Source organism: Adiantum capillus-veneris, chromosome 6 (assembly GCF_014529385.1).
Source record: "Adiantum capillus-veneris isolate H3 chromosome 6, ASM1452938v2, whole genome shotgun sequence".
In the NCBI taxonomy this organism is placed as follows: domain Eukaryota; kingdom Viridiplantae; phylum Streptophyta; class Polypodiopsida; order Polypodiales; family Pteridaceae; genus Adiantum; species Adiantum capillus-veneris.
The window spans coordinates 138,525,861-138,597,949 of record NC_140936.1 but is presented as its reverse complement, the minus strand read 5'-3'; the positions used below and the strand labels follow the sequence as shown (position 1 = coordinate 138,597,949).

The window sequence follows — 72,089 nt, the reverse complement described above, 5'->3', positions numbered from 1 at the left end:
CTGTGCATGACTGGCTGGGGTCTTGAGACCTCGTGTTGGTAGCTGTTTCTATTAAAACATTCGCGTGGACTGAGGTTCCTCTTGCAAGTAGGTATGGGCTCTATGCTTGCAGCTAAGGATTGTTGTTTCACTAATTGTTATCATAACCACGTGGCAGTTTGCCGGTATGGGCTCTATGCTTGCAGCTAAGGATTGTTGTTTCACTAATTGTTATCATAACCACCTGGCAGTTTTCCGCTACAGGGGTTGCTCTGAACTGGCCGATAAGGGCTGTGTGTATTTTCAAAAAACTTTGTTGAGCCGTTGCATAGTTGGCTTGGTCCTGGCCTTGCTTTGCATGTGGTAAATGACCTCTGTCAAACACTGGCAAGGATTGAAAGTTTCGAGCAGGCTCTGTGCTAGCAGCTAAGGGTTATTTTTTCAAATAACAGGTTATCTTACCTAGCTAGTAAAATGTCAATACCAATGTGGTAGCTTATGGGTTTCCCTGGTCGTAACCTTTCTCTTGGATATTCAATACTCAAGGGGGGAGGGAGCTTGGCTGGTAGGATTCGAAAACTGTTGGTTTTTTTTATAAAATTGGTTGCCACACTTGGGCTTATAACCGTTGGGATTTCATAGCAAATAAGGGAATGGGGTGGGTTTTTAAGTAACCATGACAGTTGAAACTTTAAAGCATCATACTCTAATCAAGCCGGATACTACAGTCCGTGATAACTTGGCATTCTGAAGGTAAGTATACGGCTGATACTTTTGGCTTTCGGAAAAAGCTATGGTTGGTAATCCATGAGTCTACTTAGTGGAGTTTTTTTTATACTGAGTTGATTGGTCATACTGGCATTTTTTGTTGCAAAAAGGGACATGATACATTAACCTCTTTTTTTTATACCATTGGGCATCTTAAAACAGTTTAAGTTGTTCTTGACCTCTCGGTGTGTAAAAGAATACCAATGACACCTTGAAATTGTTCCTCAGGAAGGTAAGTATATGGTTACTACTACAAAGCATAGCTACCAAGCTATGGTGTAAAAAATAGATCTCACTATGATTCAATTGATATTTGGATTCTTGGTGGGCTTCACAGTTCAATAAAAAAGGTAGAAGGTAACACTCATCTTTTGATGTAATAAGTAAAAGACTGCTATCATACAAGTTCTAATGAATAACCGAGCTTGTCTAAAGTAAATAAAATCTGTAAGATGGACATGGATAACAACTGATAGGGTCCATTGATACCTATAAAACACATCCAAGGCTAATTGAATTGTTGTTTTGTTTGGATGGATGCAAGTAAGAACTCTATCCTATCTTGGAGGGTTTTCTTTTCTTTGGCAAGCAACCTTACTGAATGAAGCACTCACTGAAGAACGGGGAAGTTATTTTACTACTGGTCTAACTGAAAGAGGATCTCTTTCCTACAATCATTGTACCTAAATAATTCTGATACTGAGTTATTTTTGTACTTATCTATCCATTGTTCCTTGGCCAGCTGTCTTTTGAATGTAAAAATTCAATTATGTTTTATTAGTTAAGATTTAAACAGCTACACACACACACACACACACACACAAGATGGAGGCATATATATAACTTAACTAAAAAAAATGCTAGGTTTTTTACACACACACACACACACACACAGTCATATATATATATATATATATATATATATATATATATATATATATACACACACACACACACTCACACACACACACAAACACACACACACACACACACAAGATGGATGCATATATATAACTTAACTTTAAAAAATGCTACGTTGTTTTTATAGACACACACACACACACACACAGACATATACATACATACACACACACACACGCACACACAAGATATAGGCATATATATAACTTTAAAAAATGCTATGTTGTTTACACACACACACACACACACACACACACACACACAAACAACGTAGCATTTTTTTTAGTTAAATTACACACACACACACACAAGATGGGTGCATATATATAACTTAACTTTAAAAAATGCTACATTGTTTACACACACACACACAATCATATATATATATATATATATATATACACAAAAATACATATATATATATACACACACACACAAGATGGAGGCATATATATAACTTAATTTAAAAAAATGCTATGTTGTTTACACACATACATAGTCACACACACACACACACACACACACACAAGATGGAGGCACTATTAGACTGCATTAAATGCAGTCCTTGAACCACCATTTAGAAATTTGGCCTGCCAAATTTGATGACAAATTTCACTGGCAAGCACAAAATTATAGTTTGTACATATTTAAAAATAATAATTTACCAGTTTGAATGCACATACATTCACAACCGTCATATATTAAATGACGTACTAGCAAGTTTAAATGCACTTCTTCAAATATGATTTTCATTATTCTTTGAGCCGTTTGTGTTAATGCACAATATCTTATGCAACTATTTTATACACAAAATCCATGGGTCTTTTTGTCTACCTACCAATCTTTCACTTTCATTAACCTTCACCACTTTCATTAACCTTCACTCCATCTTTCACTTTCATTAACCTTCACCACCTTGACTTAACCTGCCACAGTTTTCTCGCGTCTCCAACCTATAATCTTTTGCTTGAGATAATATGTCCAACATGAAAGTGACAATAACTTGGAAGGTTGGTGGTCAGATAGTCAACCACGACATTTAGTTGAGGGGAAACTCATTTTTGCTTAGTGCTTACTATTTGCAAAGCTTGTTGCCTCCATCTTGCCATTTTCAATCACTTTCTGCTCTTATTGAAATTGATTGTGGCCTAACAAAAGTCTTATTGCAATCACAGTGGGATGTTGAAGGTCATCAACGTTTCTTAATATATGGATCTTTCTTGAGCTTGTTTGAGTTGCTTCATTCAGACACATTTATACAGGTGTCTGACAGTGAGAAAGAAAATGATAAAGAGATATCTGAAGAGATTTTAAGCATTGTGCATCTTGAAAGCAGCGGTGACGATATAGGACGACTCAAAACTAAGTCAATCGTTATTAGGATTCAATAAAATCCAGAGGCAAAAAAGTTAAAGAATCTATTAACATTATGTGGAGCTCCTTTGCGAGTTGCTAAACTTCCACAACATTATGATGGAAATTTGTGCTTTGAGTTGCCTGTAACTCAGGATAAAACAAAACTCAGGATAAAACTCAGGACTCGCCCATCTATTACAACCAATGCGATAGCATGCACAGTTCGTCTAAGCCATTGTTTGGGATGCATGCAATGCAATTATTCAACATGTCCTCATTATATTAAAGAAAAAGACTTTAATAGTAGAGATATTCATGGATATTTGGACAGACAGGTCAAGAAGGACTACAAAATCTATTATGTTTTGCCTAGAGATGGTACATGCCGTGACTGGCAATACATGTTGGTAAACATTGTCATAATGTTAAGGCAGGAACCTCCAAGGCTACCATTTCAAGAGTACGGAAACTGGTAGGTGCAGTATTAAAAATTGAAAAGGGTGGCCCAAGAAAAATTCAAATGTTGGTGGCGCAACAACTTGTGCTTAACTCCTTGATTGGTGAGGAAGCTGAGGTTACAACCGATGGACAATTCAATGATTTTTTGGAAGAAATGATACCACTTGTTCAAACCAAAGGGTATGAGAAACTAAGTTTTGCTCCTTGAATTTGTTACTTTTTTAACTATTATTAATTTAACTTTCTTGGGATGCATCATGTAGGTTTTCTTCAAAAGTTTCAAAGGAGAGGAAGAGTTAAAGTGTTGTTATTGGGGATGGATATGATAGTATTTTATTGCTTCAAAAAAAGTGCATGCTTCTTTTTTTCCATTGGAGTAGATTTCCTAGACAGGGCGAAGAGGATGACAAGTGCTTCCTATTTAAAATGTCCACTAAGGGACCAGAGTAGTCTGGGATTGATCTAGTAAATCGGATGAAAAGAACTAGAACTGGTGACTTAAGAAATGCGTGGGTGCATTTTGATTTTACCCATAGAATAGATGGACGGGCAACAATGTCATGCTCATTTTATGATCCAAGGTAATCTTTAAGTATTTAAATATCTCATATTTTTTTCATCATTAAATATGAGATGATATGTGTGAAAATATTTATTTTGAATATCTTGTAGCATACGATCACTGTAGATGATTACTATATGTGAAACTAAAGAGGAGGATGCAAAGACTCAAGTTATTTTTTGGGAGAACCTTAATTCAACAATAGATAAGTACGAACGTGGTGCAGTTGACTTTGCAGATTTTATGTCTCATGAGGCTGGTGCAAATTAGGATGCTATCCGAATAGTCTTCGATGGCAGGCCAGATAATATCATGGAGGGACGTAAACGATCAGGCCTATTTCATTGGGAGCAGAGTATGCACAAATATGCTAAAAAGTGGATACCTCAATATCTAACAAATCAACACATTGATATGTGTGAGGAATGGAGAGCTTGTAAGGCCATTGTGCTTGCATCTCAAAAGGCGCTTTCAATTCAAAAATGGTGGAGACAGCATCTACCTACAAAGAGCATCACAAGAGTGAGCACATGGTTTAAATGGTAGGAGTAGTAAATTTCACAATGGGGAGGAATTGGTACAAATGTAAGTACCTTTATGACAATTTATAGTTTTAGCAAAATTTATAAATGTTGCATACATGAAATTTATAAATTTCAATGCATGTTTTTTTGAATTTCATAGACTGGTCTAAGTTCGTGGGAGCGGGTACAAATTCCCAATGTTAATTTATTAGAAAGTGTGCATGCCAATTGGTTAGCGGGTGAAGGTGGAAAGAGAAAAATTTTATTGTATGATGCTTGTGTAATAGATGTTATAAATTCATATATTCAATGTGCAAAGCGTTTGGGATATACTACTGGGTGTTATATAGGAACGGGTCCCACAATGGAGACCTTGCTTTCTCAAGTTGAATCTCAACACACTCCAACTCCGACCAACGTGGCCCATCTATTACACGAGGTTGTTGTGCAGGGACTCCAATGTATGCACATCCAATTTTGCATGGAGACAAAGAAACAGTACAATGCAAAAAGAGGGGTAGAACAGGAACAAGTAGCTCCCATCACCTAGAATATGTCATGGAATCTAGGCAACGAAATCATCACGGTCGGTCCAAAAAAATCAGATTTGATACCCAAGGACCAGGTATTTCTAACATTCCACTGCAAATTAGTGACAGTGATGATGATATTGGATCTCAAAACGAAACAACCACACCTTTATCATCTCAAAGAAATAGTGTGTTTGAAGGTGATGTGCCACGCACTCAGTGGACCCTGAGGAGAATGCCCATTCAAAGTCAAAGAAAGTGTTTTGAAATAGAGGGAGAAAAAATGGTGACAATCTCTTGCATAGTCGCTCTATTGGTCTTGTTGCTCCATGTATATGGTCCAAAAGAATGTTCAAGGGTAAAACAATTAAGCAATGGTTATGGTTTTGTAATCATGATATTTTGCATACTCGATCAATCAAAAGACAAGTCAAAGATTTAACTCCTACTCCGAATGTTTGGCTAGTAGCAAGAGGGACAAATATCTCCACACAGGAACTTGCAGCACTGCATCAGAGTGGATTTAGGACAAAGAATGCAATGGTAAATGTGCAACCTCCGACTGGCAAACTGCCAAGAAGGTGGTGGCAGCTCACGGAAGAAAAAGTGGAGGCATGGAATTTCTAAAGAAACCATGAAGAAATTGGAAACATGTAATTGTATGACAATTATATTTTGGGATGAAGTGAAAAGGTCTCAAGAGCATGTAGTTTTTTCAGTTCTCACTGAAAATAGTTATAAGATTCATATAAAAGAGAGTCCAGCATGCACGTGCTCGGATTTTCAAAAGCGAGAGAAAATAAACAAATCCTTTTTGGCATGCAAACATATGTACTATGTGTAAACGAAAGTGTTCATACTTGAACCTAAGAAGCACATGATTATTCATCAGCCAACCCTCTCACCAATGGACATCGTTTTTATTCTCGGACAACCAAGGAGGATTTCTCCCCCCATTTAATTACTATTGGTTTGGTAGGCATCTTTCACTAAACTAGATAATTGTTCTATGATGTTAAAGTGTTTTTTTGCATTTATTTTATTTTATTTCAATTGTGATTATTTATCTTAGAAAAAAATTATTTATACAACACATGATTTCAAATTTCAAGCAAAAGACAGAAGCAATTTGCAAGTTATTTGGAAGAAAATTACTTGCCTTTTAGAGTGACAATTACATTTATGGAATTTATGACTTTTTTGTACTCCAATTTTGGTCTTATCCTGTGGTAGTTAAGTGAATGTACTTACATCCTCAAACTTACATTGTTTCAAAAACCTCAAGCTTGGAGAAAATAATATTGTCTCTATTTGGCATGATTTTTGACTTTATCGCATGTATATATGTTGTGGACTTATTTGACTCTGATGGCATGCGTTGCGAACATATTTGACTCTAATGGCATGAGTTGTGGAATGGTGATTTTTTTTATTTACATTTTCATGTCGTTATGCCCTCTCTCTCTCTCTCTCTCTGCATAGTGATATACAACTCTAGAATTTTGCTTTGTCTCTCTAAAGATTTTAGAAGAGAAGTCACTTCTCTCTCTCAAGGATTTATTAACTCTTCTTCCAATGGTAACACGCATAGATACTATCTCTCTAGAATTTATACTTTCTCTCTTCGTGAACCACACATATATGGAGTCTTATGATGATTGAAAATTACATTAAATAGATACTTTATGCTATAACACATGCTTGGTTAAAAAAATTCAAAAGATTACTGAAATTGTCAAAAAAACTCTCAAATGTTAAATCCCCCCTGCAGACTAGGAATTACAAACTCCCGTGGCATAACTGCTTCTTGGCCATATACCATCTTCAATGGTGTACAATTAATAGCCACTTTGTAGCAGTACGATAAGCCCATAGAGCTAATGTCAGCTTCAATCCCAATCTATAGGATGATCTTCCACTACTTTGGTCAATATAGAAATTATAGAGTGCTCTCAGCTTGACCATTTGCTTGTGGATAATAAGGTGTAGACTTATGGTGGGCTATCATGAAGTTTATCGTGAGTTCCTTTATCACTCCATTTATAAAACGAGTACCATTATCACTCACAATCTCAAGGAACCAACCAAATCGTGTAATAATGTTCTCAAAGAGAAACTTAGCAGTTGACCTTGCATCAGCCTTGCTTGTTGCCTTGGCTTCCACCCACTTTGTCACATAGTCAGTGGAAACAATACTATATCGAGATTGAGTGTTATGAGCTGCCAAACTAATTGGGCCTACAAAGTCTAAACCCCATTTTTCAAATAGATGAGTCACTTTAATAGGATGTAAGGGCATCTTATCCTTTCATTGTGTAATCTTGTAACATTGGCATTCATCACACCCTTTTGCAAAAAGTGATGCATCCTTGAATAAGGTAGGCCACCAATAGCCTGATTGCAACACCTTTCTAGCAGTTAGTTCCCTTGAAAAATGTCCTCCGCCTATACCCATGTGGGCTTCTTACAGTATGTATAAATACTCATCCTTACAAGCACAACATCTACGAATATCGTCCTTCCCTAGCTTGTAGAGAGTTCCTGCAATTAGAGAATAAGGTTCACATTTCTTTAGTAGTTTTTGAGCTATATCCTTACGAAGCTCTTTGGGTTAACTAAAAAGTTCACAATCTTCTAACCTCATTCAGGCATCGTCTCCACTAGGAACATGAAAGTATTGGGCAAATGTGAGACAAATGACCCACCATGAAAATGTGTTTTATCAGGTCTCACCATGATGGTAAAATCAAACTCAAGAAGAATTAATAACCATCGTGTAATTCTTTCCATCGAACAAGGTTTATTCACTAGATACAACAACGCTTGATGATCCACATAGAAAACAAACTTGTTAGCAAGAAGGTAGTAGCAAAATTTATGTACTGCATAAATCTTAGTTAAACCTTCCTACTCTGTAGTGGTGTAGTTCCTCTCAACATCATTTAATTGACGACTTGCAAAGCTAATGGGTTAGTCCAATTTATGTTCTCTTGGTTGAGCTAGAACACACCCAATAGCAAAGTTTGATGCGTCAATATGCATGGAAAGTTACATTCCAAACGGGGACTCGTAGGATGGGAGCACTTGTCAAGGCCTTTTTTAATAACTCATAAGCATGGTCACACTCTGCGGTCCACTAGAATTCAATAAGAAGCTTGTATAATGGGCGAGCTATTTCAACAAAGTTCAAAATAAACCGCCGGTAATAACCAGCATGGCCTATGAACCTTTGAACTCCTTTATAGTTTGCAGGTGATGGCAAATTGGAAATGGATTTAATTTGCTATCATCTATGGAAGTCCCCTTTTTTGACACTATATGCCCTAAAATGACTCCATGTTTAACCCAAAATTGGCATTTGAAAGGGTGTAATGAGATGCGATAGAGTCTGCACTTTTCGAACACTTTATGTAAAAATGATAAATGTTCTCTCCAAGAAGAGTAAACAAGAAGTTCATCTAAGAAAGATTCGCAAAACTTCCTCAAATATTCCCATAAAGCAGTGTTTATTAATCTTTGGAAGGTAGCAAGGGCATTGGTTAAGCCAAAAGACATAACAGAAAATGCGAACACTCCAAATTTGGTTATAAAAGAAGTTTTAGCTTGGTCCTCTAGTACAATTGTGATTTGATTGTAGCTAGAGTACCCATATAAAAATCTATAAGCTTCCTTCCGTGAACCTCTTTCAAGCACATGTTCCGAATATGGCAAGGGGTAATGGTCTCTCCTAGTGGCAGCATTGACCTTCTCGAGATCCATGCGGCACACTCTAAGTTTCCCATTATTTTTTGGCACAATAACTATTGGAGACACCCATTCTGAGTGCTTGATATGGTATATGAATCTGCATTTGACAAGCTTTTTGACTTCTTCTTGAATAATCTTTGCTTACTTAAGATTCATTGGGTAGGATCTTTGTTGGACTGGTTTAACAGTGCTAATCATTGGAATTGTATGGTGCACTACAGAAGGTGGAACGCCCTTCATGTCATGGTATGTCAAAGCAAATATATCCTTGAATTCCTTGAGGAGATCCTTAAGTACATATTCATCAGTCTCTGTCAGGTCTTGGGCAATGAAAATAGGTTTGGAGTCCTCACCTGCCGCTAACTCTCTTTCTTTAACTATCACCGGACCATCATAGACTCCATTACTTCCATTAGTAGGTGTTCTCTGGGCCTTTGTATACACAACCTTACGCTCCTCCGTGGTGTAGGATTTGAAATGATCAGGTGCAGGGTGTAAGTCTGTGGGATCTTGTTGTGTTGTGGACTGTGATTTTGCTTCCATTTCCCGTAATTGTTGAGCTAACTCTCGATTTTGACATCTCCTTATAGTACGGTCCAACTTTGGATTCTTTGAGGTCTCTAGCTGTGCAATGTTAATGGATTGTGGGTTGCGCCACATGATGCTTTGAAGGTATTCACCCCAATTATCTACCAGCTTCCGATAAGCATCACATGCCCCCATATAACTAAGCCATTCTACGGTAGATTTCTTTTCATTTATCCTAGCACGTACATTGGCTTGATATTATCGCCTCTTATATTGCTTACTCCTCTTGTCTATTTTTTTATTATGGTTGATCTCTAGTGCAGAATCACTAGATGAATTGCTACTCGTGTCTTCTCCTCTCCCGGATAGATTGTCAATTAGGGCACTGTTGGGCTCCGTATGGTTTGTTTCCATATTTGTGCCAATATTCAATTCAGATTCTTCATCCTCAGAGTCTATTTCAACAAATGATCTAGAATCCGAATCATGTGAGCTATAGTCTTTTGAGACACTTCTGGTTTTAGTGCAATCAAGCCTTCACCTTGTAGGTCCACGTGAGCTATATGCATTGCTCCTATCATATTTAAAGGTACGAGTTGTGGCATTTCATCCCCCTCAGGTGTTACCCAGGTTGTCCCCCTATTTTCCCAAGTGTTTATGGTTGCTGCTATGTGGACCCAATCTACATTGTCAGACTCAGTCATCCCAGGTAGAACATCCAAATAAGGGAAATCTTCCCCAACTTCAGTATCCTTCTTACACGTGTAACAATACTGCAATGGGGCTGAGTGAATTGTGGTGTCAGATCTACGATCAATTATAATTTTTTTCCTAGAGGATTTTCTCGACCAATTACAAGATCAATTCGAATGGCAGAGACTTGGAACTGCAAGTAGACATGGTTTTTAGACCAGCCATGCACCATTTTTCCTTCCCTCATGAAAGGACGTTCTAAGATCACCTTAGATGACATAGTGTGCTTGGAAAATCCATAACAATGAAGGAATGCCTTATTTTGTGTCCAAGGACCTTGATCTTGAGATCTTCTAGCATCCCAATAGGTTTAACAATAGTCCCATTGGCCATCTTTACCACCACTATGTTTTTAGTCCCAAGGTGAGGTCTTCCCATAGATTCCCAGTAATTTTTAGTTACAATGCTAACCCCAGCGCCACCATCACGGATTCCCTTCACAGTTAATCCCTTGGTAGTGATTGATATGGTCGCATTGGATTCATCACCTTCAAAGTATTGTCCCATCTTGTTAACAGGCATTTCAACAACAAAGTTCTCTTCTAGATTGGGTTGTGGATCTAAGTGTTCCTCCTCTATTGACACCTCCCTAGCTCCATCCATAATGCAAATTGTGGTAGCCTAACTTTCAGTTCTCCATTGAGAAAAGCTCGAAGACCTAAGAATAACTTGGGGTCTCCATATAGTTTAGAAATGATGGTGGTTTTAACTTCTGAAGCCATGCAATCCATCAATTTGGCAATATTTAACGGCACTTTTTGAGCTTCAGTCCCTTGACATGGGGAAGATGGGATCTCCATTTCTTTGATAGGGTTAAGTAATCCCTCTGTAAACATTCTCTCCAACAAGAAGGGAATACGCCCACTTTCCAATGACTTAAAGTCGCTTTCTTCTTGGATGACACTAGGTATGGCTAGTGGTCTATGATCTTTGTGAGGTGGATTTCACGTAGGGGACACTATGTTTGTAATGGAAATGGCCTATGAACTTTGAAAATAACGGAATTAGGAAAATTAAAGAGAGCATTTTTGTGAGACTAATTTGAGAACATAGATGGTGAACTTAATTGATGGTAGCAACATAATCATAGTACTTAATTAACTTGCCATGAACAATACTTTTGCAAGAGAGAGAATTTAGAGAACCTGACAACAATTGAGGATCGTATTTATGTGGAGCTTGTTCCCCCTCCAATAGGCTTTTATATTATAGATTCTCCCATGAAGAGAGACTTGATACAATACGATATTTGTGTTCCTTGTGACCTAGATGATGCAATGAAGATGGAAAGCTTCATGCATCACAAGCATAACATAGACTTTGTAAAAAGCATTAACTATCCCAGCCTCAGTCCCAAGGCCTCAAATACCTTCAAAGGTGGAGAGAGCTAGCGAGGAATGAGGGTAGGGAAGAGGAAGAAGAAACATTCATGGGAGGAAGAAATAGTTCCGCACTTATTATCACTCTTCTTGCTAGCATACATAATAGCATAGTGATGAATATGGAGAAGATGGAAAGCTTAAGCATTGAAGCATGGCTCTTGGTTGAATTTGCATTCAATAGCCAAGAGTGTTGATGTAGGCTCCCAAATTCCCTACTAGCTTGGAGAAGGAGATAGAGCTCTTGAACTTTGCACTTCACACAATGAGTGTGTGTGTGTTGGGGGGGTGGGGGGGGGGGGGGGGGGATAGAGAGAGAGTATACCCCCCAAGCTAGCCCCCTCCTTGCTTTGGTTGACCCCCTCTTCTAGCACTATTTGGCACTTGATTGGACCTCCTCAAGCTTGGTCAATCACACGCTTAGTGCATATCAAGCAACAAGGGTAGCCTTGGGACAAGTGTCCCCCTTTCCCCTTTGAGAGAGAAGACTTGATAAATGCATAGACAATTAATTAAATTAACTAAATTATCATTGGACCCCTTGGGAGGCCAACCAATAGGCTTTAGGCACACCATGAGGTCAACATGAAGAGGAGCTTGACAAGTGTCCTATTTGCTTTCTTTGTACCAAGCTTGCCTTGTGTGAAGGTGTGTGTGTTCTCTCTCTAGCCCATACAATGAGGGCTAGCCCCTCTTGTTTGAAGGTGTGTGAGTTCTCTCTCTAGCCCATACAATGAGGGCTAGCCCCCCTTGAGTAGATATCATGTTGACTTTGTGGAACACCTTACCCCCTCAAGCACCTTAGTCATGGAGCACCTTAGCACCTTAGTCATTAAGAACCTCAAGCACCTTAGTCAGCAAGCACGACAAGCACCTCAAGCACCTTAGTCAGCAAGCATGACAAGCACCTCAAACTTGGGCTACGTTCCCACCTCAAGCACAACCCTAGCTTACCTAAGGAGGTCAAAGTACTTTTAACACTAATTTTTGGAGGTCTTCAATAAAGCTAACCCTAAGGTCTTTAAGCTCCATTAGCTAGCCTTGCTCTTTGATAGACCATCTCTCATTTGCACCCCTTTACCACTGGCCCCGTGTTGAGATAGATCTGTAAGCACATGTCTATATTCTAACCCTTGTTCCCATTTAATCTCCCACATTAAATGATCACTTTAATATGAGAAAATAATTTGGGTTGTTTAGATATTAGATTTTATGACAATGTCTGTAATTTGGATCTGCATAGATGCTGGCTCTAGATCCATTTGGTCTCTTCTACCAAACTCATTAATTTTTTGACTCGCTTGATCTCCTCTATAGGGTTTGGGTAAGTTCCTATCTTCTTCTTGGGTTCCTTGGGTCCTGGCCATTGTGGCTCATGATGATCTTCCTTGTTTGTTTCTTTTCCTAGTGACCGTTTTAGCCTCCATGGTCTCATTCAAATCGAAATCCTCTTCAGCATGGTTCATATACATGGGGTCGTCACCAATCCCTATGTTGGTCTTTGAACTGGGGTCTGACTTCATTGCTTTTAGCGATCTCTTCCTTCGTGTTTTCTTCTTCTTCTGAGATTGGGCAATTGATGTTGTGTCTCTTTCTTCAAGAATATAACTTTGGTTTTGGAGCATCAATCGTGTGAGTACATTTACTGGTACCACATGTGTACTTTGTGATGGCTCCTTGGTAACTCAGTTCAGTTCAATGGCGTGATCTTTGGTGCATTTGGATTATTAAGACATTGGGCAATCGAATGATCTATGCCACATCAATTACACATGAGTATCAAGCTTGATTGGTTTACATTAGTGTGGCATTCTTTTGTAGTCTAATAGGACACTCGGCAATATGATGTGGACCCCGACACTCGTAGCATTGAAGAGCTCTTATATAGGGATTTTTGTTGAGTTGTACCAAACTGAGAGAGAGGATGCTTAAAGTGCAAATACATTGACTAAGCATGTTTACATTTAAGTTTAAGTTTAAGTTTTTGTTTCAGTGATAAGTTAAAAATATTGATGTAATTCAAAGTTCTGTCAATTTTCATAGTTTGAAGTAAAATCGTTTTAAACTTTAAGTTTATTTGTTTATTATGTAGGCCTTGCATCATTCTTGTACTTTCTTTTATTTCTTCCTTTTTTTGCATACTTTTTCACTCGAAGCACAAGCGCTTGGAGGTTTACTTGTTACATGGGGAGCTATGGTCAAGTGGGCATGAAGGAGTTTTAGCATCTCTGTCATCCACATACATGAGATGGTATGAGGACATTCACTTTGCCTCACCTCAGGGCATTGGCCCATCACAATTACCATCTCCAGCACCATGTGATGGTGTTGGCACTTCACACCGACCATCCTCTTCACCTTACAAGTGTAGTGCTAGCACTTCACACCGATGAGAATGGTAGCAAGGTGACTACTACCATAAGCTTCTGCTTATAGGTGGAAAGAAATATTATCCAAGCTCAAAAAAAATGTACTCAACATGCTTCACAATGTGTTTTACATAGACAATGTGGAGCATTGTTTCTCCATTAAATGGATGCAGACAAAGATGCGTAACTATTTGAAGCAAAAGCGCTCAGGTGTATACAAAGCATTGAAGATCAACATGCACAAGTCGTCTTGGATTGACAAGGAATATTGAAAGAAAGCAAAGAAAAAATTAGGCAAAAATCTCGACAAGCAGCAAAAAGAGACAATGAGGACACGAATGCAGTCGAAGAGTTCATACTACTTGGGTAGCAAAAAATGAGTGAGCTTTGAGGGCAATTTTTTAAGTACAGTTTGTGATTAGTATATTATCAATTTTTAATTGATTATTCTGAATTTTTTGTTGCTTTTAATGCTTATAAACAATGGGAAATGACGAATGGGGAGCCTATCCCATTCGAGCGTGCAAGGCACAATCTTACTAAGGTCATGGAGATTTTGAGATCTCGAGTTAACGAGGTAAAACATATAAACTTTGATCACTAATTTCATTTATGTTAAACTATGTATTTATATATAGTTTTGTTATCTAAACTTTTTTTATCGTCTCTTTTTGTTTTGCAGAATTTGACTTGAACATCCTTGTAGTGTGAGGAAACTTCTTCACTACAGTAGGGCATCGATATGTTTTAGTTTAATGTATATATTGGGAATAATATGTAATGGAAATGGCCTATGAACTTTGAGAATAGAGGAATTAAGAGAACTAGAGTGAGCATTTTTGTGAGACTACTTGGAGAACATAGAGGGTGAAGTTAATTAGTGGTAGCAACAAAACCATAATACTTAATTAACTTGGTATGAACAATACTTTTGTAAGAGCGAGAGTTTAGAGAACTTGACAACACTTGAGGACCGGATTTATTTGGAGCCGCGGTCCCCCCTCCAATAAGCTTTTGTATTATAGATTCTCCCATCAAGAGAGACTTGGTACAATACAATCTTTGTGTTCCTTATGACTTAGGTGATGCACACTTTGACCATCCGTTTGTGGGTGATAGGCCAAAGAGAAATTCAATCTTGTACCTAGATTTTCAAAGAGACCTTTCCAAAACTTACTAGTCATTCTAGGATCTCTATCTGACACGATGGATGTTGGAAATCCATGGTGTTTGAAAATTTGAGATATGAAGAGAGTTGCCATTTGGTGTGCCTTAATAGTTTGTTTGATAAGAATAAAGTGTGCTTGCTTACTAAACCTGTCACTATTTTCCATATTCTTGTATTCCGATGGATAGATTTGGGTAATCCAAAGTTAAAGTCCATGGATATACTGTCCCATGGTGAATTAGGGATTGGCAATGGCTAGAGTAATCTAGGTTGCTTCCCTCTAACATAATTAGTATTTTGGCATACCACACATTTTGAAACATACTCTTGTATGTCCACTTTCATGGTAGGCCAATAGAAGTACATCTCTACTCCTTGAAGAGTAGGTTGAATGCCTCTATGCCCCGCATAGGGAGGAGCATGAGATTCATGCACAACTTTCTCACGAAGGGAGTGGGTAATACATAGTCTATTGCCATGGAGAAGATAACCATCCTGCAAGGTGAATGGTTCCTCTTTCTTCCCCAAAGCAAGGACTGACATTATGTCTTTAAAGTCAGGGTCAGTAGCATACTCACCTATCATAGAAGATAGACCATTGTGAGTATCTATAGACATTGTATTAACTTTTGGTCATCGTGAAAGTGCAAAGCCAATGATTAAATACCACATCAATAATGACTTTTATAGACCCAAGGCATGGAAAGATTGGAACATTCATGGCTTGAATTAAAATAACTATGAAGAGGGTGCATGACCCCATGACCATTCCTTCATCTATTACCCCCATAGAGCCCTCTGCTACACAACCTCCTGCCTCAACGTCTCTACCTCTAGCTGCTACGCACATAGAGACACCTTTTCATGCTTGGTTCCCATCACCTACTTCATCTAGCAAGTTCTCCTTCTCCACTCAACCACTTTCACAAAGCTCAAAGATGGGGAAGCGCGACACCATACCATCACAAGCCATGCAGGTGGTTCTCAATGAGCAAAAACAAGCTATAGCAGACCTCAAGAAGGGAGAGCAACCTCAATTGACATATTTTATCAACCTTTTGGTAGATGCATTTTTCAAGATAGAGAAAGGGAATTATTACATAATTGGGGTATGATGGCTCTTTTGGAAGCTGCAAAATTACCCAATGATTCGACCATCATTGAACAAGTACCGAACACATTTGATGTTGATACAAGTACAATCAAGGTCAATGGTAGCAATTTCCCGATCATTGCTGAGAAACCTTAGTTGACAATATCTTATCAACCTATTGGCAAATACCTTTTTCAAGGGAATTATTGGAGGATTGGGGTATGACGGTTCTTTTAGAAGCTGCAAAATTACCCATTAATTTGACCATCGTTGAGCAGATAATGGACACATTTGATGTTGATACATGTACAGTGTTTGCACTGGAACATAAGGCAGCATACAGATTTGATGTAGAGGCCATCAACCGAAAAAACAATCCGACTTATGTTTCAGAAAGACTTTTAAGAATTCTTCTGGCAAGGGCTGTAAATAGAAAAATTCCATCAATCTCAACTCAATTCTATTTAATAGCGTGGTGAACATGAAAGAAAAGCTCAAGACACATAATCTATTTAATTCCTAGTACATGTGGCAGTATCTGTACTAGGCAACCAACATCCATAGCATGTCAATGTTTAAAATGTAATATGGAAGTTGAGTGGGGCTGAAGCCCAAAAGGACCAGATAATGGGTCTAGAAACCCATAGTAGAGCAGGCAACACTAGTCACACAAAGCACAAAAAGAGATATGGAAAAAGAAATAGCATGAACATCAAAACCGGCAACCAAAAAGCAAAAATTGACTAAATAATTTTGGTATCAGCTCAAAGAAACTAGAAATGGTCCCCATTGAAAAGAAATCAAAACCTGTAATTATGGAGGTAGCAAGCACTTCAGCTGCCACAACCATTATCACTAGGAATGGAATGGGGTATAAGAGGGTCTCTTATTTTCCATGTGATTAAACATGGGATTATGGAATGGGCAAATGGGTAGATGCCATGTGGACTGAAATGGTGGGTATGGCAAGGCGTAAAAATGAGTGGTCAAGCTTGTAGGCTTAGAAATGGTGGGAAATATATCTTTTGTAATATAATAAGAAAATCTCTTATAAACTCAAAAAGATAAACCTTTTTCCAAAAAAATTAGGCAAGAACCAATCTTTTCTCTCTCTAGTGGCTGCCAATTTCTCCCCCATGTCTTCTAAAAGGGGTCATTCCCTCCCTCTCTCTCTATTGTACCATGTCTATCCTCTATTGTTGAGGGTCGATAGTGTGAGTTTTTCATTGAGCTGGGGTGTTCTCAAATGTGGAGATACCTTCGGTGATACAGGTAGTTGGAGCATCCCTTACGAGGCCTTGCATAGGACATGTATAGAGTGGTACAGGTGCTTTTGACGTCGAGTTGGCGGTCTATGGTCAGTTTAACAGTTTATGCACGTCAGTTGGTCTCTATACAATGTGCTTTTGAGAGGCATTGCCCTCTTTTATTCTTTGTGAGTGACATACTTGGTCATTTTGTCTCGTATTTTGGTTGACATAGTCTCAAATACAAAGGAGACTCTGCGAAATTTTTCCAGAATCTTTTGGTAGTTTTGTCACCATGTCTCCTAGCAAAGGCCTTAACATTTATGACATAAAGAAGTTTGATGGCACTAATTTTCAGCTTTGGAAGAACCAAATGCATGATGTGCTTGTCCAAAAGAAGCAAAAGTTGCCTTTTGCCTATGCGGCTAGAACTGAAGATATGCACATGACTCAGTTTCAGTGGGACGAACTTGATGAGCTATGCATGTCTACGATTAGACTGCACCTTGGTGAGTTAGTGTATTTTTTAGTGTTAGAATGCGAGAATGCTCATGCTTTATGGCATAGATTATGCAACACTTACAAAAAGGATACGGCTAGCAATCAGGTTTTCATGATGCGAAAACTTTTCAGCCTTCGTATGAAGGAGTCAGCTAGCCATATCAATGATTTTGATTTTCTTTTTGCCCACGTTTTGGACTGAAGCATTATACACAGTCATGTATTTGATCAATAGATCACTACATGCTTCATTATAGTTTCGTGTACCTTTGGAGTTATGGTCAGGACATAAATTGTCTTATGATAAACTCCGCACATTTGGCTGTGAAGCTTATGCACATGTACCCAAGGAGTTGCGTGTTAAGCTAGATCCTAAGTCCAGGAAATGCATCTTCATCGACTATGGTGTAGATGGTCAATTTGGCTATCGTTTATGGGATCCAAAAAGTCGATCAGTGATCTGTAGCAGTGGTGTTGTCTTTAATGAGACTAAGATGCATAGACAGCCAGTGAAAGAGGCTGCATTCTGAAAAGTGACGTTTTTCGATGTATCACCTTCTGTCCAGACAGCTCCCGAGCCAGTTACTACACATGCTAGTACAAGTTCTGATCAGCCCGTTGAGATCTCAAAGAGTCTCACATCTGCCAGAACATTTTGTTCCACGTGTAGATTTTGTTTTGCTGACAGATATTAATGAGCCTTCTTGTTACAACCTTGGCTATGCTAGCCAATGATAAGGTTCAATGGGAACATGCTATGAAGAGGGAGCTATCAAGCATTGCAAAGAACAAAACATGGAAACTTGTTCCATTGCCAAAAGTTAGGAAAGCACTACCTTGTAAATGGGTTTACAAGAAGAAGATTGACAATTACAAAGCTCGTTTAGTGGCCAAAGGTTTCAAGCAAGAATATGGTGTTGATTTCCAAGAAATCTTTTCTCCAGTGGTCAAGATGACCACAATGAGAATGTTGCTTGCTTTGGTTGCCACTGAAGATATAAAGCTTGATCAAATGGATGTCATTATAGCTTTCTTACATGGTGATCTCAAGGAAGGGATTTATATGCAGCAACCTAAAGGGTTTGTGCTAAAGGGCAAGGAACATTTGGTCTGTAAGCTTCTGAAAAGTCTCTATGGCTTGAAGCAATCATCCAGACAAATGGTATCAAAAGTTTGATGCACTTATGCGTTCCCTAGGCTATAAGTACAGTAATCAGGATCCATTTCTTTACGTGAAAAGACAACCCAATGGACAACTTATTATGCTTATCCTTTATGTAGATGACATGCTTATTGCTGGTCATTCCAAGAAGGACATTGCTGACTTGAAAACCAACCTGAAAAGTCAATTTGACATGAAAGATTTGGGTGAAGCCAATCACATTTTGGGGTTTGCGCACTACTCGTGACCGTAAGAAGAGGTTCTTGATTGTTTCAACATGCAGAAGGGGGAGACTTTGAGTATTCCATTGCCTGTATATTTGAAACTTAGCAAGAACGGCTGTCCCAAATCTGTTGAGGAAAAAGCTACGATGGCTAAGGTTCCTTATGCTTCAACTTGTGTTAGTCTTATGTATGCCATGTGGCTACAAGACCTGACATTGCACATGCAGTGGGAGTTGTCAGTAGATTTATGTCTAACCCTGGTAAAAAGCATTGGGATGTTGTCAAGTTGATTCTCAGATACTTGAGTGGCACTGTAGATAGACAATTATGCTATGGTCATGGAGATTCATCCACTCAAGGATTTGAAGACAATATGCAAGCTGTGTTGACAATCGTAAATCAACAAACATGTTGGATTTACACTTTTGCTGGTTCTGCTATTTCTTGTAGACGCGTTCTTCAAGATTGTACATCCATTTATACCACAGAGGCAGAGTATGTTGCATTGAGTGAGGCATGCAAAGAAGCTATTTGGCTTGCTCGCCTAGTGAAAGATCTTGGATTGGAGCAGTGTACACCAGTTCTTCACTGTGACAGTCAGAGTGCTATTGCCTTGGCTAACAATCCAGTGTTTCATTCTAGAACAAAACACATTGATGTGCGTTATCAATTCAGTCGTATGAATGTTTGGCAAACAAGAGCCTTGATTTAGTGAAGATTTCTACATCAGAGAACACAACGGATGCACTCACTAAAAGTCTCTCCAGTCATCATTGTCGTGAGTTGATGGGCATTGGGTGAAGAGTGGCTCTCCTCCATTCTTGTGGTCTTCCACATTGGCCATCAAGTGGGATAATGTTAGGTTTAATGGCCATGTGGTTGACCACCCATCACTAACTGCTACTAACCCTAAGTGTACAACTATATACTTGTGTGAGCCACTAACACTAAGTAGAGTGTGTATTGTGCCTAAGTACATAAGATAGAGAAGAAAGAAAGGGGGCACACAGTGTGTGTCGGCTCTCCCCCTGCAACCTGTGTGTGTGTCTATGGTGGTGTGTGTGTGCGTATTCCTCTTCCTCTTCCGCTGTGCTCCCAGATCCTCTCCTCTACATATAACACCAAAAATCTGGATTTGCAGAGGGGAAGGTGTTTTTCCCACAACTTGATTGATTGAGAGAGAGAGAGAGAGAGAGAGAGAGAGAGAGAGAGAGAGAGAGAGAGAGAGAGATTATGAATCCCCTCGGCACTAAGTGACACAATGCATTTAATGAGGGGGAGTGAAGGGATAAATGATTGGGGTTCATGAGCAGGATCTCCAAGTGCACTAAACCTGGCAGCACAAAGATCAAGGTAGCACGAAGATTCCACCACACTTGCATGACCCGGATTTGAACCCGTGACCTCACGGCCTAGGTTTTGTGTCACATGGACTAACCACCTCACCTACACGCGCATTGTGTACCCTCACCCATTTTTATAACACTATATCATGAGCTAAACATGCACTGCCCGGATATTTGGGGTTTAGTTTTTAAACGACTCATGCGACTGCAATTGCCCCAACTTTCCTGCGTGGACTTCTGAGCCGTGGATCCCTTCACCCCCTTTAATAAATGCAGGTGTTACTTAGTCCTGAGGATGAATCCCCTCTGAAATTTTGGGTAGTGGAGAAAGCACAAAAGATTAGAAACATAAATGCACGCATATTAAGGAACTGTTAAATTGGAATGGAGCAGATACAATTAAGGTTGTGAAAGTGAAAATAGTATTACTACAAGTTCAAAATAGAGTGGAGGGGTCAGTAGGTGTGCTCAATTAAGATATAAAGCATCATTACACATTATTGAGGTGTGATAAGTCCAAACCTTATGGTTGTCTTTAAAAATCAAAACATTCACAAGGGAACAGGAGAGAATGAACAACGTCGTAGGTGAATCCTTGACCATGTACACTGTGGGTGCACTTGAAGTTTGAAGGTGGGCAAGAGACTTTAGCACTTCATGTGGAAAAGAGGTTTTAGCACTTCATTGGGGATATAAAGGAAAGCTAGCCATGGCAAGAAATCCATGTAGGAAAATATTTTAGCGCCTTTTTTATACTAAACAATAATATGAGCCTAGAATTCCAAGTCTTGAGTAGAGAACAGATAAGGGTAGGGATGTGGCCCTTTATTCTGTCACATTGAGTGTGATTAGTAGTTAATCCCCTCCCTTCACCCTTGTCTAATGCTAAGATTGATATGTCAATGGACTTGCCTAAAATGAGCCTCATGCAAAAACTTGGTCCATCAGAATAGTAAGGAGAGAGATTAAACTTAAATAAATAATCCCATCGCTAGTAAGCCCTTTAAAGGCCCACAAAGATAAAGAACCTTGTCTTCACTATGCCATATAAAAGCTACGCGCCTACATGGTTAGAGCGCCTGCACATAGGCCTTCCAAATTGGAAGGCTCACTTTTTGAAGGTTGTGCATTCCCATAGGTAATCTCCTAGCAAGTAGATAGGTGTGGTCCCATTGGAGCTGCCAAATGAAGACAAAAGAAAACTTTTGGTAGGAGGTAAAAAGATCTATTTGACTTGCTCTAGCAGGTCATTGCCAACTTAGAAGGCCTTCCAAAAATGTAGAGGGTGGTTCAAAGACCCTCTATGATAAAGGTGCTGCCAAGATGTGCACCGTATTTAATGTGGTGGTGGAGGCCTATGTGATTGCATTGTTAAACTTGGAAGGCTTTCTAAAAACATCGCTATCGGGTCTATGTGAAGGCTCTCTTAGAGCAGCAGCGTGTTAATGTGTGGATTCGATTCGTCTTGATGGCGCTGATTGGGCCTTTTTTCGATCGTCCATCCGCCTCGAGATTCCCTTGCTCGGCTTACAATGGTTGATCCCATCTCTCCAGGTTCATTGTATACGCCGTGGTACTGCCTCAGGACTAAGTGGCACGGGGTCTTGAATGAAGACCTCGCCATGGGATCCACGGACAAAAACTGCACGCACAAAAGCAAAGGCACGCCCGCCTGTCGGATGCTTAAAAATTAATCTCGGACATATTTGGTAAATTCGGACATCCGAGGTGTAAACTCAGACAAGCATAAGTACACGTGAACACGCATCCATTTTCACCGAAATGAACACGCGCGTTAGGTTAGCTCACCAGCCTGCCACAACGCCCGTATGAGTTTGAAACCCCAAGGGTGACCCGCCGTAGTTTTTTTTCTGCCATCCGATCGTTTCGAGATTCCCCTTTTGCCGTCCGATCTTCTCGAGAACACCCCCCCACCCCCCCCCCCCCCCCCCTGTTTTGCTGTCCACCGTTGATCCCATGACGGGGCCTGCATTCCAGACACGTGCCATTTAGTCACGAGGGTGGGACTGTGCTGTGGACCACCCGCCTACATTCCACCTGAATTTTCCAGAGTCGTACTCATACCCCAGGAGTCAGCACTTTTGTTGCGCAGCACTGCAGCAGTATCCGATGAGAACCTTCAACCTGGTACTTAAAACGAGAGCTCCAACATGGATCACACTCATCACAGGATTGACCAGAACAGTGGCTTCTGCGAGGCGACGGGCATCTTCCACAGCAAGCGAGCTCGGATTTCTCTCCCGTCCACGCCTCAGCTCTCCCTGCCCGCATTTCTCCAGCAGCAAAGCTGTGGCAACAGCACAAGCACGGCTTACATCGATTTTTCAGACCGCTCCAGCATCAGTTACGCACAGCTGCACGGCCACATCAAAGCAGTTGCCGCAGGCTTGACCCTCCTCTTAGGCGTGCAGAAAGGCGATGTGCTTCTTCTCCTGGCGCCCAACTCCATTCATTTTGTCATCTTCCTGCAGGCCGCTCTATCAATTGGTGCTGTTATCACCACCAGCAACCCTCTTAGCCTTCCTGTGGAAATTTCACGTCAGGCGGTGCAGTGCGCCACCAAATTCATAGCCACAACAGCTGCTCTTGTTCACAAGGTAGCAGATTTGCATCTCCCTTTGATCATTTTGGGAAATGTCCTGCAGTCGGCTCATCTTCCCCCTCATGTTCCGCTCTCCAGACTCATCACTGCCCAGGTGGACAGCTTTCCTTCTACCGCAGTCTATCAAGATGACACCGCCTTACTGCTGTTTTCCTCTGGCACCACTGGGACTGGCAAGGGTGTCATCCTTTCTCACAAGAACCTCATAGCTCAGGCAGTATTCTTCGTTAATAGACCAGGTATGACGGGCTCACCTGCAAGAGTTTATCTTTGCTTTGTCCCCATGTTCCATGCATACGGACTAGCTTATTTCAGCAGTGCAATCCTTGCAAAAGGATTTCCCATGGTTCTTCTTCCTAAGTTTGACATGGTACAGATGCTCCTAGCCATTCAAACATACAGAGTCACCAATTTGCCCCTAGTTCCTCCGGTTTTGCTAGCCCTTGCAAAATCGAGCTTGGTAGAGAAATATGATTTGTCTTCACTGCGGGAAATATCTGTTGGGGCAGCTCCAGTGAGCAAAGATCTTGTGATGACCTTCAAAGCTCGATTTCCTGCTATAGTTGTGTTGCAGGTATGCACTATATTCTACTTGGAAAACAAGAAACAAACAGGAAACGCATCTGTATTTTTATACCAGAAGATAAGTTGAAAAGTGCAATAGATATTGCTTCACAGGTTATGGCGTACTTTGTACCTGTGTGGTGCGCATTAAAGCAAGGCTACTGTGCGCTCCTTCTTTAATGACCCAGTTGGATGAATTCAACTAGAGTTCTGTGTGTGGGGGGGAATCTTTATAGAGAATTATAGCGCAATTGGGGAGGATTCTTGCTATGGATGAGTTGGGCTGTCACCTTTTTTTTTTTCTTCCTTTAGGGAGGGGGAGAGGTAGGTAGGGAGGGAGGAGCAGGGACATTGTTTGTGTCATGAACTGGATTGGTTTTGTCAACAATTAGGGCCTTTTTAGAAGTTCTCTGTTTGTCATATTTAGCACTTAAAGTTGCTATGGCTGAGCTATTCACAGGGCTATGCTTTGACTGAGTCAACTGCTGTTGGAGCCACAAGCCTTACCGCTGAGGAGTCTCAAGAGTTCAGCTCAACTGGCTTGCTCGCTCCAAACACAGAAGCAAAGATTGTGGATGTTGATTCAGGAAATCCTTTGCCTCCAAACCATTCTGGAGAGATATGGCTAAGAGGGCCAACAATTATGCAAGGTAGCTCAATATATTTGGCATGAAAGTTGAACATCGAAAAGAGACCAAATGGCTCCTTTATACTCCAGAAATTGAACCACAGGATATCATGGACAACCTGAAGCAACGGCGAGCACTGTTGACAAGGAAGGATGGCTGCGTACAGGGGATCTCGGATACATCAACTCCAATGGATTTTTTATTATTATTGATAGATTGAAGGAGCTTATCAAGTACAAGGGGTTTCAGGTAATAAGATGAAAATGAGCTTGTTTTTTTTCAGAATGGATACATATCTTGTCTTTGCTAGCTTTCATGTAGGTTTTAATTTTGGGAGAGAACCTAGGGAGCTTCGATACATCATTGATGGTCTTTTAGTACTCGTGTTTCCAGTTATCTGGCTCATATCTAAACTAACATAATATGGTGGAAGGGGGAGCCCTTTACATGTGTCGAAATCTGCGACATGAAGATTGAACTCCAAAACTGAGAGAAGCCCCTGTGCAGAGAGAGAGAGAGAGAGAGAGAGAGAGAGAGAGAGAGAGAGAGAGAGAGAGAGGCCGCCGAAGGCGGCCGGCGGTACTAGTTACTAGTAAGCCTAAATTTTGGGGGGAGCCTCTTTTTCAAGCAAGTTGGCAGTGTTCCTTAGGTTGGGTCTTCTTTCAGAGAAGAGTTGCACAGATTTAGAGATGTCTTGAAGTTCAATTTCCTTAATGAGAGGGTCTAAAGGTGTCTTCCAGTTTCTCTACGCTCACTATCTCCAAAGATTCCAAGTCTGTAATGCATAGTGATACATAAATGGTCACTGGGTGCAAGCTGTGAATATGAAGAACTACTTGAGAAAATGGCCATGCTGGCACTGGTACAGAGGGGCAGTAGAGCAAGGTTCTACAATCTGCTGTTTATGCAATCATCTCAGCTGCAAAGGTAGTCTTGTGTTTGCTTTTCAGTTCCGGTTGTACCTGTAGTATTCTTCTGCCATTAGGTTTGAATAGCATGTTGTTTGATAAAGCATTTGTGCTCGGTATTTGGTTTAGGTTGATTAGTGCAGCTGTCTTATTGTGTTTAACAGATGTCCATTTGTTGTTTAATGAAGGAGCCAAAAGTGGGGGCTTGAACATTGCCGTTGCTAGTTTGCAATAGTGATTTTGAATACAATTACATGTATTAAAAATTCATATTTTGCAGGAGAGGCAGCATCCTGCACCTTGCTTGCTGCCCGTTCTGGAATTTACTAGGATAAATGTTTCTTAGGTATGAGTGGTCACTTGTAATTTTTGTTTGAAGACTGGATATCCCACAAGAGTTCGTTAATTTTCAGAATAGCTCTTGTGAGTTGTACAGAGTACATAAATATGAAGTCTCCAGCATGGACCCATATGGAGTTTATTGTATTGTCCTTTTTTGGTCAAATGAGCACATTTCATTAAGACCTGTAGTTTCCTAGAGGCTGACACGAAACCTGCTGCTTGTGCCAGAGGCTACATGTCTTTTCCTGACCTGCTACTTCACCACAGAAGGCCGTTCACCATTGCAGCAGTGGCTGTTGCTTGCCCATTGAGTGGCTGCACTGTTTGTGTGTGTGTGCGTGTATGAAGGTAAAGGTGCGCGCGCGCGCGAGAGAGAGAGAGAGAGAGAGAGAGAGAGAGAGAGAGAGAGAGAGAGAGAGAGAGAGAGAGACCAAACTGATAGAGTCCTTGTGGATCTAATCCAATGTTTGGGAACAAAATTAAAATGAAGTAAAGTGAGAGACTAAACTAAAAGACTAAAATAGTCGGACTGAAATCATCATCATCATCATCCATGCTGGAGGATGCCCGGCATCGGGCGTTGTTTGAGAAAGTATTGCATCGGTCGTTGAAGAGCTTCGTCAATGTCCGCCTATGTAGATAGTTGTACTATGCGTCTCCCATGTCGTGCTAGAATAGTCTTGATTCTCTGGTGGAGCCTCTGTCGATGTCGTGGTCGCCCCCGTAGACGTGGGCGTCTAGCTCTCTCAAGCTTAGTGGCTCTGTTCACTAATATACCTTTGGTAGAAGTGGGCTCTCAAGTCTGCTGTGAAGCATGCTCCTCTGGCTGCTGAGTCCCTGCAGGCTGCTCTAAAGAAGTCAGTGATCTCCCTCTGTGAATGTCTCCCACTGCCTGGTCTCCTCAAGAGACTCTCCCTGTGTTTACGCAGCTCTAGCAAAAACAACCCGAGGCATCTTTGATCCTGATATCTCATGACTCTAGCCAACGGTCCAAAGCCCTCTCTGAATAGAGAGTGAAAGCGGTCTCGTATCTCATAGTATACCGGGCAGTGACAAATGTGACGTAACTCTGTCTCTGGCTCTATATGACACAACTGGCATATCCTGGCTTCTGTTGGTACCCTCCTAAATCTGCAAGTCTCAATCTCTAGCTGATGCGATGATGTGCACATTTGACCAATAGCACATCGTATTCCATAAGATAAATGAGTGTCCATTTAGGCCGGTTTGATCACATATCCATCCTCTGTTAGTTGGAGGAGATGCTCTCTATAGAAAGCCATCTTTGTGCCCAACTCTTATACCTGCTGTATCCATGTGCTTCTGGTATGTAGTTGAATCACATCCTGACGTATAAGTCTAGTGATCTCTGTCCGTGTGAGAGAAAGGGAGGGTGCATCCAAGGAGTACTGGAATGGAGGAAGTCTATCCATGCTGAAGCCATGTGACTGAAACCATGATGTCATCTGCCCTTACCAACATATTGTGTCCCCTTGTAGCTCTAGCTGTTGGGATGACTCGAGGGCTAGCCAAGCATATCTGTCTCTAGGAAGGTTTCATGAATTATGCATGAAGGAAGCTGATCTCATAAAGTCCTCAACTACGAGAGGGGGGCAGCTAGCTCAACTCGAATAATCTTATGTGGCACTAAGGCCTTAGCCCGAATCATCCGAGAGGTCATAGAGACTAGAGGCCTCTCCATACATCTCCATCCATCAGTGCTACTAGATCTGCCCTGGTGGTCCACTGAGGACCCCCAATTTTGAACCCCATAGAGCATAGCTGAAGCCATTAGAGTGTCGAAAGGCCTCAGCTTTGTCTGAGGTTCCTGAAACTGAACCTGCGAACACATCTTTTCCAATCCTCCCAAGGCTGCATAAGCTCTCGTCAATTTAGTCTCCACTGAAGACTACTGTCACGAGGACGTGGCAGTTATTAACCATGTCACAAGGATGTGGCTATTGCTAACCTTGGTTGTTGGTTTCTTTCCAATGGGGTTTATTTTATTTGTTTTGAGACCCTCTTTTTGAAGTAGCAAACGGTCGGACATTGTATGGCCAATGTGAACGGTAGATTCACCCGCAAACGGGAAGTGGTCGGCACTGGAATTCGTATGGTAAGAGGATGTCTAGGCTCAAAGCAAGATCATATAGGTCCCCCCGTCGCACTTAGCAAGTTGGTGGATACTAGGAAGTGAACTCAATTAAGGCGTAAAGTCAAGGTGGGACTACCAACAAAAAGTATCCGATAGTTGGGCCACATTGCACTTTTGGATGCGGTCCCAATGAGGATAGATGGTTAGAAGACCAGTGGGAGCCCAACGGAAGCATCTCCTAAAATTTAGGGAACTGCTATTTTGGGCCGTGAAATGTGTTCGCGTCATTACCTCCGGTATGACTAGGGGAACACTTTATAACTCTGCCGCGAAGTCAACTGATGCGTCGGTTGGGATATTTTTAAGCGGCGAACCCAAAACGGGAAAATGCTTGTAAATGCGCCAAGTGTCACATTTTCATGCACTTGCCTCTTCCAGAAAAATGGGCACTGAATTTTTCAGCTGGGAAGGCCTCATTATGCAATCTGTCATGGAGTGCTTCCTGTCCCTCTCATGTACAGTGTGGTGCTAGGAGTGATGCCCTGCACACTACACACTGCTCTCTCTCTCCCCTACGTGCAGTTATGTGATGCCCCACAAGAGGGCTCCTCATTTGACTGATGTACAGCTGTGTGGGTTCATGCTTTTGTGCTGAGGCAAGAGCCTCCTTGAGCAGGAACAGGGGTAGCTAGCTGCTGCTACAAAGCAGGCACTAGTGAGGGTCATAACCTCACCATACAGATGCAAAATCAGCGCTGTGTATGCGCTGTAATTTGACTGTTTTTCAGCCATACGGACACCAGGACACTTGGGAATCGTGCCCCATTGGCAGAGGACAGTTAGGGGACTGTTTGGGGCTGAAAATAGGGCAAAAACCAGTAAATACAGCGTGCTGATTTTACTGTTTTTGGGCAGGAATCAGAGGGTATACGCCAGTGCAAGTGAGTTCTAGTAGGGGAATTGGTTTCGCGCAAGTTTTGGGGCTGTTATGTTGCCGAGATTTGGCCAAATCGAATGGTATCTAGGTGTATACACGTGAAGGATTCCCAAGACCTCACCTTGTAATTTACCCTCCTAAAGAATAAAGAAATATCGAAAGGGGCGCCAATTTTGGGGTCTACAGGTTGTCGGTGTCTGCTCGGAGCATTCTAGCTTTCGAGCTGTGTGTATTCAAGTGCTAATTCCTGTCGTAGGTTCTCTTTGCGAAGTGCTCTGTGTGGGTGTCTAAAGTAAAGAATATCGGGTGAAAGCCAACGCCTACCACCCTACGGGCTGGTTTCATGGTTCCGTTGCCGGGACATCAATCACTTTTTCCTCAAAGAGTGAGTCTGGATTGTTCAGGGTAAAGACACACAGTGCAGGAACACGGGGATTACACTATGGCCGACAAGGGGAAGGGAATTATGGAAGAGGGTTCCTCTTCAAAGGACAGGCAGGAGATTCCTATGGTTTTTGAGATTGGCGAGAGCTCACGGCCACGTCAGTCTATACCTCCTGTCAACGTGAATGTCCCTCCAGTAGTACAGGGCTTTATGACAGGGCAACTTGAGGATGATGCGTTCAAGACTCAGTTAGTTGCCACGGTGAATGTCTTTTCGCAGCTGGTGCAGAATCCGAGGTTTATGGAATTCTTGCAAGCGCCACGTGTGCAACAGCAAAATAGGCAACCTACGCCGCGTACGGAGCTTGTTGATGCTCAAGCCCAGGTACTTCATGTGGCGCAGGAGGAAAGGGAACATTCGCATGTTGCGCAGTCGGGGGCTCCAAAGCAGGTTCCTCCCGTGCTTGAACAGGTGGCTAGAACGCCTATTCCACAGGTTATGCTAGTTCAGCCCGCCACCTTTCAGAGCCAGCATGCTGTCTTGAATGGACAGGGAGCTGGATACGAGACTATGCACTCAGTTTTTCCACCACCCACGGTACATCCTGGGTATATCGGGGGTGGATCAGTGTTCCAAAGTATGGCTGGTTATGCGCCTGGAAGTCAGCCGTACATGCCAGGAACAGTGTTTGGGGGTATGCAAGGCATCATGCCAAGCCCCATGTATGGTAGTATCGGCATGCAACAAGGTTTCCACTGCAACCAAGGCCAGTTTGGGGTGCCACAGGGTCATTTTGGCATGGCTGGTTTTTCTGGACAGCAGCCAGATATCGCACCTCTGACGCAAAATGTGAATGGCCAAGGCGTGCCGATCATGCCTACTACAGTGCCCATGTTGCAGACCATTCCGTATGACAATTTGGGGGCACTAGAGAAGCCGAAGGCTTACAAAGAAGGTGGTGCAGCGGTAAAGTTCAGTACCTTTAGTGGTTTCGAGGATAAGACTAAGGCCCTCACTTTCCTCCAGTAGTTTGATACAACTTATGCGGGAGGGAATTTTACAGAGGCCTCGAAGGTCAGGAAAGCTGCCACTTTCTTAAAGGACAATGCGCTTACATGGTGGACGACATTGTTAATGCAAGGACAGGCAACCGCCACTTGGGTTTACTTCAAGCAAATGTTTGCATCTGCTTGGCTGTCAAATGAATTTGAAGCTGACGTCCTGACAGATTGGCACCAGCTTACTTCAGCTTCGTGCAAGAGCTTGCTAGAGTACAATAGGAGGTTTTGTAAAGCATTACTCTCAGTGACCTCCTACAGATTTGTGCCACTGACAGAGCAGATAGAGAAGTACTGTTGTGCGCTTCCTAAAGGGCTTCGCGATTACTGTACAAAGAACAGAGTGGCTACCCTTACTCAGCTTATGGAAGTTGCGAACTCTGGTCTTGCCTTGTTGAAAGGAGAGGACAGTGGATTTCCGAGTAGTGACAAAGGAGGGCAACAAAAGAAAAATTTAGCGATGAAGCCCTTTGTGAAAACGGCTCCTGATGCGTCACAGGGGTCAGAAAAGGCCACCAAAGACAAGGATTCAGCCGGGACTTCTGGAGCGCAGGCGAAGAAACAGAAAAGGAAGCCTTTTGTGCGCAAGTCGCTCGAGGAAAAGAAGGTCCTAATGGATGAGAACAAATGCTTTATATGCGAGCAGCCTGGTCACTTTTCTATCAATTGTCCACAAAGGAAAAGGCCAGCTGACTCAGAGGATAAAGAAGACCAGAAAGGCAAGAAGCCAAAACCCACGGCAGGTTTAGTGCCAGACATGGTGGGTGACAGGCCCAGCACAGATGCCAGTGAGTTATGCAGGGCATGGGGTAAAGTTAGGGATCAGACGGCACTCATCTTCTTTGATCCAGGTGCCAAAGCCAACTTTATCTCACCAGAGTTAGCTATGAAGCTGGGCATCAGAGCTGAAGAGATGGGGTATACAGCAGAGGCAGGGTTGGCATGTCCTGGCCACTCAGAGTGTGTTACTCCCATCATTGGAAAACTGCGTCTGCATATTCAGTCGTATGTGGACACTGAAGAGTTTTACATCATGCCGCTGGAAGGTTGTGACGCCTTGTTGGGGATCCCGTGGATGTTCCGAGTGCATGGAGTCTTGGATGCCTACAACAAAAAGATCACTGTACAGCATAGGGGCAAAACTCACATCTTGGATGTAAAGCTGAAAGGAGAGTCAGTCCCTATTGTATCTGCTTCTGCTATCACTTCTGTAATAAAGAATCATCTTTCTGTGTACTTGATTTTTGCACGTGATGTCTCAGATAGTGATCGGTCAAATTTATCTGTGTTAGATAAAGAAAGGTCAGCATTTTTGCAAAAGTTTAGTGACTGTTTTTCTGATTCATTACCGTCGCAATTGCCGCCAGAGAGACCTGAGGACCATCGGATAGATTTGGTGCTAGGGTGTAGCCCACCAAATAGACCTCCCTACAGGGTTAGTGCGGCGCAGCAGAAAGAGATTATGGGCCAGGTTGAGGAGTTATTAGAGAAGGGGCTGATTCAGCCTAGTTCTTCACCCTTTTGCTCCCCAATGCTCCTAATGCAGAAGAAGGATGGCTCATGGCGCATGTGTATTGATTACCGTGCGTTGAATAAGAATACCATCAAGAATAGGTTTCCTATTCCTCGCATTGATGATATTCTCGATCGTTAGAGGGTGCTGCAATTTTCAGTAGGATAGACCTTAAGAGTGGGTACCATCAGATTCGTATAAGGCCAGAGGATGTGCACAAGACTGCGTTTAGAACGACATTTGGTCTTTATGAGTTTCTAGTGATGCCGTTTGGGCTAACAAATGCTCCTGCCACGTTCAACAGAATGATGGACCGGATTTTCTGCTCGCATCAACAGTTTGTTGGAACGTTCTTCGATGACATGATAGTGTATTCGAAGAATGAAGAGGAGCATAGGCGTCACTTGACCATTGTGTTTGAAGAGCTACGTAGTCACAGGTTACTTGTCAATCCTAAGAAAAGTGAATTCTTCCTTGAAGAGATCCACTTTTTGGGCCACATAGTCTCAAAGGATGGTGTTAGAATGGATCCCGCAAAGGTCGAAGCTATCAAGACATGGCCAGACTTGAAGACTGTGCACGATGACAGAAGCTTCTTGGGATTGTGTTCCTACTATAGAAGGTTTATCAGAAATTTTGCAGAGATAGCATCGCCTCTTCACGCATTGCAAAAGAAAGAGGTCACTTTCAGATGCACCCAAAAAGAGATTTCAGCTTTTAGTCTCTTAAAGGAAAAGTTGACTTCAGATCCAGTTATTGTTTTCCCAGATCTGAGGAAGTCATTTGTGGTCCAGTGTGACGTGTGTGGCAGTAGCATCGGAGCAGTGCTAATGCAAGACGGACGGGTAGTAGCTTATGAAAGCCGAATTTTGCAAGGGCCAGAGTGGACTATGCAAGTCTATGAGAAAGAGCTCTTGGCCGTGATTCATGCGCTTTCTAGTTGGAAGCACTACCTCTTAGGTGCTGATTTTGTTGTCCAAACATATCACCAGACCTTGCGATACTTTTTGACACAGTCAAAGTTATCCGAAAAGCATATGCGATGGGCAAACATTCTTTCCATGTTCCACTTCTAGATTATGCATGTGGAAGGCAAGAAGAATGTTGTGGCTGATGCGTTATCAAGAAAGCCACAAATTTCAGCTGTGTCAATTCCTTATCATCATGAGTTAGATGACATGAAAGAACAGTATACTGCTGATGAAGCTTTTGCAAGGATCTTTGAACAGTTACAAGAGGGGCAACATCACGAGCACTACCTCCTCAGAGATGGTTTTGTGATGATGCATGGCAAACTTTGTGTCACTAGGCCACTGCGACATAAGGTCATGGAAGAGAGTCGTGTCCCACCGTATGCAGGGCATCGTGGCATTGATGCGATTGTTAAAGCGGTAGAGACATTCTTCTATTGGCCTACCTTGAGGAGAGATGTGGATGCCTTTGTGCGAGCATGCATAGTTTGCCAAAAGGTCAAGTTTGACAGGCAAAAGGCACCAGGGTTGTTACAACCACTGCCGATTCCGTATAAGCCATGGGAAAGCATTGCTATGGACTTTATCTTTGATCTTCCAAGGACGCCAACAGGGAATGATGGTATATGGACCATTATTTGCAGGTTCAGCAAGCAGACCCATTTTATCCCTGTCAGGAAGAAGATAAAATCTGATCAAATGGCACGCTTGTTCATGTACAATGTGTTTAAGTACCATGGTATGCCACAATTGATTATCAATGATCATGATCCTCGTATGACCAATTTGTTCTTGAGAGGATTGTTTGAGAACATGGGCACTACGCTCAAATTCTCGTCTTCGTTTCATCCACAAACTGATGGACAGTCAGAAGAGGCTAATTCTACTGTCTTAGATCTGCTGAAGTGCTATGTGTCAGATAATAAGGCCAAGTGGGAACAGTATTTGCCTATGCTTGAGTATGCGTACAATAATACGGTGCATTCATCTACTGGCAAAGCACCTTTTGAGATTGTTGAAGGCGGCAAAAAGGTTCCTCCCATTTTGCATACACAGAGGCAGATCGATATGTTGAGAACATGGATGAGATGTATAAGAAAATTAAAGTTGCCTTGGAGAAGACTCATGCAAAGCAGAAAAAGGCTGCTGATCATCACCGTCGTGAATTGCTGTTATCACCTGGTGATTGGGTTCTGTTAAGGTTCGAAAAGGCAAGGTTAAAGAAGATGAAGGGCAAGGAACGACTGTTTCCTAAGCTCAGCATGCGTTACTATGGGCCTTTTCAAGTGCTTGACAAGATCAGCGATGTGGCTTACAGGCTGAAATTGCCTCATGCATGGAAGATTCATAATGCGTTTCACGTGAGTCTTCTAAGACCCTTCGTGGGTGATGTGCCAGAAGATATGTCAGTTGAGGATCAGCCAGAAGTTGAGGAACTTGATGAGATCCTGGTACCTGAGCAAGTTTTGGCACATAAGGACAGAAAAGTTAAAGGACAAGTTGCAAGACGCTATTTGGTGAAGTTCAAGAACTATCCGCCTGTGGATGCAAAGTGGATGGAAGAGCACGAACTGTCAGAGTCACCAAATGTATTGCAGCTTTACCTTGAAGCCTTTGGGTTACAGCCTACTTATGCCCCAACCCAACGTGTGCAAAGGAGGGGTAATGATAGAGCTAGTACATCAAATGTACATATGAATTCAGTGCCATAGATGGAAATGACAAAAGTATGAAGGTCTCATTAAGTCATTTGTATCTATGTATGTTACGACCTTTCTTGCGGATACATGCGATGATAAAAGAGTGTTAATAGCACAAGATCATCAATGGCGTGTATTTATGGTATGCAATTGAGGACGTTTGCGATTTCAAGAGGGGGGTATCTCACTAGGATGTGGCAGTTATTAACCATGTCACAAGGATGTGGCTACTGCTAACCTTGGTTGTTGGTTTCTTTCCAATGGGGTTTATTTTATTTGTTTTGAGACCCTCTTTTTGAAGTAGCAAACGGTCGGACATTGTATGGCCAATGTGAACGGTAGATTCACCCGCAAACGGGAAGTGGTCGGCACTGGAATTCGTATGGTAAGAGGATGTCTAGGCTCAAAGCAAGATCATATAGGTCCCCCCGTCGCACTTAGCAAGTTGGTGGATACTAGGAAGTGAACTCAATTAAGGCGTAAAGTCAAGGTGGGACTACCAACAAAAAGTATCCGATAGTTGGGCCACATTGCACTTTTGGATGCGGTCCCAATGAGGATAGATGGTTAGAAGACCAGTGGGAGCCCAACGGAAGCATCTCCTAAAATTTAGGGAACTGCTATTTTGGGCCGTGAAATGTGTTCGCGTCATTACCTCCGGTATGACTAGGGGAACACTTTATAACTCTGCCGCGAAGTCAACTGATGCGTCGGTTGGGATATTTTTAAGCGGCGAACCCAAAACGGGAAAATGCTTGTAAATGCGCCAAGTGTCACATTTTCATGCACTTGCCTCTTCCAGAAAAATGGGCACTGAATTTTTCAGCTGGGAAGGCCTCATTATGCAATCTGTCACAGGTTAAGAGCTATGGAGTGCTTCCTTTCCCTCTCATGTATAGTGTGGTGCTAGGAGTGATGCCCTGCACACTACACGCTGCTCTCTCTCCCCTACGTGCAGTTATGTGATGCCCCACAAGAGGGCTCCTCATTTGACTGATGTAAAGCTGTGTGGGTTCATGCTTTTGTGCTTAGGCAAGAGCCTCCTTGAGTAGGAACAGGGGTAGCTAGCTGCTACTCCAAAGCAGGCACTGGTGAGGGTCATAACCTCACCATACAGGTGCAAAATCAGCGCTGTGTATGCGCTGTAATTTGACTGTTTTTCAGCCATACGGACGCCAGGATACTTGGGAATCGTGCCCCATTGGCAGAGGACAGTTAGGGGACTGTTTGGGGCTGAAAACAGGGCAAAAACCAGTAAATACAGCGTGCTGAATTTACTGTTTTTGGGCAGGAATCAGAGGGTATACGCCAGTGCAAGTGAGTTCTAGCAGGGGAATTGGTTTCGCTCAAGTTTTGGGGCTGTTATGTTGCCGAAATTTGGCCAAATGGTATCTAGGTGGATACACGTGAAGGATTCCCAGGACCTTACCTTGTAATTTACCCTCCTAAAGAATAAAGAAATACCGAAAGGGGCGCCAATTTTGGGGCCTACAGGTTGTCGGTGTCTGCTCGGAGCATTCTAGCTTTCGAGCTGTGTGTATTCAAGTGTTAATTCCCGTCGCAGGTTCTCTTTGCGAAGTGCTTTGTGTGGGTGTCTTAAGTAAAGAATATCGGGTGAAAGCCAACGCCTACCGCCCTACGGGCCGGTTTCAACTACCCCAAGATAGGTGTATGTATTTGTATACTTCACCGTCTCTTGGCCATATGTAAAAGTAGATGCTGACCTCCTGACCCACTGTGGTGTGGTGTTAAACACCATAACCGTGGTTTTCCCCAGGTTAACAGACAATCCACTATCGTGGGCAAATGTGTACAAAGCATCTACACGACACCTTATCCCTTCAGGGAGTCGGAAACCAACACAATATCATCCGCATATAACAATAGTGAGATCCATGTCATTGCCAACCGTGTTCCTCTATCACCATCCCTCTCAATGTAGTTAGCAACCTCATCCACATAATTGCCAAATAGTGTAGGAGATAGCGGGCAACTCTGTTTCACCCCAATAGTGGAGTGAACCAAATCAGAAATCCCCTGTGGAGTGCGTACATGCCCCACTACTTGTATAGAGCCATGATCCCCCAAATCAACTCTTTGGGTACCCCCCATCTCCTGCAATCTACGCATCAATCTAGCTTTGGGCATTGTATCGAATGCTTTGCGGAAGTCCACAAAGCAACAATAGATCATACGTGATCTCCCCTCGTCAATAATGGCTCTGAGTGTCAGAATATAATCAAGAGTAGAGAAACCTCTCCTGAAACCTGCCTATCCTGTTGCCCGTACACCCCCTCTCTCTGCCCATCTACTCAACTGGTGCTCAAGCATGGATGCGTACAACTGGGTCCAATCATGATATTGTGGTAGTTCCCAGGCTCCATAGGGCATAGTAACAGGGAATGGCCGTTTTCAGGTCTCCGTTCCCCGTTCCCATTCCAAGTTCCCGTTCCGAATCCCCGTTCTGTGTTTCAAACGTGAGTACGCGTAACAGGGAATGGCATTTTGTTCCGCCTTCCCGTTCCGCGTTGCCGTTCCGGTTTCCCGTTCCTGGTAACTATGCCATAGGGTCCCCTACATGAAGATAGGTACGATCGTGGACAAACTCCAAGTATCAAGTAGGCCCTCACACATGGCACGGTTGAACATGACTTCTAGAAGCTCTGCAAGAAAATCTCTGGGATGTATAAAATGCACTGCTACCAGGCCATCGTGATCATATGCTCTCCTAGTCTTCACCTTGTCACAGGCTTTCTTTACCATCTCGGCGGTAAAGAAAGCACATGTGTGTGGGCATGGCTCTGGCAGATCTGGAAGAGGTGGCTGCCCTAAGACTGTGTAGAGAGATGATGCATACTGACCCCATGCCTCCGTAGAAGTGTTGACTGGTGGGGGGGAGTGCTCATGGAAGAGTCGCCATGCCTCACCTGAATCCTGGCTCAAAAACAACCGATATAAATCCTGCTCTAGCTGAGCTAGAAATGCCCTCTTCTTCCATCGTACCAAACGCCGAGAAGCAATCCGTGGCTGCATGTGAGTAATGACTCCTAGAAGTACCTCCCTCTGAAGTCGGGCTCTTGTCTCTCTGCAGTCCAGCTATTTTGGCGTGTGCTCCCAGAACGTCCTTGCTTCTCAGGCTCAATGTGTTGGTATGCCTCTGCTGCTGCATCCTGTAGTCTCTGTCAATATATAAGTGAGCCCCCCTAGGGGTCTCCCCGGATCCTCTGTGCATAAGCGTCTGTAGATACCATCTATGTCGACAGAATCAGTCTCTGAAGTAAAAGTGTATCGGGTATGTGTAGGTGTCTGTGTCAATCGAGTTGTATTGAACTAGAATGAGATGGTAAACGTGAGGAGAGCATGATCTACTGCTATCCCAATAGGCCTGGGCCTGAGTGTAAAGGCATGAATAGAGGGTATGAAACTAGACTGAGCCAAAACATAATCCATTGCGCTGGCTCCATATGTCACGTGCACATCTAATCCTATGTGTACCTGGACAAGCTACTTCATGACAAGGTTTTAGTTAGCTTAGCTTAGGAAGTGTTCTGGCACTTTTGTGAGTCTGTTTGCAGACCGTGCATGCCCAGGCACTTAGAGTAGATGCATATTCTTTGGTTGCACACATCATGATCATCAGATTACAGTTAGAACCCATCAGGAGCATTTTTACAGTGCACTGACCTATTTTTTAGCCATTTTTCACTTATTATTAATAAGCGACTGTTGGGAAGCTGGGTAGGGCAATCTGGCTAAAGAACTATAAATAAAAACTTAGCGCTAGCACTTTCTGGCAGAAGAGGCAGCAGATACCACCTGAAGTGCACCTTTTGAGCAAGACGGCAAGATGACCTAGCGCTTTCAAGCCATTAAGACCAGCCAGCGTTTTCTCAGCAAATGCATATCAGCCCAGCGTTTTGCAGTTCCTGATCAGCATGGCGACATCAGAACCCCTAGCGTTTTTAGACAGCAGATTCCCTAGCGTTTTTTGGATCAGCGGGACAGCGTAGCGTTTTGCAGATTCCTGGCGACAAGCCCCTTTTTTGCATCAGCGTTTTCAGTTTTCAGCACAAATAGATTCCGTACCGTAGCCCCAAACCTCGCAGATCTCACCTTCCCGCAGCAGATCCTAGCCACACGGTCAGATCAGCAAGCGTTTGCAGGTTTAGCCCGCTATTCACAGATTTCAGCATCCGCGTTTTCAGCGCCTCGTCGTCGCGTCGTCGTTATCGCCGTCGTCACCGAATTAGTTAGAATTCAGCAGATACAAGATTTGCAGGTTTCAGTCCATAGCGTTTTCAGTTTTCAGCCCGTCTTGTTGTCGTCCTCATTGTCGTTGACATCGTCGGCAAGTCCATTGCATTGTAGAGATTTGTGCAATCAATAGTAGACCGCTCTCACCATAGAAAGTGTGGCCTTCGGAGGAGGGTTTGACAACATTTTGGTGTCGTATTCTTCTCTCTCTATCTCTCAGTCTCAACACCTTCATTTACAGTGTCTTCCACTTTGTTTGTGATCATTTGCACTCTCTCACTAAAGGAAGGGAAGGCTCTCCCTTTCGTAAGTAAAAGGAACCCTTGAGCATAGTTCGGAGCACTCATCTTGAGCAAAGTTCAACATTCACTTCTGCTGCACCTTACATCATGTCTATGAGGGAAATAAGTGAGCCCACTCAATGCTGGAAATCTTTGGAGGCTTGTAACAAACTTGGACACTCCAAGTCAAGATTCTACCGCAACACAACAGAGATTCACTTCAAAACAGTTCACAGTTCACAATTGATTCGACACGGCCCAGCGGAGTTCCGTGCCTAGAGATATTGGCCCCAAAGACTGGCGCCCCTTTCGGTATTTCTTTTTGTATTGAATCTGTGCTCGAAGTACAAGGGAGTGGGAGGATCTCACTCTCAGACTCTGCGTCCAGATGCTTTGAAGAGTGGGAGCCCTGCCCACTTATTTATAAGTTTACAAGGGGTGCTACAAGCAGAGCCCCAAAAGCTGCCAAAAACCAAAAGCTTCATAAAAATAAAGCTATTCCTCTCCCAAGACTTGCTTAATTAAAGCAACTCTAAAAAGCTTCTCAGCGTAGGGTTTGCTCAAAAGCTGGCTTTTCCATACGCTCCTACCACATCAGCACTTCTGTACAATCTGCCGTAAAATGTGAAATTCCGTACAGCATGCCACGTCACCCTGTCAGCGCGTTCTGCGGCGGAATTTCCAGAAGTCCTGTTGCCACATGGCATTGCAGCCAGCCGGGGCGGGTGTGTGTGTGTACAATGGGCAGCCACGTCACTAGTTTGTGACATACCCCCCTCTTGAAAGCATTGTAATCGCCCTCAATTACGCCTGCAAAACAGACAGAAGCCATAAACTGTCTTAACAGACACTGACTGTTAGTACCAACGCACTAGGAACACACATCTAGCACATGTACCAATCGACAATCACATCATAGGGCATCACAGGACATCACAAGACAAATCACATTCAAAATTCATTTGGATCTCAGACCATGATTAATCGGCAACGTATTTAGCAATCGCATCTAGATCCACTCGGGACTTCATAGATGCGTGATTAACTAATCCATATTGCAATCACGTCTATCGAGATCTTTTAGACCGAAATGCTGCAGTTATTTCGTCTATCAGTTCCTGCACTTAGAGACGTTAAGAACAAATCACTATCATATCATTTGGAATTCCAATTCATAAAGTCAGACAATAGAATACTGTCAGCTCACAGTATTCTTGAAACTCAAAAGAGACATCAGTGACTATAGTATCAAAATCGGGGAAATTTGTTGACAAAGGAGTGGAGCGACTCCCCTCTTGTGCATACCCACTGCACCAAATTCCGCCCAGCTGAGTTCGGGGTTTAATTTTTAATAGACTATGCTAAACCAAAAGCTTCAAGGTAAAGGTTCACAATCTGAGGAGTATCTGCTAGGTCCTCCTGCTCCATCCACTTCGCATCCAATGCGGGATAGCTCTTGAATTTAACCAAGAACTGTCTTATCATTTTACCTTTTACCTTTCTTTCTTTATGTGCCAAAATCTGTTTTGGAACGAGTATCTCCTCGTTTTCCTCCACTTCGGGTGCTCCCCATCATCGGGCACATCGCCTTTATAAGGCTTTAGGAGACTCACATGAAAAGCATTGTGAATTTTCCAAGTATCGGGCAGCTTCAGTCGAAAGGAGACATCATTTATCTTTTCGGAAATCTGGAAAGGTCCCTAGTATCTCATGCTAAGCTTTGGAAAAAGCCGCTCCTTTCTCTTTTCTTTTCTTAGGCGTGCCTTCTCAAAACGTAAGAGCATCCGATCGTTCTCCTTTAATTTCAAGTCGTGACGATGTCGATCTGCTGCCTTTTTGTGTCTTTCTTGAGATTTCTGCAAAGCCTCCTGGACCTTGGCAAAAGCCGTGTCCAAGTCCCGCGTGTACTCGTCGGCTTCAAAAATCTTATTTTTTGTGCTTAGGAAGGGTGGAACCTTCGTAGCACCTTCAATAATCTCAAATGGCGCCTTCCCCGTCGAAGAGTGAATCGTGTTATTGTAGGCGAATTCCACCAAAGGTATATTCTTTTCCCATTTGAGTCTTCTGATCCGAGATGTAAGACTTCAATAAATCTAGTACCACTGAATTAGCAATCTCTGATTGCGCGTCAGTATGCGGGTGGAATGATGACGAGAACTGGAACGACGTGCCAATGTTCTCCCAAATAGCCTTCCAAAACAAACTCGTGAATTTGGGGTCTCTGTCGGAGACAATTGTCTCAGGCATGCTATGTAATATGAAGATCTGAGCCACAAACAGTCTCGCTAAGTGATCGGGCTTGACTGTTTTCTTTACTGGAATGAAATGAGCTTGCTTGCTAAATCTGTCAATAACAGTCCAGAAACCATCGTGCCCACTCTGTGTTCTCCGGAGATCAAAAATGAAATCCATTGCAATACTTTCCCAGGGGCGGGTGGTATGGGTAAAGGCTGTAAAAATCCCTGTGCTTTATGCCTGTCAAACTTGACCTTCTTGCATACCAAGCCTTGTATACAAAATCGTCCACGTCCTTCTTGAGTCGGCCAAAAGAAGTATCGCTCCACACCTTTCAAGGTGGTAGCAATGCTGCGGTGACCCGTAAATGGTGGACAATGGCATTCGGTTAGAACCTTTTCCCTTAACGGCTGCGTAATGCACAACATTGTTTTCTTCATCCAAATGGAATATCCTGCTACTACCTCCCCATTCCGTATCCGAGTGAAAATATCTACAAAATCTGTATTTGTGGCATACTGATCGACCATATCCTCGAAGCTCCTATGATGTATCGCGGAAATAGCCAGAACCAACGGCTTTCGAGACAGAGCATCTGCCACCAAATTCCTACACATGGACAATCTGGAAGTGAAACTGTGACAAGATGTTCGCCCGCTGCATCTGCTTTTCCAATAGCTGCTTCCGTGACAAGAAGTAGTGTAAACTCTGATGATCTGTGAAAACCGTAAAATCCGCTCTGAGTAGGTAATGTCGCCACCGAGTAAGAGCATGGATAACCGCCAAAGCCTCTTTTCTCATATATCTGCGCTGTCAATTCCGGCCTTGAGAACAATCAGTTCTCGTAGGCAATGACATGGCCTTCTTGCATTAAGACCACACCCAGACTACGACCACAAGCATCACAATATACTTCAAATGACTTCTGCAAATCCGGCAAAGTCAAAACTGGTCCTGTAGTCAATTTCTCTTTCAATGTCCGAGAGGCAGTCACCTCTGTGGGTCCCCACGAGAAAGGGACTCCTTTCTGTGTCAAGCTATGCAAAGGGGAAGCAACCTCTGCAAACTTTCTAATGAACCGCCGGTAGTAAGAACATAAGCCAAAAAAACTTATAACTTTATGGACATTCTTCAAATCGGGCCAATCACGGATAGTCTCTATCTTGGTCGGGTCTATCTGCACTCCTGTTGTTTGCTGAGACAATGTGTCCCAAAAAGTGTATCTCGGGTAGGAAAAATTCACTTTTCTTTGCATTTATCACCAACTTGTGATCTCGTAATGCCTGAAAGACGTGTAGGAGATGTTTTCTATGTTTTGCCTCATCCTTGAAGAAAATAATGATGTCGTCAAAGAAAGTGCCAACAAATAGTCTGAACTCTCGAAAAATCCTATCCATCATTCGGTTAAATGTCGTTGGAGCATTGGTTAGCTCAAAAGGCATCACCAAAAACTCGAAAAAACCGAAGGTTGTCCGAAAAGCTGTCTTGTAGACATCTCTCGGTCCGATTCGGATATGATGATATATATCTGCTCTTTAAATCGACCCTGCTGAAACAAGAGGATTTCTGTAGTTGGTCTAAAATATCATTGATCCTTGGAATCGGAAATGTGTTCTTGATGGTGATTTTGAGAGCTCTATAGTCGATGCACATTCTCCAAGATCCGTCTTTCTTCAAAACCAACGACACTGGAGAGTAGTAAGGTGAAGTACTTGGCTGGATAAGACCCTTTTCCAAGAGGTCTTTCACTTGGTTCATAATTTCTTCATTCTGAGCTCGGCTCACACGGTAAGGTGGCCGGTTCGGTGGTGTGCTTCCAGGTATCAAATCAATGGTATGATCCTCAGGACGAGCTGGTGGCAACTCGCGTGGTAGGCCCTCAGAAAAGCGATTGGCATGAGTGGGGAGAAAATCTTGGCGTTCTTTTTCTAGATCAGACAGATTTGTCCTATGATCATCATTCAACTCTTTCAAAAAGATCGAGTAAACAAACAGACTGGATTTCATTATTTTGAAACGGCCGAAGCTAATACAATAGGGAGAGACTCGCCCTTAAGTTTTACATCAAGTACAATGGTTTCGGCCCTTTTCTGTAGTCAAAGTCGCTTTTCTCCGATAGTTGACCACAACGTTGTTCTTATGATACCAAGGAATTCCTAGGAGGACATCACAACCTTCCAAGGGCATTATGTAGAAGTCCTCGTGTGCCCAAATACCCCTGACAATGCAACCGAAGTTTGCCAATGACAGGTGTGATGGCTACGTCCTTGTCGGGGTGCCGCTAGAACTGCCTCTACTAGTGGTCCCATCCGATCGGGTGTAATCTCGAGCCGCGCCGCCAATTCAGGTGAAATGAAGTTGGCCTTGGCTGCTCCATCAAAGAAAATCAGGGCTTCTTGATCTTTCACTTTGCCCCAAGCTTGGCAAAGTTCTACACTCTCATCAATCGTTCTAGGGTCAGAACCCATGCAATCTGGAACCAGTCTTGCTTTCATCTTGCCTTTCCGTCCATGTTTCTCAGCTGCTTTTGAACTCTCTGGCCTGTCTTCCTCTTGTTCTTTCTGTGCCTTTTTAGGGCACTTCGCGGAGATGTGTCCTTGTTCTCCGCATCCAAAACACTTCCCCTCTTTAATGTAGTTGGCTCTCTTCCGAGGAGTGAGCCGGGGTCGTGCATACTTATCTTTTTGATCTTGGGGACTCTTCTTTCATTTTTAGAAGTCTGTTCTGTTTCTGCGTCATGATCTCATCTTTGGGGTAAGTCAAACTGCGTGAGTGTATGGCAAAGCCCCGTTTTGCATGACTCATAAGTTCTTGAATAGAATCTGACTTTTGCTCTAAGTAGTGATCTCGGATCTTCGTAGGAAGTGCCAAGGTAAACCGCTCAATCTGTTCTTTAAACGAGATCTTCTTAAATGAAGAAGCGGGTAGAAAAGAGCTCCAAAATCTCTCGCAATATGCTCCAAGGTATCTTTCTTGGTCATCAGGAGATGGTTCCAAGCAGTTCGTATGTCGCGTTTGTACTCCCGAGTCAAGCCTTTTAAATTTCAGCCATTTAACTGGCACTTTCTTGTTCAATAGAAGAATGGACCACCATGTTCGAGCATTTTCCTTGAAGTAAGAGGTAGCCCTCCGAATTTTGGAGTGCTATGAGTAATGCCCTCCAGAGAAAGCTATATCAAACTGCTGTATGAAGGCCAAAGCCCTCGAAGCATCTCGAATCCAAAACAAGTGTCAAATTTAATTGACTGTCCACCTTCTTTAAATTCTTGAGCTTTCTTGCTTTTATCCTTGAGAAAGTCATACTAGTTGGCTTTATAGAAATTCTTTTTCTTTGCATAAAATCTGTGATCATCGGAGTCCGAACTATCGGAAGACGAGTCCTCTGTAGAATTGTAAGAAACTGGGTGAAACTTAGGTTTCTTTGCAAAGCTTTGCTTTTTGCTTTGCTTTTTCCCTTTCTTGTCTTCTTCGCTCGAGTCAGAATATCTAGAAGAACTGTCAGAAGAAGAAGAACTTGATACTCCTTCAAATCTGACATGCTTTTTCTGCTTTCTTGCCGAGGAAAAAACAGATTGACGACCCAAATATCCCAGGAAGTCAGTTTCTTTCTTCTGCTTTTTGTCGTGCTTTTTGGCTTTCTTGGTTGCGTCAAAAAGCTGAGTAATCCGTGTATCAACCACCTCTTCTAATTCTTGCTCTGTAAACATCCTTGGAGTAGGAGGTTTCTTGAGTGTCTGTTTGAGGGGTGGTTATGTGGCCTTCCGCCACTAAGAGTGCACTTCGTCGAAGGATGTCTGCGTCAAAAATTTTGCAAATTTGGGATCCTTCGCAACGTTGATTATCATCTTTGTCGCATCGTCAACCAATTGTCGACGCTTCATCTCTTCAATCTCTGCCTGAGTAGGCCGAGGCGGGCCATACTCCTCGTGAGAATCTTCTTCATGATCTCTTCCCGCATCCCCGATGCAGAGGAAGTCGATTGATCTCTGTTTGAATCCATAAGTGTCGCGAGAAAAGGATCGGATTTCTCGGTAGAAGAGAAATCGGCCGTGCGCTGATACCACTGTGACAAACTTGGTCACTCCAAGTCAAGATTCTACTGCAACACAGCAGAGGTTCACTTCAAAACAGTTCACAGTTCACAATTGATTCGACACGGCCCAACGGAGTTCCGTGCCTAGAGATATTGGCCCCAAAGACTGGCGCCCCTTTCGGTATTTCTTTTTGTATTAAATCTGTGCTCAAATTACAAGGGAGTGGGAGGGTCTCACTCTCAGACTCTGCGTCCGGATGCTCTAAAGAGTGGGAGCCGTGCCCACTTATTTATTAAATAAGTTTACAAGGGGTGCTAAAAGCAGAGCCCCAAAAGCTGCCAAAAATCAAAAGCTTCATAAAAATAAATCTCCCAAGCCTTGCTTAATTAAAGTAACTCCAAAAAGCTTCTCAGCGTAGGGTTTGTCCAAAGGTGGCTTTTTCGTACGTTGCTACCACGTCAGCACTTCCGTTGCCACGTCAGCACTTCCGTACAATCTGCCATAAAATGTGAAATTACGTACAGCATGCCACGTCACCTGTGAGCGCGTTCTGCGGCGGAATTTCCGGAAGTTTGTACTGTTGCCACGTGGCATTGCAGCAAGCAGGGCGGGTGTGTGAGTACAATGGGCAACCGCGTCACCAGTTTGTGACAAGGCCATTCAAGATGGCTAGTCCATGTGCAGTCCCCAAATCTGTCTGATATCCCCCATATCTAGTGTGCTCTTCATCCTGCAAACACCTGGCCAATTCCATATCACCGACATCCAATTCTCTCAACATTTCCTCTGAGATATCGTAGAAAGCTGTTTGAGACTGGCCCGTCCTGGTATTGAAGTCTCCGAAAAGAATGCCATCTCCATCCCTAGAGAACTCCCATATGTCCTCATCCAATATCATGTAGGGTGACTGCTCCTTGGGCGATGCATAATGAGATGTGGTGGGGGAAAATAGCATATTGCAATGTAGAGTGGCCTCCCTGTCTCCGCTCTCACTGTGACCCACATATATCTGGCATGCTCATCCCTCTGAACAATACGAATGAGGGGTTGTAGCTCCTCTTTGAATAGGACTACCACACCTCCAGACCCCCGACCTCTATGCGTTGATCTCACTTCTTGCCTACAAGTAGTCTCCTAATGGTATCCCATCACTCTAGGTAATGTGACGACAAGAGTCTGATGCATTCTTGAGTAAAAATAATGTCTCTTCCCTTAAAGCTATCCTTAAATGCGCCTACATCTAGCTTCATTGATTCATTACAATCCCATGCTTCCATTTTAACGTTGGTGCAGTGTGTTTTTCCAACACCACTCCTCTCCCTCCCCTGTAGAAATCAATTTTCCTTCTCCCTCGCCGCCTTGATCTCTGGCATCAACTCTTGCATGTGTGCTACCTGTGTTAAAGTGAGGTCATCTCCCAAATATATCCCAGTTTGCTTGAGTGTTGGTCTCTTCTTCAGGAATTCCTTCCTAGCTTCCAGTGTAGGGAAACGTATAATGAGTGCTCTTTCCTTGGGACTTCCTTTCTCATCACTTCCCTTCTTGCCAACTCTCCAAGCACCTGTGTGTGTGGGTTGAGAAATATCCATGCGCTTCAAGAGCTCTTGCACTTCTTCTTCTACTTTCCCAGTGAACCTATAACATGCACATGAAGGGCTCTAGTCTCTCTTTTGCTCCTCCTTAATTGTCATATTGATGATAGTCGATGTCGGTGTGGCTTCAGAAATCTTACCTTTTCCTTTCTTTGCGTCTTTGATCCACTTTTTAGCTTTATCAAGCTTCTCGTGTTTTGAATAGGTGCTCCGTCCAAGAAGAGGTTGTTTGTGCCTTTTTCTCTTCCTCTTCTCGTAGAGTTTCCACCTGCTCCTTAATGCTTTCGAGCTCCTTGATCATAGAGGGTTGATTTTTTGCCTCCTTTGCGGGGGTATGTTTGTAAACTGCAAAGTCTCCCTTAAGTGCTTTGATCAATGTATCCTTTTCATTCATGCGTTCTTCCATTTTTGATTTCCAGGATTCAAACATAGCAAGTGCATCCTCTAATCTTTTCTGCGTCACCCCTCAAGAGGCTCAACTCCGCCTTAATCATCACATGTACCTTTTCATACTTTAAGTCATCTTTGACTCTAGAAAGTCTCTCTGCTCTCAGAGAACCTGGCGATAGTGTGCTCTCTCGAAAGGTGGGGTTTCATAAATGCTGTCATCCCTGACATGGATTGGTTGGTACGTCCTCCAACACCCTGAGAGAGAGAGAGAGAGAGAGAGAGAGAGAGAGAGAGAGAGAGAGAGAGAGAGAGAGAGAGAGAGAGAGAGATGAAATGCTATATTAACGTCTTCAAAAGGTCAAAATGACCTATGAGACCAATTTGCTACAAAATGGTGAATCTAATACCATGTGTGGGTACAAAAGAACTAGAACAAAGATACTACTACTAGAATCCATCCTCATCTGCACTCTGGATATCGAGAGAGTATGGCTCGAATCCTTTGCTATAGTCTCCGTTGATGCTGTGTAGCCCCTCTCCTCAATTGTGGCCGTCTGGATCTTCGTAGCTCCAGTGCTCGGTCGATGAGAGTGCTGGTAGTGGTCGAATGAGTGTGGGCCAAGCTCTGCAGTGATGGCTGCTCCTCTCGTTGTCCCACATGTAGTGAAAAGAAATCTGTAATCTGTCTCTGGGATTGTCTCTCTCTCTCTCTCTCTCTCTCTCCCGAGTAAAGTGTCTCTATATCTGTGTAACTCAAGTAGATATAGCCCAAGACATCTCTGATTCTCATAACTCATGACCCTAGAGAAAGGACCGAAACCCTCTCTGAATAAGTAGTGGAAACAGCCCCGTATCTCATAGTACAGTGTGCAATGACATATGTAATGTAGCTCTGTCTCTAGCTCTAGCTGGCATAAGTGGCATATCCCGCTGTCTGCGGGTATCCCTCTGAATCTACCAATCTCAATCTCCAGCTGATGTGAGGATGTGCGTATCTGACCAATCGCACACCGCAATCCATGAGACATATGTGTGTCCATGTAGCTGGGTCGAATCACAAACCCATCTCTTGTGAGGTGGAGAAGATGCTCTCTACAGAAAGCAATCTTCGTGCCCAACTATTGTGGCGGCTCTATCCGTGTCCTCCTGGTAATCAGCTGGATCAGGTCCTGGCGAATGAGTCTAGAGCATCAAGTGTCCCCTTGAAGAGCTAACTGTCTGGAAGACTCAAGGGCGTGCCTAGTATATCTGTCTCTAGTAGTATCCAACAAGCTGTGCGCAAAGGAGACTGATCTGGTAAATGCCTCAATCTCCATAGGAGGGGTAGCTAGCTCTGCTCGAATGATAGCATCGGGTACGGAGGCCTTGGCTCTGATCAATCGAGAGATCATAGATACCAAGGGCCTCTCGAGTCTCCATACGTCTCCAACCATCTTGGCCTAGAGAAGGTCCCCATATCTGCACCCCATACAACATAGCTGAGGCTACTAAAGTATCAAAGAGCCATAAATTTGTCCGAGGTTCCTAGAACTGAACTTGCAAACACATCCTCTCCAAGCCTCCCAAGGCCGAAAAAGCTCTAGTTAGTCTAGTCTCTACTACTCTCCCCAAAGAAAACCTCGGCCCAGTGAACCAAGGTAAGCGTATGCATCTGTATACTCTACAATCTCCTGACCATATGTGAAAGTCGGTGCTGATCTCCTGATCCATTGTGGTGTGGTGTTAAACACCATAACCTTGGTTTTACCAAGGTTTACAAACAATCCACTATCCTCTGCAAAACTGTGTAATGCATTCAACTGTCGCTGCATCATCCTGTCAATGGCTCTCTTTACCATCTCAGTGGTAAAGAAAGTGCTGGTAGGTGGGCATGGCTCTGTAGGATCTGGAAGGGGCTCCTGTCCAGGAACCATATATAACGATGAGGCATACTAGCCCCACATATGAGGAGAAGCAATGACCAGGGGAGGAGAGTGCTCATGAAAGAATCGTCATGCCTCTCCTGAGTCTCTACTCAAGAACAACTGATACAAGTCTCGCTCCATCTGGGCCAAGTAAGCTCGTTTCTTCCATCGCAGAAGGCGTCGAGAAGCAATTTGAGATTGTCTGTAAGTGATGACTCCTAAAAGAAGATCCCTTTGAAGTTGGGCTCTCATCTCTTTGCACTCCTGATCATACCAACTATTCTAGGGCATACTCCGAGAATATCGCCTCCGTCCCAGTTGAGTGTGTGGGCATGCCTCTAATGCTGCACCATGCAATGTCTCAGTCAATAAAGTGGTGTCCTCCTCCACTGAGAGGCTAGGACGAGTTGTGCATAGACGGCTATAGATTTCCTCTGTATAAACCTAGTCAGTCTCTGGTGTAAATGTATAACGAGTATGTGACCTGCCTCCTCATGTCTGGGCTGTACTATATTGAAATGAAACAGACAATGTCAAAAGTGCATGATCCACTGCTATGCCCACTGGTCTGGCTCACACTATGAAATCCTGAATACAAGGAATAAAGCTTGGCCGTGTCATAACATAGTCCATTGTATTGGCCCGGTGTCTGTGTGGAAAGCATGTGAAACCGGTTGCTCCAGGAAAGTCTTTGAGAAGAAAACAATGTCCCCGTCTCTGAAAATGTTCTCAAAGGCACCAACGTTTAACCTCATAGATTCATTACAATTCCAAGTAGCCATCTTCAATGTGGTCCCATAGGTCTCAGACCGTCATGTAGAGCGCCACTCTACAATCACCACCCGACCATCTCTGTAAAAGGCCATCTTTCCATTCTCCCTTGCCACCGTAATCTCCCTTGCTATCGTAATCTCTCGCATTACCTCTCTCATATGCGAAAGCTGTGAGAGAGTGAGATCATCACCGAGGAAAATACCTATCTTTTTGAGAGTAGGTCTCTTTCTCAAGAATTCCTTCTTCTCTTCCAAGGAGGGGAAGCGTAGTATGAGAGCTCTCCCTTTTGAAGATTCTCCCGGGCCATCACTCTTCTTACCCACTCTCCATGCCTTTGTGTGTGAAGGCTTGTCCACCCCCATGATGGATGTGAGGCTTGTGACCTCTTTTTCCACATTGTTTATGTCCTTGAGGCCGGTTACCCTCACATGTAGAGCCCGCATCCTCCTTCTTTGTTCCTCTTCGAGGGTCATGTTAATAAGAAACCCTAAAAACAGTCAAAAAGTAATTTCAAAACCCTGAAAACAGCAAAGAAGAAGTCATGAAACCCTAAAAACAGTGAGAGACCCATGAGAGAGAGAGAGAGTACGACCTGTTCTCTATTCCTGCAAGCCCTAAATCTGCGCGTCCCCCTTCCTTTACTCCTGCCACGAGGGCGTGCTGCACAGTTGGTGGTCTGCTACTAGTCAACGCTCCCTTTTTGGGCCTGGTGGTGAGAGCTGCTTTGCTGTTGTTCAGGCTGCTGTTCCAACGCACATTAACGTCTTGCAAAGGACTGAACTCAGCCTGCAGTGAACCCTAAGCCGCGTGGACTTGCCAGCACGCGAACCTGCTCCCAAGCAGCTCGCGAACCTGTGTTGGCTGAGGCAGTGCGACAGAGAGGACCTTTGGAAACAATGTTTGAAGCCTTATGTGTGAAACCCTGCCTGAAAAATCTATGGCATGGTTTAAATTTTGCTGCCGCTTGCTATTGAAGCTCACTGGTGCACGCTGGGCCTGTCCCAAGCTGCCTCTGTTGATGATAGCTTGCTGGTTGTTGACGCTGCTTGCCCTTTGACGACTTGTTTGCAAATCCCTTGCGCTGCTTTGGAATACACCCTGCGTGACCTGTTGCCTATAGTAGAGAGAGAGAGAGAGAGAGAGAGAGAGAGAGAGAGAGAGAGAGAGAGAGAGAGAGAGAGAGAGAGAGAGAGCTTTTTAACGTTATGTGAGAGAGAGAGCTTTTCTACGTTATGTGAGGCCGAAGTCGGCCTATGAGAAAATCAAGTATACATGTGTGTATGTCTTCTGTCTATCGGAAAAGACAAAATAGCTCAGACTGGTACAAAATAAAAGAGAGAAGGACATATGGTGGGTGATGAAATCTATGGGGATGGGTGGAGCACTAGTACTAGGGATATGTGCATGTCTATATGCTGAGGGTAGTACAACCATGCAAATGCATCAATCTAGCTAGCTTCATCCTGTGCTAATGGGGGGGTGTAAAATGTAGTACATGGGAGGGTCGGGCCGTGATGAACGCTTCGGGGTGAGCCATCTTCTAGGCTCGTCTCTCCTCGGCAGCTCGATGTGCTCGAGTTCGGATCTCCGCAATCTGTCTGCAGTGGAGTCGTGGGGCCTCGCCTCTTGTAGCCCGTGAGTGTCGTCGGGCCCGGCTCGCCTCAGCTTGCTGAAGGGTCACTCCCCTCGGTAGGTCTGGGAGTGGAAGGGGTGTAGCTCTCTGAAAGAAATCTGTACGCTATGACCACCCCCCCCCTCCCTCCCCCCCTTCCCGCCGGGGGTCTCTGTAGGTGGCTATAGAAGTGTTTTCTTGTTCCTCTGTATCTCTGGCAAGTAGCGGCCCAGTTGTCTCTGATCTCGAGAGTGCATGATATCTCGGAAGGTAGGCTGCCCTCTCAGTAGGGGCTCGTATCGGCCTCTGATATCCGCATAAGGTCTACATTTGCAAACAAAATGCTCCTCGCTCTCCACTCTCTCTCTGCATTCTCTACACACTCTCTCCTCCATAGGAATGTCATGAGCTCGCCCCACCTCGATCTCTAGTCTGTGTGATGACACTCTGAGCTGACCAATTGCCACCCGTGAGTTGTGTGGCAGATTTGGTTAACAATATACCAGAATGGAACCAATTCAAGAAGTGGACTTGGTGTAAAAGGACAAAGTTTTGGGGGGAGAGGTATATCAACGGCGCTTCTGTTGAAACCGCAAGACAGGAGAGCTGGAAGCTTTGGGAACACTCACATCAATGTGTCTCCCTTGATCCTTATATCGAGAGGAAGTATGAGGACACGCGTGGATACCTCTTTAGGCAGAGCATTGGGAAGAACCTCGGTGGGATGGAGGAGAAAGTCTTGTTACTAGCAAGAGTGGATGGCTTAATGCTTAAGGATAAGATTGAATGGGCACAGTCGAGGACTTGCCTGTTGTGCGGAATGGAAGAAGGTTCAAGGTCACTTACGCACCTGTTGGTACAGTGCCCTGAACTGGACAATCTCAGAAGCTCAATACGACCCTGTTTGGAACATGCTAGACGGCTGTTAAACAATCCTAGCGGTGAAGATACCGAAGTGTTACTCCTGGGAGGGGAGATTAGCGGAAAGCGATTGCCAGGTTGGGTTGTCCCCCGTGGGGCCCATAATGGTCGTCGTGGACCGCAGCTGAGGAGTGCCTATGCGGATAACGTTGCAGCATTCCTCTGCGGGGCCGTACCGCGATACTACAATGCTCTGGCCCATGAGGGTGTTTGAAGCTCGTAGGGCTTGTAGTTATTGCGTACGGTGCGGTCTCGCCTAACATGGTCCTGGGGCTTTCCGAGCGGGCCTTGGTGACCATGGTTGGCCGGATCGGGATGCCTCCTTTGAGCCGACGCCCACTTTGGGTATGGCAGTCCTACCGGACATCCGGTGGACGGGGGCCTTTTTCTACCAGGCGAAAATCCTGGAGTACCTGGGCAAGATTCAGTACGGTCTGTGAGTTACAAGGGTTTGTCCCTCTCTCTCAGCCTTGGTCCTTAAATGCATCACTGAATTCGTTTGGTGATTTCCCGACGTTACCCTCGGGTGGCGTGACTAACAAGGGAACATGGACTGACTAACATGGCATGAAAAGACTTTTTACTCCCCCGAGGGGGAAACTTGCTTCCATTCCCCGTTGACATGCCACGATACGGCATGGAGGCGCTTTTCCCCTTGTCGGCAAGTCCGCAAGGTAATTTTTCTTTGACTCGTTTGCGTACACGCGAAGCAAAGGCAGTTCCTTGCTGGCTTGCCGGCTCTAGCCCAAAAAAGTAAAAAGTAAAAAAAAGTTGTGTGGCATGTAGAGAGAGAGAGAGAGAGAGAGAGAGAGAGAGAGAGAGAGAGAGAGAGAGAGAGAGAGAGAGAGAGAAATGAAATGTTATATTAACGTCTTCAAAAGGCCAAAGTGATCTATGAGACTAGAAAGTTACAATGCGGTGTCTCTGACACAAAGTCAGATTGACAAAAAATAAATTAAACTAGGATAACAAAATATAAATACTGCGGAATCCTAAACTAGGCTGATAAGTGTGAAAGGTGAAAGGCGTGAAATGTGTGAACTAAGCAATACAATGTGTAGACAATATGGGTGGGAAGTAGAGATCCATCTTCATAGAGATTCATCTTCATCTGCGCTCTGGTCGACGAAAAAGTATGGCTCGAATCCTTTGCTGTAGCCTCCTTCGAATTTGTGTAGCTCCTCTTCTCCATCGGGGTCGTCTAGATCTCCCTAGCTCCAATGCTCGGTCTATGAGAATGCCAGTAGTGCGGGCAGACCTCTCCACTGTTTGGTGCTCCTCTGTCTGTTCTTGTGGGTGTACATTATAAAGAAATCTGTGATTTGTCTCTGGGGTTGTCTCTCTTCAGCTCTCCTCAGTAAAGTTTCTCTATGTCTGTGTAACTCGAGTAGATATAGCCCAAGACATCTCTGATCCTCATAACTCATGACCCTAGATAGAGGCCCAAAACCTTCTCTGAATAGACAATGAAAGCGGCCTCGTATCTCATAGTACACTGTCCAATGACATATGTAATGTACCGTTCCTCCTAGAGCCGCACCAGCTCTAGTTAGTCTAGTCTCTGTTGCTCTTCTCGAAGAAAATCTCGGCCCAGTAAAGACTACCCTCAGGTAAGTGTATGCATCTGTATACTCCGCAATCTCCTGACCATATTTGAAAGTAGGTACTGATCTCCTGACCCATTGCGGTGTGGTGTTAAACACCATAACCTTGGTTTTACCTAGGTTTACACACAATCCACTATCCTCTGTCAAACTGCGTAGTGCATCCAAATGTCGTTGCATACCTTCTGGTGAGTCAGATATCAGCACAATATCATCAGCATATATCAACAATGGGATCCATGTCCCTGCCAGCTGGGCACCCTTGTCACCTCTCTGTCAATGTAATCAGACACCTCATCAACATACATACCAAATAGAGTAGGAGACAATGGGTAGCCCTGTTTCACTCCAATAGTAGAGTGAACTGATGAGCGCGCGGCGGTGTGTGCAAGTGAAAGAGCACGCGAGGAAGTGCAGTGTGTGTGCAGAGAGGGGAGGCGAAGGCAAGCAGGAGAGGAAGCGCTAGCAGAAGAGAGAGAGCTCACATTTTTGGGGAAAACTCAATAAGTGAGTTTTGGGTTTTCCCACTTTTATTATAAGTGACCTTTAAAAAATGTGTGCAGGTTCATATTGAACCTGGACAAAGTATAAAAATGTACAAAAAGGGGTTATTTAGGCCTTTAACCCAACAACCTCCCACTTAAAGGCATAAATGGCGCCTTTAAGCTACGTGACTCCCAGCATCTCTATGCATAGATGATGTTTTTTTTTTTTCCGAGAAAAAGATCCTTCTATTAGTTAATGAAAGCTGCCCATAGGGCTACAACCACCTCTGCAAGAGAGGGCTACAACAAGCATGATGGGGAGACTCTCCCAATGAAAGAACAACATATATACAATGAGGCTAAATCAAGGGATGGGAGTAGGGAAAAGCCACTCAGGTGGTCGGTAGTGCCATCGGAGCACACCCTGGACAATGGTATAGAAAGGCCCAGGGCGCCAGAGTCGAAGGAAAGCCTTGCGGCACTCCCGCATGCGGTCGAAGCTGCCCTGTAGTCCCTCAAGCTGTCCTCTGAGGGTATGGATCAACTATAGCCAGAAGTCACGAACAGTCTATGCTGGCGGCACAGAGCGGGCCTCAAAAATGCGGAAACAGCGAGCCCGCCAAATGAACCACAGTGTCAGGCCACTGATGAGCTCCCAACACTCCTCTCTCTCACTGCACCACTCTTGTGGAGTAAGCTCTGTAGCAGGCTGGAGTGTAGGACGCCCCCCCTGTATCACTATCATCTTGCTGGTGGAAGATAGCTCAAACTGAAGTGCCGGGCCCGTGAGAGTGGACCAAGTTGCTGCCCCCCAAGTGTACTATCTAGTCGTGGAGAGAGTAGGCATCAGCCGAAGAACTCGTAGCCACACCTGCTGGGCCGAGGGACAATCCCAAAGACAGTGACGCTGACTCTCCACCAACTGGTCACAAGCTGCACATGCGGCCGAGAGACCACTATGCACAAGACAACTCCCTACTGCTGTAGCTCTGTGTGCAACCAGCCATTGAAACAAAGTGACGCGCCTCAGCTGTCTGGAGTCCCACAGCCTCTGCCAAAAGGCTGCCAAGAACTCGACTGTGAGGCCCTCCTCCTGCCAATGACGTGCTGCAGCGGGGCGGGCCTCTCTCTGTGCTGCAAGTATATGACGTCCAAGCCGAACAGTGTACTGAAAGAAGGGGACTCCTGGGTGGTCTGCAGAAGAGAAGGGGTCCCTCCATAGCCACTCACCAGGATCCCACTGTACTCGTGCCAGTGGACAACACTCCCAAGCCCATAGCCTCCAGTGTCCAGTCTCAAGAGCTGCTGGGTCAGGGTCAATGACGCAAGTCCTCCCACAGATGTTCACAACTCGGATCCTCTGAAAACAACACTCTGCTACCTGCGGGGCCTCTACTACAACTCGCTGTAATCGTCCCCCACCCCGAAGCTCGAAGAACAGGGCTGGGACAATCTCTGAGCAGGCCCTGACTGAAATGAGAACCTCCAGTCGTGTGAAGGCTCCCATCCACCGGGGTGCTAGTGGCTCGAGAGGCGTGAGCCACTCAGCTGGAACTGACTCTGAGATGTCCTGACACATGCTCTGCACCCCTCTCATGCCCTGCAGCTGGAAACCCTGCACCTCCTCTAACAAACCTGTGAACTCTAGCCAGTCACCTAGAGAGCGCGCTGGACCTGCTGCCATGGGACCCCAGGAAACATGAGGCCGACTACCAACCAAGTGGCCTCTCTGAGTGCTAACCATGGGGTTCCAGACGAGGGGTTGCCGTAGACGCTCCTCCGTGCACATCAGCTGTCGCTGCTCCAGGCCACGCCACAAGAGCTCCCAAGAACGAAGCAAGCTCACAGCGAAGCGGTCCTCCAGTCTCCTACTCAAACCAACTCGGCGCATCTCTGTAAAGATCCATCTGGTCGAAGGTTGCCAAGGGCCTCCTGACTGAGGCACCCAGGCACGAAGCCTCTGCAACAAGAACTCCTTCCAGGGCTCCTCACCTGGAAGAAGTCCTCTGACTATGAACTGCTGTGCTGGATCAATGATCCCAAGCCCTCCCTGAGAACAAGGAAGCGTGATGACTGACCAAGCCACCTTGGCTCGGGCCATCTGAGTGTCACGTCCTGACCAAAGGAAGTTCTTGATCAGACTCTCTACCTGGCTGATACAAGAACTCGAGAAGATCCAGCAGGAAGTGATGTACCACATAGTCGCCAACAGCACGTGGTTGGCAACTACTACTCTGCCAGCCAGCGAAAGTCGTGTTGAGCTCCAATGTAACAGCTTTCTCCTAATGGACAGGAGAAGAGGAGCAATCTGCTGCTCGGGAGACAAGTCCAAACCAACCTGACAACCCAAGTACCGAACTGCAATCCCTGGGGGAATCCACCTGAAACCCTCTCCTGGCATCCAATCTGGCACAGAAGCACTACCAACCGAGAAAGCCACTGTCTTTCTCCAGTTGATCAGTGCGCCCGATGCACTGCAGAAGGTCTCCAGAGTGTGCTCACATCTGTGAAGATTGGCCTCCTGGCCATCTAAGTACAGGGCTCGGTCATCGGCAAACTCAGCATCCAGTAGCTCCTCTCCCCGAATAGGGAGTGCTAAGCCCCGAAGGCCAACCTGCTGTGACACCAAAAATCTGCTCATCGCCTCCGCATAGAACAGAAAGAGAAAGGGGGCAAGAGGACAACCTTGTTTGACCGAGCGTGTGAGTATGAAGCGCTCACCTCTCCCCCCTGTCAAAAGCACCTAACTGTGAGCCTGTCTGTACAAAGCTGACACCCCTCTGATCCAAGCATCTGAGAAGCCCATCCTGCTGAGAGTACCCTCTAGAAAGTCCCAGTCAACTCGGTCGTATGCCTTCTCAAAATCGAGAAGAAGAATCACAAGGTCCTCACCACGGAGCCGTGCCAGGGCAGAGGCCTCCCAGAAAGTAAAGATGTTGTCTAAGGATACTGCGTTCGTTGACAAAACCTGTCTGAGTCCCATGTATAAGGCTCTCTAAAAGTGGTTGAATCCTCAAACTCAGAGCCTTGGCAAGAATTCTGTAGGCTGAGTTGAGGATGGTGATGGGGCGCCATCGTCCAATCTCATCCAAGGAGCCACCCTCCTTGGGAATGAGATAGATCAGGCCCTCACTCATGCTATCAGGCATCACCCCTGTTTGCAAAATGTATTGAAAAGCACTACAAAGATCTGGGCCAAGCAGGTCCCAGTACTCCAAGAAAAAGCTGGGAGTCAACCCATCCTCACCTGTGCAGCTACCACGAGGGAGGGCCCTAAGAGCTGTGTGTAGCTCCTCAAGCTGAAGTGGCATCTCAAGCCTCTGGCGCATCTCCTCTGTCACAAGACATGGCATTTGTGCCCAAACCTACTCCCTGCATGCATCCTGCCGCTCTGACTGAGGCTCAGCCGACAGTAACTCGCGGTAAAAGTCAGTAGCAACTGCACGCATATCCTCGGGCTCACAGCAACTGACCCATCGGGCCTCCTCAACTGAATGACCTTGGCATGCGAGTGCCGAGATCCCACCGTCTCAAAAAAGGCACCAGTCACTCTGTCACCCACTTGAGTCCAGTGAGATGCCTGTCGGTGAAAGGCAAACTCATGACGCCTCTCCTCTGTGCTAGCAAGCTCCTGTCGAGCCTGCTGTAACCGCTCCTCCAACCATGGACTGTCTGGATGCTGCTCCTGCATCCTCTGTAGTGAAGCAATGCCTCGTCTGAGAAGCTGCTCCGCCTCCCTCGCTGCTGCCCGGCGGGCCAGAGACTCCTGAAGTAAAAAGTGGCTAAGCTGAGCTAGGCCTGAGGCCACTCTGTTTGCAGGTGAGACCTGGCTGTCCATGCTCTCTGTCCAGAGAGCCTCTACCCTCTCTCTGAGTGCTGAGTCCAACAAGACCCTCTCTGGGATGCGAAGCATCGTGCTCCCAATCCTCTGCCTGTCTGCCACCGTGAGGATCACTGGAGCATGGTCCGAGAAGGAAGTCCCTGCCAAGATGCCCACTGAACCCCCCAAGTCACTGAAGTGGTCACTAGTGTAGAAGCGATCTATCCGCGATAGATTCACTCCTCCCACTCTGCGATCCGATCTAGTGAAGGCAAGACTGTCTGGGGGCCTCACAAAACCAGAGTGCTGCCATGTATCCGAGACCCTCAAGGTCATACAAAACCTCTCCCAAGCTGCCAACTCGACTCCATGCACAGTAGCATGGCTGCCACCAATCCTGTCAGAAGGGTCCTAACATGTTGAAGTCCCCTCCTACACACCAATGATCGACCTGCGGCAAAGACTCAACAATCTGTGACCAAAACTCTACGCAAGCACTCGCCACATTGGGCGCATAGATGTTCAGGAAGCCCACAAGGCCACCCTGAACCTGCATAGTAATCCACTGAGCCCTGCCTGGCACAATAATCCCTTTGCCCACAATGGCCTGCTGCAATGAGTCCACAATAGTCATACAAACCCCACCCTGGATGCCTCTAGGTCCAAAAGTAGCTGACCAAAAGGTATCATAACGACCACGCAACATCTGACCACATCGCCGAATGCGGCTCTCACACAGATGGTGCTCCTGAAGCATAAGGAGATCAATCTCTCCTCCCACAAGGCAACGCTGAAGCTCGTGATGCAATCGGCCCCGTTGTCGCTGAAAATGGGGCTCACCTAGTCCCTGCACGTTCCATGAGACAATCCTCATGGGGAGCGAGAGAGAACAGATGCTACCGCAGCAGCAAGACGGGCTATCTTCAAGGCAGACTTGGATGGGGAGTAATCCGCATCCGAGCGTCCTCTAGATAGGCGTGACTGCAGTGAGTGCCTAGCCCAAGCCCAAGCAGAGCGAGGGGTGCGTTACGCAACCTCCTCTGTCTAGTAGTCCTCATGAATGTATACATAGCAAGGCAAACACTACGTATCAGCAAAGAAGTACACCACAATGTGCCTACATCCTGCTGAGTCTGGGGGTGTCACCGCAAACTTGGCCAATGGCCACAAAGTCTGCAGCATATCTGTATTTCCAAGTTCTCCCATGTGGTGAGAGAACTCTAAGACCTGTGTATGCAACCATCCCACCACTGCGTCAAGGGACCACTCTGTCTCGGCCCTACCATAGAGGGGGAAGGAGAAACCAACTGCTGAGTCCAAGGCCTCTGTCCCCCTAGCGGCGAGGAACAAAACATGGACCCTGAAACAGGCTGCCTCATGCTCTGCTGCGGAATCACCGAGAAAACGAGTGAACCCGTAATCGAAGAAGTCCCAACGGCGTCGGATGTCAATGCTCGTCAGCCCACGAGGGATGGCTGCAAGGGAGGATGTCTGAATATGCAGAGGGGGCCGCAAGAAGGGCTGACCCTCTCTCGCTAGGCGACTCGCGGCAAAGGCGCTGCCAAGAGATCTCCTAGCCGCCGGAGAGGGACCAATCTCCTGAGCCGACTGAGGAACTGGAGCAGGAGGGGGGGGGGGGGGAGAAGGAGCTGGGAAGAGTGGAGGAGAAGAGGGGCGGGATGGGGCGACAGAGGTAGAGGGGCGAGGTGGAGAGGCGACGGGAGCAGAAGGCGGGGAGGATGAGGCACAGGGGGGGAACTCTGGGGGGGGAGCGGCTGTCGAGGGAGAAGCGGAGGTGGGGGCTGGCGTAGGGAACTCCTCCTGCTCAAGAGGACCAAAACGGTTCCCCGTGGGAACCCACTGCTGCTGAGTAGGCACCTGAGGGCCACTCTGAGTGCCAGGCTGATGCTGTGGCCCCTAGGGTCGGCGACCACAAGCTTGCTGCCACCCCTCCTCCGCTGGAGCCCCAGGCTCGGAGGGTGGCTCTGCATCTGCACGCTGTGCCGCTGGCTGTGGCTGCGGGCCAGCCCTGGCAGGCTGGGGCTGAGGCTGTGGTGCAGGTCGCGGTCTCCTCCGTGGACAGGCCTTCGCTAGATGGCCCATCTGTCGGCAAATGAAGCACTGGTTCGGGAGGCCCGCGTACTCCACACTCTGTCGAAACCAACCCCCACTCACCCGAGGTAAAAGGATAACCTTCGGGAGCGTGTGGGTATCTCTGACCAAAACTCGAACTGAGGGAATGCCAGCCGCCTTGGCAGCTACTGATGCTGCCGTGCGAGGTGTCTCCAGGACAGTCCCAATGGCGGAACCGATCTTGGAAAGAAGTGGTAGGTACTCCCTCCGTAAACCTGGAAAGCAGACTGAGATGGGGATGTTTGCCTCCCCTACTAGAACATCCGAAGCTGGGTCAAAACCATGTCGCCACTGTCGAAAGTGGGCATGTGATGCTCGGATGGCTAGTGGACTCATAGCTATGACCTTGGACGCCATCTCGGAGGTCTCAAACTCGATCTGATAGTAACCCCGTCCGAGAATCTGGACATCCAAAATCTTTCCTATCTCTGCGAGAAGGCGGGCCTGGAGAAGGTCTCGCAGCTCTCCTTTGCTAGGTCGGGTGCCGAGAATCTTGCAGATGACCGAGGTCGCCTGTAATCGCTCTACCTCTGTGGCAAGGCTCGCTTGCTCTGCAGGCGAGAGAGCAAGCCGAATGGTGGGCTCAGCGGGGTCGGGCGAGGGGGCTTCTGGCGAGTCCCTCTGTGGCAAAGCTGGAGCCTCCATCTGTGTCTACTGCTGTGGCGTAAGAAGGGGACGACGAGAGGGCGCTGCAATTGGGCGCGTCAACACTGCTCCAAGGAATTGAAGCATTGCCGAAAGTGCCGAACTGCAAGGAGTAACCGAGGGAAGGACCCAAACGGGCGGACGAACGGGCCGAGAGGTGGGGGGGGGGGGGGGGGGGGGGGGGGGGGGGGGGATTTTTCCTTTTTTGGCAGGCTGTGGCAAGCGGGTAGGCAATGTACAAAAGGTGGGGCTGAGGGCGGGCGGCGGCAACTGGGGCTGAGGGTGGGGGTGGCAGCAGGGGCTGAAGGCAGGCGGACAGGGGCAGCACGAGGGGAGGCAGCGGGGGCTGAGGGCAGGCAGGAGGCAGCCAGCGGGGGGGCCATGCAGCGACGGCAGTGGGGGGGGGGCAGCGCTGGGGGGTGGGGGGGTAAGTGCGCAATCTGCACAATTTTCAAGCCTTGCATAGATGATGTTGTGCTTTGGGTAAGCACTTAGTGAGAGCATCGGCTGGATTTTGTGATGTATGGACCTTAACCAATGTAATAAGGCCATCCTCAAGCACTTCTCGTATGTGAAGTGATACCGCACATCAATATGCTTTGTGCGTGCATGAAACATGGTGTTCTTTGCCAGACATATGGCACTCTGGCTATCACAACCAAGCATAGGTGCCTTGGCAGGCAAACCAAACTCACCGCATAGGCGTGCTAACCAAATAGCTTCTTTGGAAGCCTCAATGGCTGAAACATATTCAGCGTCTGTGGTAGACAATGCAACAATCTTTTGCAATCTAGAACACCATGAAATAGCACCTCCCTCAAGAGTAAATACATAGCCACTTGTGGATTTTCGTGTATCCACATCACCAGCCATGTCAGAGTCACAAAATCCCTTCCAACTTCATTGGTCCTTTACCATAGCAGAGGCATTTGTTTTTAGTCCCTTTCAAGTACCTCATAATGGAACTTTTTTTCCTTTTTTGGCAGGCTGTGGCAAGCGGGTAGGCAATGTACAAAAGGTGGGGCTGAGGGCGGGCGGCGGCAACTGGGGCTGAGGGTGGGGGTGGCAGCAGGGGCTGAAGGCAGGCGGACAGGGGCAGCACGAGGGGAGGCAGCGGGGGCTGAGGGCAGGCAGGAGGCAGCCAGCGGGGGGGCCATGCAGCGACGGCAGTGGGGGGGGGGCAGCGCTGGGGGGTGGGGGGGTAAGTGCGCAATCTGCACAATTTTCAAGCCTTGCATAGATGATGTTGTGCTTTGGGTAAGCACTTAGTGAGAGCATCGGCTGGATTTTGTGATGTATGGACCTTAACCAATGTAATAAGGCCATCCTCAAGCACTTCTCGTATGTGAAGTGATACCGCACATCAATATGCTTTGTGCGTGCATGAAACATGGTGTTCTTTGCCAGACATATGGCACTCTGGCTATCACAACCAAGCATAGGTGCCTTGGCAGGCAAACCAAACTCACCGCATAGGCGTGCTAACCAAATAGCTTCTTTGGAAGCCTCAATGGCTGAAACATATTCAGCGTCTGTGGTAGACAATGCAACAATCTTTTGCAATCTAGAACACCATGAAATAGCACCTCCCTCAAGAGTAAATACATAGCCACTTGTGGATTTTCGTGTATCCACATCACCAGCCATGTCAGAGTCACAAAATCCCTTCCAACTTCATTGGTCCTTTACCATAGCAGAGGCATTTGTTTTTAGTCCCTTTCAAGTACCTCATAATGGAACTTTTTTTCCTTTTTTGGCAGGCTGTGGCAAGCGGGTAGGCAATGTACAAAAGGTGGGGCTGAGGGCGGGCGGCGGCAACTGGGGCTGAGGGTGGGGGTGGCAGCAGGGGCTGAAGGCAGGCGGACAGGGGCAGCACGAGGGGAGGCAGCGGGGGCTGAGGGCAGGCAGGAGGCAGCCAGCGGGGGGGCCATGCAGCGACGGCAGTGGGGGGGGGGCAGCGCTGGGGGGTGGGGGGGTAAGTGCGCAATCTGCACAATTTTCAAGCCTTGCATAGATGATGTTGTGCTTTGGGTAAGCACTTAGTGAGAGCATCGGCTGGATTTTGTGATGTATGGACCTTAACCAATGTAATAAGGCCATCCTCAAGCACTTCTCGTATGTGAAGTGATACCGCACATCAATATGCTTTGTGCGTGCATGAAACATGGTGTTCTTTGCCAGACATATGGCACTCTGGCTATCACAACCAAGCATAGGTGCCTTGGCAGGCAAACCAAACTCACCGCATAGGCGTGCTAACCAAATAGCTTCTTTGGAAGCCTCAATGGCTGAAACATATTCAGCGTCTGTGGTAGACAATGCAACAATCTTTTGCAATCTAGAACACCATGAAATAGCACCTCCCTCAAGAGTAAATACATAGCCACTTGTGGATTTTCGTGTATCCACATCACCAGCCATGTCAGAGTCACAAAATCCCTTCCAACTTCATTGGTCCTTTACCATAGCAGAGGCATTTGTTTTTAGTCCCTTTCAAGTACCTCATAATGGACTTCACTGCATCCCAATGCAACCTGCCTGGATTAGCCATAAAACGGCTCACAACTCCCACTGCATGGGCTATGTCAGGCCTAGTAGCAACCATAGCATACATAAGTGAACCACAAGCTGAAGCATAAGGCACACTTTGCATGTCATTGGCTTCTTCCTTTGACTTGGGACAATCATCCTTGGAGATTTTAACATATAGCTGTAATGGCACACCAAGAGGCTTTGCTTCAGCCATGTTAAATCTGTCCAACACCTTTCAATGTACTTTTCTTGCGACAAATACAATAGGCGCTTGTCTCTTTGCCTTGTAACACGCACTCCAAGTATATGTTCAGCTGGCCCAAGATCTTTCATTGAAAACACAGATTTCAGCTGCCCTTTAAGAGCATCTACAGTGCTTCTTTTCTTTCCAGCTATCAACATATCGTCTACATAGGACACAAGAATGATCGGGCTACCATCCTCATCACGTTTGGTATACAAACAATGGTCTGCATGGCTTCTTTTGTAACCATGTTTAAGCATGAAGCGATCAAACTTCTTGTACCACTGTCTACATGATTGTTTCAGCCCATACAAGCTTCTATTGAGCATACATACCAAATGTTCCTTGCCAGAAATGACAAAACCCTCGGGTTGCTTCATGTAAAGCTCTTCTTCCACATCACCATGCAAGAAAGCGGTATGTACATCCATTTGGTCCATTTCCAAATCAAGAGTAGCCACAATGGCAAAACAATACACGCAAAGTGGTCATCTTCACAATAGAGAGAACACTTCCTGAAAGTCTATGCCCTTGGTTTGAACATATCCCTTTGCCACAAGCCTTGCCTTATACTTGGGTTTTGCATCAACAGTTTTGATTCTATACACCCATTTGTTAAGAATAGCCTTACTTCCTTTGGGAAATTCAACCAAATCCCAAGTATGATTAGCATGCAAAGCTTTAATCTCTTCCTGCATAACAAGCTCCCACTTGTCGCTGTGCTCACATGTCTTTGCCTCTTTATACGTAAGAGGCTCTCCCTCATCTGTCAACATAATGTAATGTAAAGAGGGGTCATATCGACTCACAGGCCGTCTTTGACGAGTAGACCGCCTCACCCAATGATCCACATTATCCGGCAATGGGTTTACATCAGGTGGCACTACAAAATCATCAACAATGGGCTGCTGTACATCATTTTCAGCACCATTTTCAGCATTGTTTCTTGGCTGCAAATGCCCTTCAGGAGCCTCAATTTGCTGTCCAACATCATTTGGCTCAAACACTAGTGGATCATCTACATTTTCAGCCATTTGTGGTACATCCTGAGGGTCAAAAATAGGCCTAACAGGTGGCTGGTCATGCTGAAATTTCACCCTTTTATGGTCATGCTTTGAGGCACAATTGTTTTGAAGCAGCCTTGCCTCATTAAAAACAACATCCCGGCTGCGTACAACCCTTTTGAGCTGAGGTAACCAAATCCTGTAACCCATTTCGCCTTCTTCACCATCTCCCATGAAGAGGCCTTTACTGGACTTCGCATCTAGTTTACTCCTCAACTTAGGTCTAACATGCACAAAAGCTTCGCAACCAAAAATGCGTTAGTGATCATATGAAGCAGGCTTGCCATACCAAACCTCTTCAGGGATGTCACCTTTCAAAGACATGTGAGGGGATTGATTGCATATATGCACTGTAGTTTTCAAAGCTTCTCACCAAAATCCATGAGAGAGATTAGCTGTGGACAACATGCATCTCACTCTCTCACAAAGTGTCCTATTGAATCTTTCAGCCACACCATTAGAAGAGGGGATGTATGGTACAGTAAGCTCCCTCTTAATGTCCAAATTTTCACAAAACTTGTTAAATTCAGCACTTGTGTACTCCCCCCCATTGTGTATACGCAAGCATTTTAGCTTTCTACCTGTTTGGGTGGTCACAAATGCATGAACATTGAAATCTCTTAAACGCAGCAAAGGCTTCATCCTTAGACTTAAGCAAATAAACCCAAATTTTCCTAGAATGATCGTCAACAAAGGAGACAAAATAACATGCACCACCCATAGACTTAGTAGGCATGCTACATACATCAGAATGTACAAGATCGAGCACACAAGATTTACGAGAGACACCAGAGTAATAAGAACGCTTTACTTGCTTGCCATATTGACATTCATTACAAAAATCAAGCTTTGTGCCTTTAGCATCAAGCTTGTTCAAAGTACAAAGCTTAGAAAGGCCCTTTTGGCTCATATGGCCAAGCCTCTTGTGCCACAACTCCATGTGAGAGTTAATTTCAGCCAATGCAATAAACTTGCCCAACACGGCCTTTCCATGCATGTAGTAAAGTGTCCCTTTCTTTGTGCCCTTTACAATCAGCCTTGAGTCTTTAGTCATTTTCCATGATCCTCTCTCAAACAAGATGCTGTAACCATGCATATCCATCTGACCAACAGAAAGCAGACTCTTCTTGATTCCCGGCACATATCGAACATCATGCAAGACAAGCTCATTTGTGCCATCTATGGAGAGATGCACAGTGCCAATACCCTCAATGGAACATGCATGATTGTTTTCAACGTATACATGGCCACTCTTGCCCGCATCAAAAGTAGAGAAACACCTTGATAGGAGTTACATGAAATGAAGCACCCGAATCAACAATCCAAGTCTGGGACAATGCATCATTGACAGTCAACAAAGCATCAATAAGATCACTCTTGGTGATCTGCATGTCCTGTGAATGAACATTTAGAGAGACATCAAAGTCATAAGCATCATCATCTGACAAAGTGGCACACAAGATGTTCTCTACATTTGACAGCTCCTCAATCACGACACTAGAAGTCACATTGGCCTTCTCTTTGTCCTTTGAGCTATCCTGTGCATGTGCCTTGACTTCCTTCTACTCTTTCTTTTTGTCTCCACCATTCTTTTTCCTTTCTAACTCAGCTTTATAGTACGTGCAATCGGGTTTCTTGTGACCTTTCCTGCCACATTGATAGCAAGTCACATCACCCTCGCCTTTGCTTGCATTTCCCCTTTCTTTACTCTTACTCTTACTCCTTTGTGCATAAGCATTCTTCTTTTCTGTCTTGCCTCTAACCATGTTGGTAGAGCTGCCTCCCTCTCCACTTGCTTTCCTCCCGATTTCTTCATTCAAGATAGAACCCCTAACACCATCAAAGGTCAAATTGGGGTTATTGGATAACGAAACCACCAAAGTTTCCCATGACTCAGGTAAGGTCATAAGCAAGAAGATAGCTTTCAGCTTATCATCAAAAGGGGGCAAGCCAGAATCCTGTAACTGCGACAAAGTACCTGCGAATAATGAGAAGTGCTCTGCAGCGCTCTTGGACTCATTTGGTTGCATGCCAACAAGTTTTCGCATCAAGTGCACCTGGTTGACAGGCGTTGTATTTTCATACATTCCCTTTAACTTCTCCCACACATCAAAAGCAGTCGTGAGACCTTTCACATCAATGACGGTCTCATCGGTCATGGCCATTTTAATGTATGTAACGGCCTTCCTGTTCATGCTAACCCATGCTTCATCCGTCATATTCTGTGGCTTCACCTGTTCAAGTGCCCCTTCGCAATCTTTAAGAAATAGGATTCCTTGAATCCCGTCTTTTCAAAGATCAAAACCTGTACCATCGAACCTCCTAATCTCGAAGAGGTTCTTCACATCCGAAGAAGATGAGGCCATAGTTGCACGAAATAAGAGGGATAATACGCTGAATTTTTGGGCAAAATGCGCAACAATCGGCGTATAGCCTCACAGTGATGTGCACTACAGCTCCAAATGGTCACAGGAGCAATTTGGGGCAAAATAGGTGGATTTGGGCACAAAATTCAATTTCTGAAATTTATGTGCAGGAAATTTTAGCGGCGAATTTGTGCTCGAAAAAAACAAATTTAGTTGTTTTTAGCCTCAGAAGACATACATAAGGCTAATACACAGCCTTTAGAAGTATGTAAGCGCAAAAGCCCCAATTTGTAGCATCAAAATTGCATGAAATTGAGCCACAAATGGTCATACATTAACAAAATTTGTCAAATGTGCGTAGATTGCATCAATTTGCACTTTCCCCAATGTAATCGCACCATAAAAACACTTGCAAAAACCTGCGCAAATCTGAAATTTGCTTAAAACACTTGTTTTAGGGCTTGTTTTTCGGCAATTTCAGTGTTTTCGGGTAGCGGGGACTTAGCAAAAGTATTCCCACACCTTAATACATCATTTGCAAAACCTGTATTTTGCTGGTATAACCTGTAATTTCCTGTTTTTGACCTAATTTCAGCCTGTTTTAGGTCAATTTGGGTTGTTGGGAGCTCTCTAGTGTCTGGGGACGAGTCCTTTAGCGACGAAATTGCAAAGTCTCGCGAGAAAGTTGACCTTCTTGGCTGAAATTCAGCGTTTGCAGGTTTGTGGGCAAACCCTAATCGGGCTCTGATACCAGTTGATGAGCGCGTGGCGGTGTGTGCAAGTGAAAGAGCACGAGGAAGTGCAGTGTGCGTGCAAAGAGGGGAGGCGAAGGCCAGCAGGAGAGGAAGCGCTAGCAGAAGAGAGAGAGCTCACATTTTTGGGGAAAACTCAATAAGTGAGTTTTGGGTTTTCCCACCTTTATTATAAGTGACCTTTAATATGTGTCCAGGTTCATATTGAACCTGGACAAAGTATAAAAATTTACAAAAAGGGGTTATTTAGGCCTTTAACCCAACATGAACTAAATCAGATACCCCTTCTGGAGTGCGTACATGTCCCATCACTGACCTGTACAAAGCCATAATCCCCCAAATCACCTCTATGGGCACCCCCATCTCCTGTAATGTGCGCATCAATCGAGCTCTTGGTACCATGTCAAATGCTTTGCGAAAATCCACAAAGCTACAATAGATCCGTCTCCCATGTGCTCTGCCCTCCTCAATGATGGCCTTGAGGGTCAGAATATGATCAAGAGTGGAGAGAGAGAGAGAAATGAAATGAAATGAAATGATATATTAACGTCTTCAAAAGGCCAAAATAACCTATGAGACCATCAGATATAAAGTGGTGAATCTAATACAATGTCTGAAGTACAAGTACAAAAAGTACTGAAAGTAAAAATGAAAACTGAAATGAAGTGTGAAATGTGAAATGTGAAAATGTAGAATAGGCCCTCAATGACAATCTGGGTGTCATGCTAGAATGCCTCTGATCCTCTGCTGGAGTCTCCGTCGATGTAGTGTGCTCTTGTGTCTCGGTCGTGGTTGTCTCGATCTCCCGAGCTCAATCGCCCTGTCAATGAGGGTGCCTCTGGTATGAATGCGGGTACAACCTTGTGCTGGTGGTTGGTCTCTTGGCTCCCTCGATCCAAAGAAGTCTGTGATCTGTCTCTGCAACTGTCGTACTCCATGTCTCCCCAACAGACTGTCTCTATGTCGGTGTAGCTCAAGTAGATATAAGCCAAGGCATCTCTGGTCCTGATACCTCATGACTCTATCTAGGGGTCCAAAACCCTCCCTGAATAAGCAATGGAAGCGCCCTCGTATCTCATAATACACAGTGCGGTGGCATATGTAGTGTAGCTCTGTCTCTGGCTCTCTACCGCATAGTTGACATATCCTAGACTCTGGTGGTATCCCTCTGAATCTACCCGTCTCAATCTCCAGCTGGTGTGAGGATGTGCGAATCTGACCAATAGAGAGAGAGAGAGAGAGAGAGAGAGAGAGAGAGAGAGAGAGAGAGAGTAAATTTGGGTAAGCGTTTCCCAATCAAACTGCCTCCCTGCAATCTCCCCCCTCCCCCAACGGGACTAATTGAATGTTGACTGACAGCAGCTTAGCCTTGAGTGCTATGCTGTTTGCATAGCCCTGCTATGCACTGGCCTGCAGCCATTCATCTTAGTTGAGGGTTGAAGCCTCTCACTTACTCACCCATCACTCCCTATCTTCACCTTTTCTGTTTGTGGACAACTGTTTAGCCGGAACTGCTAGGCCATTTGCATAGCCTTGTCCCGTAGCTGGAGAGCTGTTGGTGTCCAGTCGAGGATTGCTGAGCGGCATAGTAGGCGTTATGGTCTTCCCCTCATTATCAGCTAAATTCTTCTGGCATTATGCATATGAGATGCTGGATCTGGTGGCTATGCTGTTGGGGTCAGATTTTTTACAGATACTCTTTTGTGTGATCCATGAGTTAGTGACATCGTTGGAGGCTTATTGTTTGGTCTGCAAGGTGGTTGGGATCAGGCTCTCCTCCTTAGAGATTAGAGACTATCTCCAGGCAGCCTTTCATTCTATGCCTCGCATCTAAATTGTAAGTAATTCTCCATTGGGGAGAGGTTGCTTTAGAGCTTCCTTTGAGACAGACATCAAGCCAGATGAGGTACTGGCACAGAGCCCTTTGGGTTGGAGCAGAATCTTCTAAAATGGAGAAAGGGCATGGACCTCTCTAGCCTGGGGGAGGGTCTCGTAGTTACAGTCAGTTTACCAGGTCTTCTAAGTTCTTCCAGAGTTTTGGCCATACATTTCAGAGATTGGGAGGAACTTGGGAGTTTTATATCGTGAATCATGGGGGATATAAATGGCAAGAGGGTCTCACTGTTTCGCTTGTGGGAGACGTGGTCATATGGCACCAGCATGATTTGCAGGACAGTGCATGAGCATGGAGAACAGACAGAGGAGCAAGAGGGCAGGAGGTCTGAGACTGTCATATGGGGTAGATATTTCTAGAAAAGAAGGATCAGAGGTAGAGAGATCAAGAAGAGAGGAAAAGAAAAGGGGACATAGGAGACAAAGTCAGTCAGAGGTGCCTTGGGTTACTATGGTTTACATGTGCAGTGATTCCATTTCCTAGTCAGGCCACTCTTCTTCGGATGCATGGGCATTGGTAGAGGGTCTGCTTATGTCGGTGATCCATCAAAATATATGCACTAAACCATGCTGGAAATATATTTCATGTGCCAGAGTTCAAACACTAGACGGTAATGGTTCAGACCAAGTCTACTGTACTGCTAACAACAATGTGAAATGTTTTAATGTCTATTTCACGGTGCTTGCGGCTGGGCTGTTTAAAGCAGGGCTGTTTAAAGCAATCAAGAAGAAATCTGAATTACCTTTTTTTGGCTGATTAGGTAGCGCCAGCGGAGCTCGAAGATGTTCTCTTATCTCATCCTCTGATTCAGGATGCAGCAGTAGTTCCGTGGGCTCCCAAACCCTTAGTCCTCTATGTTGTAATGTGCACCTCACGTGTAGACATGATATGCATTCTGTGAAAGCATGCTTCTATTCATTCTGTGCTTCAGCCGAAATTTTTCTGCGTCTATCCTGATAGGTATGCTGATGAAGAAGCTGGCCAGATACCTTTCGCTTACGTAGTGCTAGCTAGTGGAGCCAAATTGTCGGCGGCAGAGGCAATAAACTTTGTTGCAGAGAGGGTATGCTCCTCTGCACTGCTTGTGTTTTTATCTTACATATTGTACTTTGGGTTTAAGTCTCTTTGGGGTTCTCCTTCCACTTGCTGTTTTGTCAAGAAGTGCTTCTTGTGATTTTTGAATAGGTGGCTCCATACAAGAAAATCCGCAAAGTTTCATTTGTGAGAAGCATTCCAAAGACACCGTCTGGGAAGATATTAAGACGGGAATTGATTGCCAAGGCTGGGTCTAAACTGTAGTGCATCATAAAGCTGGATTTGCAAACTGCTGTGAAACAAAGATTTTGAAAGGGAGGGGGTTTCCTAGTACAATTTCTTCACACCAAGTGTATGCGTATTAAGGCAGGTGTGAGTGAAAACTAGATGGTTCCTACATAGAAATCCTTTCAAACCATGCAAAATGCATAAGTGAAGGATAACAATAGGAAATGAAAAGCCTTATGACAGTTTTCACTTTGAATTTATTTATATATTTTTAAAATATTTTGCCCATCTCGCTTGTTGAATTTATTTACTTATTTTTCAAATATTTTGCCCATCTCTCTCTCTCTCTCTCTCTCTCTCTCTCTCTCTCTCTCTCTCGATTTCGCTATCCCAGCTAGCTGTTTAGTTCAACAAAGTAGAACTTGATGGCCTTCTCCCTCTCCAAAAGAATGTCACCGAAATATTTTCCATCGCCGCATCCCGACCATTATTGAAGAATCTTTACAGAGGAGGAGAGCGATGCCATGCACTGGCCCAAAATTTTGTGAAGTCGAAACTAGAGCAATGGGCTACTTTCAAAGCTCAAGGCGGCTTGAACACAGGGTCTGCTTTTGATCTATTACACAGCAGTAATGGATAGGTCCGAAACGTGAGCATTTCCCTCACACCGTGGAAATCATAGCACATTGATGCAAGAGAGCATGTCATTGTTTGGCTTGTTAGAAGCAGGGAAGCTATCTAAACATAAAGATGAATTCATGTATGAGAAATTGCAGGTGATGATTACATGGCAAGCACTACAGTCATTTCGTTGAGCATACCTACATGGCACCTCATTTCGTTGAGCATACCCACATGGCACCTCAAAATTCACCTCGGCTGCAAAAGCTAATTGCAAGCAACCTCTAAACCAAAGCTTTGCCGAATAAAGCTGTGGTCGAAAATGGAA

General features: G+C 44.9%; 1 protein-coding gene across 2 annotated transcripts; it reads left to right on the top strand.

Annotated features, from left to right (window-relative positions):
- Window positions 1-22,665: 22,665 nt before the first annotated feature.
- Window positions 22,666-71,428, top strand: LOC147456361 (beta-phenylalanine coenzyme A ligase-like). Of its 2 annotated transcripts, XM_086514876.1 has the most exons (6): window positions 22,677-23,813; window positions 24,264-24,453; window positions 24,536-24,681; window positions 70,638-70,705; window positions 70,838-70,940; window positions 71,063-71,428. In XM_086514876.1, exons 1-6 carry the CDS (start codon window positions 22,788-22,790, stop codon window positions 71,174-71,176), a joined length of 1,647 nt encoding a protein of 548 aa, XP_086371002.1. In that variant the 5' UTR covers window positions 22,677-22,787; the 3' UTR covers window positions 71,177-71,428. The 2 variants fall into 2 exon arrangements, 1 of the variants encoding a protein (XP_086371002.1); XR_015188458.1 differs by lacking the exon at window positions 71,063-71,428 and having other exon boundaries at window positions 22,666-23,813; window positions 24,522-24,681; window positions 70,838-70,904.
- The last annotated feature ends 661 nt before the right edge of the window (window positions 71,429-72,089 follow it).

What these genes read in the sequence shown, in the direction of transcription:
- LOC147456361 (XM_086514876.1), top strand. Translation starts at nt 22,788, where the DNA reads ATGGATCACACTCATCACAGGATTGACCAGAACAGTGGCTTCTGCGAG. An exon ending in AGGGCCAACAATTATGCAAG is followed by an intron (nt 24,454 to 24,535) that starts GTAGCTCAATAT and finishes ATTGAACCACAG; the next exon opens with GATATCATGGACAACCTGAA. An exon ending in CAGGATGCAGCAGTAGTTCC is followed by an intron (nt 70,706 to 70,837) that starts GTGGGCTCCCAA and finishes CTATCCTGATAG; the next exon opens with GTATGCTGATGAAGAAGCTG.